Source organism: Jatropha curcas, chromosome 9, assembly GCF_041381405.1.
Source record: "Jatropha curcas cultivar XTBG-Jc1 chromosome 9, XTBG_Jcur_1.0, whole genome shotgun sequence".
Taxonomy (NCBI): Eukaryota; Viridiplantae; Streptophyta; class Magnoliopsida; order Malpighiales; family Euphorbiaceae; genus Jatropha; species Jatropha curcas.
In genome coordinates this window covers 25,263,825-25,335,072 of record NC_143159.1, presented here as the reverse complement: position 1 = coordinate 25,335,072, position 71,248 = coordinate 25,263,825, and the positions used below count along the sequence as shown (strand labels likewise).

General features: G+C 32.6%; 7 protein-coding genes across 8 annotated transcripts; 4 read left to right on the top strand and 3 right to left on the bottom strand.

Annotated features, from left to right (window-relative positions):
* Nucleotides 1–113: 113 nt before the first annotated feature.
* Nucleotides 114–3,751, bottom strand: LOC105637944 (uncharacterized). Its single transcript, XM_012221638.4, has 5 exons — nucleotides 3,563–3,751; nucleotides 3,404–3,457; nucleotides 3,187–3,238; nucleotides 1,349–1,562; nucleotides 114–438 (listed from the first exon to the last, which is right to left on the bottom strand). The coding sequence occupies exons 1-4, from the start codon at nucleotides 3,658–3,660 to the stop codon at nucleotides 1,350–1,352; spliced, it is 417 nt and encodes a 138-aa protein (XP_012077028.1). The 5' UTR covers nucleotides 3,661–3,751; the 3' UTR covers nucleotides 114–438; nucleotide 1,349.
* Nucleotides 3,752–5,310: 1,559 nt separating this feature from the next.
* On the top strand, nucleotides 5,311–8,780 carry LOC105640461 (DNA ligase-like protein). Of its 2 annotated transcripts, none has more exons than XM_012224779.4 (8): nucleotides 5,311–5,484; nucleotides 5,757–5,881; nucleotides 6,290–6,378; nucleotides 6,466–6,561; nucleotides 6,703–6,797; nucleotides 7,529–7,569; nucleotides 7,695–7,778; nucleotides 8,474–8,780. In XM_012224779.4, the coding sequence occupies exons 1-8, from the start codon at nucleotides 5,418–5,420 to the stop codon at nucleotides 8,621–8,623; spliced, it is 747 nt and encodes a 248-aa protein (XP_012080169.1). In that variant the 5' UTR covers nucleotides 5,311–5,417; the 3' UTR covers nucleotides 8,624–8,780. The 2 variants fall into 2 exon arrangements, with proteins under 2 accessions (XP_012080169.1, XP_020536659.1); XM_020681000.3 differs by having other exon boundaries at nucleotides 5,362–5,500.
* Nucleotides 8,781–10,632: 1,852 nt separating this feature from the next.
* On the bottom strand, nucleotides 10,633–20,369 carry LOC105637935 (bifunctional aspartokinase/homoserine dehydrogenase 1, chloroplastic). Its single transcript, XM_012221626.4, has 18 exons — nucleotides 20,118–20,369; nucleotides 18,908–18,978; nucleotides 18,421–18,795; nucleotides 17,856–17,944; nucleotides 17,460–17,763; nucleotides 17,204–17,256; nucleotides 16,902–17,113; nucleotides 16,723–16,810; nucleotides 16,536–16,649; nucleotides 15,966–16,064; nucleotides 15,639–15,833; nucleotides 14,020–14,102; nucleotides 13,054–13,279; nucleotides 12,609–12,754; nucleotides 12,315–12,450; nucleotides 11,814–11,897; nucleotides 11,617–11,709; nucleotides 10,633–11,153 (listed from the first exon to the last, which is right to left on the bottom strand). The coding sequence occupies exons 1-18, from the start codon at nucleotides 20,255–20,257 to the stop codon at nucleotides 10,908–10,910; spliced, it is 2,754 nt and encodes a 917-aa protein (XP_012077016.1). The 5' UTR covers nucleotides 20,258–20,369; the 3' UTR covers nucleotides 10,633–10,907.
* A 17,975-nt stretch (nucleotides 20,370–38,344) lies between these two features.
* LOC105637928 (putative protein phosphatase 2C 74) lies at nucleotides 38,345–42,910 on the top strand. Its single transcript, XM_012221613.4, has 5 exons — nucleotides 38,345–39,228; nucleotides 39,776–39,961; nucleotides 41,339–41,509; nucleotides 41,722–41,901; nucleotides 42,534–42,910. Exons 1-5 carry the CDS (start codon nucleotides 38,665–38,667, stop codon nucleotides 42,681–42,683), a joined length of 1,251 nt encoding a protein of 416 aa, XP_012077003.1. The 5' UTR covers nucleotides 38,345–38,664; the 3' UTR covers nucleotides 42,684–42,910.
* A 3,960-nt stretch (nucleotides 42,911–46,870) lies between these two features.
* On the top strand, nucleotides 46,871–55,055 carry LOC105637919 (Class II aaRS and biotin synthetases superfamily protein). The gene is made up of 7 exons (XM_012221600.4): nucleotides 46,871–48,364; nucleotides 49,223–49,402; nucleotides 50,429–50,686; nucleotides 51,151–51,285; nucleotides 51,772–52,053; nucleotides 53,270–53,410; nucleotides 54,417–55,055. Exons 1-7 carry the CDS (start codon nucleotides 47,036–47,038, stop codon nucleotides 54,720–54,722), a joined length of 2,631 nt encoding a protein of 876 aa, XP_012076990.1. The 5' UTR covers nucleotides 46,871–47,035; the 3' UTR covers nucleotides 54,723–55,055.
* A 2,379-nt stretch (nucleotides 55,056–57,434) lies between these two features.
* LOC105637912 (hypothetical protein) lies at nucleotides 57,435–62,575 on the top strand. Its single transcript, XM_012221587.4, has 2 exons — nucleotides 57,435–58,475; nucleotides 62,171–62,575. The coding sequence occupies exons 1-2, from the start codon at nucleotides 57,567–57,569 to the stop codon at nucleotides 62,300–62,302; spliced, it is 1,041 nt and encodes a 346-aa protein (XP_012076977.1). The 5' UTR covers nucleotides 57,435–57,566; the 3' UTR covers nucleotides 62,303–62,575.
* A 6,759-nt stretch (nucleotides 62,576–69,334) lies between these two features.
* On the bottom strand, nucleotides 69,335–70,125 carry LOC149493906 (uncharacterized). Its single transcript, XM_089725741.1, has 2 exons — nucleotides 69,618–70,125; nucleotides 69,335–69,381 (listed from the first exon to the last, which is right to left on the bottom strand). The coding sequence occupies exons 1-2, from the start codon at nucleotides 70,123–70,125 to the stop codon at nucleotides 69,335–69,337; spliced, it is 555 nt and encodes a 184-aa protein (XP_089581867.1).
* Nucleotides 70,126–71,248: the final 1,123 nt, after the last annotated feature.

The following is a 71,248-nucleotide window of genomic DNA, read 5'->3' as shown; positions in this document are numbered from 1 at the left end:
TGATAATAATATTTAGAATTTAAAAGAGCAGATAATCTTTCGAACATTTGATAAAATGTTAATAAAAAAAATAATCGATAGCTAATATAATTAAATGCTATTAAAACATCTAATTTTGCGAATTGCTATCAGACACTCGATCATCCATAAGCCCGACCATACAATTATAATGAATTGAGAAAATTCGTCTCTTCAATACTACCTATTTACCCTGTTTTAATACAATATCAACTATGAAAAGGAAGATATAAGATGATTGATGCATGTAAAACTACATTATACAAGAAGCATTTTACCAAAAACAGCAAGGGGAAAAGAAAGATATCCTCAAGTTGAGGTCCAATAAGAGGTTAAGGCCATTGATAAAATTTCCTCTTTGAAAATGCTTCCAACTAAGTTGCATGTTTTTGTTTTAGGTCTGCTCTGGTAAAGCATCAACTGCAAACACAAAAGGAATCCATACTGGGAAAATGAATAAACAAATCTACCTGCTCTGAGAACTCGATAGTGAAACATAATTACAAAATCATGTCTTAAGCAATGAAATCGCCTGGTAATGAAAAATTTACAGCTTGAAAACATCATATATGACCAAACCATGACACTCCAGGTATACAAATGTATCTAGCTGTCATCATGTTAACTCTAGATGCAAATGGTACAGTGGAATGAATAAAATTGATAAAATTAAAAGAATTTGGAGGAAAATTGAAATTTCATCTAAAGTTCTCTATTTCCCAGTATACACAAACCTTCAATTTCATAGAGTGAACTACATGACAGCTGGAAAAACAATACACTAATAAATTTATCATATGTAACTAGGAGCGCTCATGGTTTGTTAACCAAACAGTTCAGATAAATTTAAAACAAACTGGTTATGTATATTGTCTTTTTTTCTTTTTAAACTGGAACCAGTCCAACAATACTAGATACCCCTTGAAATTTGACAGATCAACTGGTTTCTCAGTTTCCTAACCAATGGAAATGAGAGTCGAATTTATTTATTTATTTAATGATAAATTTGATACTTTTCAAATTTTTATTGAAACTAAGTAAATCATAATTTGTATCAGCCCTATGTAAATGCAATCCAAATGCACATAATTTATATTATAACAATTAATTTCTCCTATTGCCAAAATACGAATGACCAAAATCCTTCTACGAGCAGCAATCAACTCATATGTCAATTAAGTAGCATAATTTAAACTTTTAGAAAAGTTAACATATTGGTGTACCCAGCAAACAAGATTGTGTCATAGACATAAGAATCCATATAAATCTCTCGAAGGCATCACGTAATAGAGGTTGATATAATGAAAACTAAAAGAACGGAATCACATACTTTAAGCAATCTGTGATTCTCTGGTTTCCACTGGTTGCTGTGAAGTGAAGGTGGGAGTTTGAGCTAGATATTTTCCATTGAGATCAGAACAACTCATATCCGATTTTTTCAAAAAATTCTTAAGCTGCTTGTCAAGATTTGTATGCAATGCCTGAGGGGAGAACAGATCTGGCCTTTCTAAGATTTTGACAGCAAAATTTGCAGCAACATTTATCTGCGAGAAGATGAAGGAAAGATGTGAGAGAAAAAAGATATTTTTATTTTCTCTAGAGTGAAAAGCCTTTGAATTTTTTTCCTTCGCATTCCTAACTAGGAAAAATAACTATAAAAGACAGAAAATTTGGCACAACAGAAGGTATTTTTGAATTCAGTTATGCATGACGATGTCAAGAATCAACTAGAGGTTCAACCATATTGGAACACCATGTATCAAATTTGTCATTTCATGGAGAAAACAGAAATCGTTTCAGCAATGCACAGAGATAAGTAAAGCTAATTCTCCATCTGTGATAGAAGGCCTTTTGTGCCTCGAACTCAGTAGCAAATATTACCTCAAAGATTACATTAAGAAACATTAAGTCGCTTGATTCCAGAAAAGCAATGGATTGCTATTTTTATCTGTGAAGTTACCATCAGTCTAACCTCCACAAACAGGCTTAAGTTCTGGCACTATGGGACTTCTTGAAATAGCTCAAGGAAGAATACAGAAAGTATTTCAGAAAATATGAGGGGAGAAGAATATATTTTATCAAAGAGTTTATTATAATATATTTGCTTTGGACAATTATTTCAAAAAGTTACAGGTTTGAAATTATCAAGTAGATATCCTAGAGCATAGCAGAGCTCTAGCCTTAAGTGCTTCAAGAGAAATTACTTACAAGCTAATCTTAATTCACCCACTTTTGCTGCTAATATAATTCATTGTTCTTTCTTATTTTTGGAAATCGTCTCCCATGAATAAGTAACATGTTAAAGACAAAATCAGATATATCAATGTAGATTAATCAAATGATACAAGGGGACAACTTCACCATCAACTGCATAGTTATGGGAATTGAGAAGGCAATGAATACAGTGGCTAAAACAGATCCTCATAACACTTATTAGAAAAGAAATAATGTGCCAAAGCTTCTATTTATGGGTAACTTTTTTTTTTTCCTGAATTAAATGGATAATGGAGACTTTTTTTTGGCATTCCTAAATTGTGGAAAACAAAGAAAAAGTGGAAAAGGTCAGCAAAATTATCTGTCTAAATCAAGAATCACATAAGAAATACAATAAATACATAAAACTGCCTTTAAAAAAAATTTTTAAAAAAATTTAATATACAGACCATGAATTAACCTCAAGCTGAAGCATTTTGCAACCAATAAATAGACTGAATAGTAGTTGTAAGCTTGTATTATCTGGTTCCTAAAAATTGATTCCATTTGTAAGTAATGGCAAAACTATAGAAAAAGACCCTGCATACATAAGAGTACATAATCTGTAGTTCTAATTTTCTACAAGCACAAACAGCTCATTTATACTCCACGACTACTATCAGCAAATAATAATTCTCCTGCATACAAAAGAAGGGGTATTCTTCAGCTCCATTAACCCAACCAATCCACAGCAAAGCCTTTATATTAAGCTCAAGAATGCTACACCCCGTTTTCTTTTCACTAATCAATTAAATATGTACAGAAGTTGCATAATAGACAATAAAAATGAAAATCACTCAATCCCCAAAACCAAGACATTTACAAAAGATTTACTAATGCTTACAAAAGGAGAAAAAGGAACACTTGAGACGTATTTTTATTTTATAAATAAAAGAGAAGCCAAAGCCAACATACCGACTGAGAAGCTGAATTGAGGAAAGCTTTTGTTAGAGGTAATATACAGAACCTGTACAACGAAGTTCAAAAGAATTACCAAAGAGAAAGGTTAATAAGTATGAATCCATAAAATTAAAGATTTTTATGGGGTTCTGATTGGTTTCTAAGAAAATGTGGGAAAAGTGAATGGAAATGGATAAAAAAACAAAAAGAGAAAGAAAAAACGAAAGCTTACATTCCGCGGCCACCTGCTAGAGCTTCCTCTGAAGGGTCTTTCCATTCATCAAAACTAGCAAGAAAAAACAATTTAGTAAAACTAATCATCCTTAATTATATTTCTGTACATATAAACAAACATATACAAACAGAAATAGATGGAGAGAGAGATTTTTACACCCAACCGTAGCGGCGGTCATACAGGAGGCGAGTGGAATGCCGTCTGGAGGAGGAAGAGGTGGTGGTTAGGGAGATTTTGGATTTCTTGGAGTCCATTCTCTGTCACACTGTGTGCTTCGCTAGTTAGAATAGCAGGGAAGATGATAGAGAAGAATTGGCCCTTAATACAAGTGGCCCAAATTGAAATCTAGGGACTTGATTTACAGGTTAGGCATGCTTAGACTACGTAAAATGGCTAAATAATCCAAAAAAATTTATTCATAATAATAATAATAATAATTAAATAATTAAATCTAAGATAATAAATACTCACCTTTGTTTCTCGAAAATAACAACTCATTTAGCATCGATAGAATATAAATATTTACCATGAATTTAGTGGTAATTTATATGTAAGTCTGAAATAATTATAGGGACTAATATAAATATTTAACATAGAATTCTAATTAGTAACATATATATTTTTCTAATTAAATAGTGACTTGAGATTCAAGAAAAAACTCTATATATATAATATTATTTTTCAAAAGAGAGGAGGACTCTTAAAGCAATAAAACTCTAAATATTATTAATCTTTCTCTAAAAATAATCTATGAACTTAGAGGCTATCAAGCATTATTTAGTTGCAATATTAAAAATTAGTTAAATAAAAATAGTGAAAAAATTATATTTAAATGGGACCCTCTTCGTCTCTACCCGAAAGTGTATTTAATGAGATCGACCGGGAAGCTTTTTCCACGTGTTTAACATGCATTGCAACTCAGCCACAGTCCATAGGTGAAAATTATGTTACTTAATATAAAATAGATTTTATTATTAGGAAAAATTAAAGTACGATATTTTTAGTTTGTGAAATACAACTAGTTCGTCCATGTCTTTTAGAAAATAGACTAATATATTTATAGTTTACTTTTATCAGATTATAAGGTCCTTCCGCCAAATTTTTGTATTTTTTTCCATTAAGTACCGTATGAAATAATGAAAATACATCTTTTATTTTTAAAAACATTGGGATAGACTAGTTGTATTTTTTAAACTATAGAGACCATGTTGTAATTTTTTTAGTATAATAATTTAGTATTTTTCGTTTGACCTTATAGTTTATTGTGACTTAACAGAAAATATGCAAAAATTTAACACAGTAGTATAACGGAATCAAAACTTAGAAACAAATTGATATATGTTAAAAAAGACAGGAACAAACTAGTTGTATTTCGTAAACTACAGGAATCGTACTGTAATTTTTCCTTTATTATTTTGCTTCCTCCTTCATTTTTTTTTTTTGAAAAAATACAGTAAGATCCATGTGAATTGCAAAATACCATTAATTTGTGCCTACATTTTTTAAAATAGATTAAAACATCCTTATAGTTTACTTCCGTCAGACCATAAAATCATTATATCCAATTTTGCATTTTTTTTCGTTAAGTACCTCATAAAATAACGAAAATACCTCTTTTATTTTTAAAAGCATAGGGACAGACTAGTTGTATTTTTCAAATAGTATGACAGAACTGTAATTTTTTTGGTATAGTATTTTAGTATTTCTCTTGTAACATCTATATTTTCTTGTTGACTCGACAGAAAAAATTATAAAAAATGGACAAAAAGACTTAATGGTATAATGGAAATAAAATATAGAGACAAATTGATATATTTTTAAAAAGATAGAGACGATTTAATTGTATTTGCAAAGTTCAGGGATCCTAATGTACTTTTCCCCTTTTTATTCTCTTGTCAAACAAAGCCTAAGAGGGTGTGTGTCGTTCTTATGGATTTGGCGCCAATTAAGATTTACTCGTTTACCTCTTGTATCTCACTACACACTAAATTCTCTCTTTCAAAGCTCTGCGATGGCGAATTTAAAATCAATTTACAGAGATCCAACGGTCCAAAATCCATCAAATTTCACGAATTCAGGTGCCTGGATTCTCAGGTCTCAGTCTCTTCTGTTTGATCGGTTTGAATTTGTTTTTAATCTGTTTGGTTGGTGAGAAGTCGTAGGACAATGAAAACATATTCTCTTCTTTTCCTTCTTTTCTCTACAACTGTAAGGGATTTCGTAGCCTTATATTCTGTTTGATCGCTGAGAAATTTGAGAAACACATTTTCCTTTTTGTGGTGTGATTTTGAATAATGTCGTGTTTGAAATTTTGTGATTGAGGCAATGCTGTTTGGTTAATATACTGCAGGAACTGCTGGAGTTTGTATGATGAATAGCAAATGGAAAGATGAACAACATCCATCTTTCATCAATTTTATCTCCTCCTTTCTTGCTGCCAATTGCTTTCGCCTCAATTTTGTTCCAATTTCCCCTGTAATTATCTTCCCATGTTTGTTTGCTGTGAAAATGGAAATAGAATGCAATTCTTTAATAAAATTGAAAACAGAGTTGGCATAATTTTTATCTTTTGGTACATTAAAATTCATACTTTTTTATGATATTTTTACATTCGATTGACTTTATTTTAGGTGGGGAAATGGCATTTTTAAATAATTCGATTAACTTGATTTTGGTATATCAAATTTTCTTTTAGTTAGTTCAAAAATAAAAATGGAATCTGATTTTTTGTAACCTAATATATCAATTTCCATTTCAAATGTGAAATAAACATGCCCTTACTCTTTTTTTTCTTTTTTTCTTTTTTTTTTTTTTAATTTGCTTTAATGGATTTATGTATCTTTAGTTTAATGCAAATTCCATTCCTCTATTTTAAATAATTAGGACTGCATTTTCAATTGTGGGGGCTTGTCAGTGGCATTCATATTTGTGACTAAATGGGATTGTGAGAATTCCATGCCAATCTTTAACAGGTAACACAGTAGTTGTTCTTATATAATCTATTGCTGTGTTTTATAGTAGTTGTGTTCAATTGACTTGACATTATCTAATTTCTACAGGGTTAAGAAACTAAAGTCGCAGTTTGCTAACCTTTATGTTGTTGTATCTCTTCCAACTAAGGAGAAGAATGATTCATTTGTTCGCTCTTATTTCAAGTGAGTTGAAATTTGTTCTGAAATTGATCCTTTTTTATTTTGAAATCGAAAATATACTCGTTAATTTTTTTGAGGTTAACAAATATTTCTAGTTGGATTCTTTGTCACTCTGAGTCTGATTTGGATATGTTTAATTTGAAGGCATGGAATGGAGGTTGGCAGGCCAACTTTTGTGCCAGTTCAAGACTTAGAGATGGGATTTGAAAAGATTGTGAAGATAGCACTTTCTCGTGGGGGTAACATCACGTTGCACAAGCTTCCTTGCAATTAGCTGCTTACCAAACTTGCATTTGGATGGAGGAATTTAAATTGGACATGAATATCATACATATGTTTTTCCTTTAATTTATAATATTCATGTAGGTTAATTTCCTGTTGGTGAGCTTAGGCTTCATGTTTTCATTGGTCGATTGGTCGATTGCTGAAATAGGGTGTCTAGTAACATACAAGGAAAAACAAGTATTAGCAGTGGCATTTTCAACCATTGTTTTTGAGACCTACAACTAAAATCTCACTTTAAAATGCCCCATAAGATGGTCTCATTTCAAAACCTATATCAAAATTAGTTTTCTAGTACCTTCATATAATTAATTAACTAAAGAGCAACTAAAAAAGGTATTGATGCTGCAGTTTCTTTTTTAGCTTGGATTTGATCTTTTATTGTTTGGTTTTCTATTTTTCATTGTTGTCTGCTCTTATCTCAAGAGACATTTTTCTGTTTGTTTGTTTGTTTGGTGTTTGTTATATTCACCTATCAAATTGGAGATAGGTTTGGTATATCAGGTGGCATATTGGCTCGGGAGATAGGTTTGGTATATCAGGTGGCATATTGGCTCGGGTTTAGTTCTCTTTGATAAGTGTTTCCTGATCCTTTAATAATTTAATAAAATTGAGATTGCTTAAAAAATAAATCATTCAATCTTCTGAAATCATGTAGCATAGCAGTAATATACGCTTTTTATTGTAGCATGCAAGAAGCAGGATGTTATGTCAAAGTTGAAGGCTGAGGTCAGTTGGTGTAATTCACTCTCATTCTACTTCATATTAGTTGCTAGTAATCTTATCTTCCACAACTATTTATTTCCATTATTGTCGAACTGCAACTTTAAATTTTTTCGCACTGCCCGGTGAAGAGGAAGCAAGCTGTGCAAGGCATGGACATTTTCATTAGAGCAATCACATCCATACCAGGCATAGATAGTCATGATGCAAATGCGGTAATTCTATCTTTTCTTCCTTAATTTTTCTTCTTAAAAGCATCCATACATTTTGTACTATTTTAAGCAATGGGTTAGCTTTCAATAAACTTCACATTATAATCTATCATCCAATTGTACATAACTTGATATGCCCAGCAAAATAGTGGCAGTCCAAGAATATAGGACGTTCATAATTCTTTGAATAAATGACCAAGACATGAACAGTAAGAAATGCGAAGTTAATTACGTCCCTGACCGATTCTTCCTGAAATTTTAACTAAGAAAAATTTATTTTGTGGCGTGCTTATGATAAGGTTTTGACATTTGAAGGCTTTCAAGCGCATAGTTTACAATATTGTGGAAGTGTAGAAGCATATTGATGAGTTTCGACACAGCATCTGCTTGACAGTTTCTTTGTTTGGTTCTGTGAAATATCAGTTTTTCTCATACTGTTTTATAGCAAGTGATGCAAGACTCTAGTTTACATGGCATATAAATTTTATTATCATAAATCAAGTTCTCACTGAGAATTAAGTAGTGGCTTTTAAGTTAGAAATGTCAAATAGTAAGTATCTAAAGCATCTTCATATAGCTGATTCTTGCTTTGCAATTGACTTTCTTTGAAATTACCAATGTGATTATAGATCTTCAGAAATATGTGGGCTCTTGAATTTAAATCCTTAATTTCCAATAAAAACCCTTCTTTGTTTCAGCTCATTCAAGCTATTGGTTCAATTGAAGCAATTGCTAAGGCATCCAAAGAGTTTATTCTGGAGAACACAGATCTTTCAGCTGAAAAGGCAGACATTATTGCAAAGTTTTTTAGGGATCCACAGTTTTACCTTAGCCCAAAAATATATTGATAGAAAGAAACAGCAATCGACTCGGTAATTTTATCGTATGATAAAAATGTTGAGATTGACGTCTCGAGCCATCCTAACTCATGGAGGATGTAATTGCTTTTAGAGCTCTTGCAGACTTTTGAACAAAGAGTCCACAGTCGAAGCTTTTCTTCAATTATTTCATTCTCACAGGTAAAGCTAATGATGCCATTCTACTAATTAAAATTTTTTCGAAGAAAATTCCAATAAATCTAAAAACATGGGTAAAAATCATAGTTTTTCTTTATCCACCATGATAATGAAAATATGATACAAAATCCATATTTCCTAATCTACTGAAACTTTAACGAGGAATTAGGCTTGCACAAGTTCCTCTACAGATAATGAAATTGTTCTGACCATACTCAACGTGTGTTCTGAAGATCGTGATATTGATTGGCCCCGAGGCAGAAACTGTATCTGGTGACCTATATTTAGATTGGAGTGATACCACATCCAATCCATGTCTTATAAAATTTATATATATATATATATATATATATATATATATATATATATATATATAAATTTTATAAGAAAATTCAATGATACAAATAACTTTTTAAAACTGTTTAATTTGGTCCGTTGAACATACAAATTCTACAAATTGCACCACCTATCAAGTACTTCAATTTATAAATTACATTTACTAGTGTAAATTAATATATCTTTCTATTACCTTGATATTGAATAAGTGAGATTTGGTTAAACTACACGGTATGGTATCCGGCTACAACCCGACTTATCTAGTTCTAGGGAGGCCCATTATGGGATCAACCCTCTCAATCCACTTTTCTCTATTCATAACGCCAAGGTTCGAACTATGGATATTGCTTGAAAGATCCAGCACTTCATCTCACTGGACCATCTACCAGTTTGTTCTTAATGTTCTTTAACATAAATAATTTTCATATTTTTCAATAGTTCAATAAAAGCTCTGCAAGTTGAAATAATCAAAACTACAATGTTTATAAATTGAAATTTTCGGTGATCAAATCAAGACTCCATTTGTTTTTGTAAAATAACTTGTAGAAAAATATTTCCATAATTTTCCATTGTTTTGGGTGTTCAAGAAAATAAATCAATGGAAAATATTTTCCTGGTCAAAAGAATATTAAGTCATTTTTTAAGAAAAATAACTTATCATTTTCGAGAAACGTTTTCCGGATATTAACTAACCTTAAAAATCCATATTTTTAATTTATTAATTATTATAATCACTACCACTAGCCACTATTTACCACCGACCACCACTGCCACTAGCGACCACCACCGGCCATTGGCGGCTTTCATAATTTATATTTTCTTTTGCATTCTTTTTATATTTAACAATAAAATTTTTAAATTATAAAATTTCTATTATTATTAATATTTTTTAAAGTTTCATGAGATAAAAACTTTAATATTTTTAACTAATTTTCACTATTACAACTAAATAACGGAAAATAAAGCATTTGGAAAATGTTTTTCAAGAAAAATATTTTCCATGAAAATACTTTTCGGTAAGTTATTTTCCTGCAAATTATTTTACGGAAACAAATGAAGTATAAGTGTCATTTAGCCTATGACGAACTAACATATCCGAGATTCGTGCACACATGGATGGAGATAGTTGCTAGGCTTGGTTCAACTCTTAGAATAAAAACACCATCAGATTTCAAAGTATCACGATCTAATTCAAAAATTTTACCCAATTGAAAGCATCTAGCATATTTTTCACAGTAGCAAGATCACTATAACTGACTCCATTTAGTTCGCCACCATAGAACTCAACAGTTACACCTACTTGTTCCAACACTATACAATGCAAATAAAAATACCCCATATAGCAATAATTGGATGAAATTCAACAGCGTTTTAACCTCACTGTTGAACTGTAGTCCAAAAGCATCAAGCAATGAGTAATGCACTTTGCAGGAAGAGTTCAAAGTTTGACACTTACTAATCACATCATGGAAACAGAGGCTAAAATATCGGAAAATAGCTCGAGATTATAAACAAAATGCAAGCATCTTATTGACTGTTGTGGATCATTCCTTAAAGCATTACATTTAACATTTTCGTGAGCTACAGGACCTTGGGCAAGAAAAAGAAAAGGAAAGTCAAACAGATGGTTGCAAAACTACTCTACCCCCAAGGAGTTGTTTAAGCAATTTAACGTTTTAAGAAACAATTCTATTTGCAAGGCATACGCTAGGATACATAACTGTAGCTCATGAAAACACAAACTAAGGCCTAGATAAAGGAAAGGAAAAAACTAAGTTTATTATGATGGAGCACCTAGATATGAGGCCAATCGCAATACATCGCTGAATATTCCTCCGGCTGTCACTTGAGCGCCAGCACCAGGCCCACGGACAATTAAAGGCTGCTCTTTATACCTTGTAGTAGTGAAAGCTATGATGTTATCGGAACCTGAAAGCTGTGCAAATGGATGATCTTTCTTATACCTTCGTAACTCAACGCGCCCTTCTTGTCTCACCGCGTCCACCACACCAACATATCTCAAGACCTTTACATTACAATAAGCAAAAAGAAAAAGAACCATCAAAATAGGTCCATTTCAGAGAGGGCAGATATGCTTCTTTTTAATTAATTAAAGTTCAGTAAGGGTGCATAACATGAATTGAATTACTATTGCCTCCGTAACCTTTTCTTGCAATTGCAAGTCATTACAAGAATCAGAAGCCATCATCATACGATCATAGATAAGAAATACCCTCAAAACATCCTAAAAGCTAAGGCCATATAACACCTAAACAATTGGTTTCAATTTTATCTTGGCTGTCCATGGATTCTTCAAGTTTTATGCAAACACAGTTTCCATGTATGTGGTTGAGATTTTAGGCCCAAGCTATTCACATGATTTAATCTGAATCCAAATCATTGGATGAATCCAGTATTGCGTACAAATCAAGTTTCCAGTTAGAATTCTGATAATTTAGGAATAGCGAGACAGGCAAGCATTTACTTACATCCCCAGCATCCTCAGCCTCTTGTCTTTCCTTCGCCATGTCTTGGTCAAATTGGGGTAGCCTCTCCATAAATTCATCAGCGGATGCACTGGCCTGAAGCAATAATTAAAACCATCAGACCAAAGACATAACTAGTATCTTAAGCCTGGTGCATTATTAAGATAAAAATATAATAATAATAATAAATAAGATCTTACTTTCAATGGTTCAGGCACAAGACTTTGGACGGGGATATCAGAAAGTTCCAACTTTAAACCAGATTCTCTGGCTAGAATTATCACCTGCATATGCAAATTGTATTTAGTGAAAGGAAATAGGTAAGTGCACTGCAGAAGCAATAAGGTAGTAGTAAGTCGTCCTGCCTATTGCCTAATTCCCTATCACATGGAACTCCTTCACACTGGTTGCTTGTTGCTGCTAATGAAATCAGCCCTTAAGGATCTTCTAACCCATCAAATCAGAGTATCAGAGAATAACGATGAACATACACTGACCCTTTAATAAAATTTTATTAACCACCCAAACTCACAGAGCCTGACTTGATCACCCTTCAGTGAGTAAGTCTATTTTCCGATACATTTTCCCAGTACATACATGGAAAGAAGTTGAATGGATGTGGAGAAACAAGTGGTGACATTTTAGTACAAACTTGCAGAACATTGAATCAGTTTAACAAAAAAATTTTAGGTATGCAGTACCTTTCTGGCAACATCTGTTCCAGATAGATCGTCCCTTGGATCCGGTTCAGTATAGCCTGCCAGCTTTGCCTCTGACACCACATTACTAAATGATTTTGTGCCTATGAAGTTGTTGAAAATATAACTCAAGGTTCCACTGTGACAACAAATTATGGGAAAGCTAGCATCAGAAGATGGACAATTGGAAATTATGGAATGAAAACAACTTAAGAAATTAAAAGGAATGTTGATGAAGCATTTATATTAGTCCTTGGGCTAGTTTTTCTGGCCACTGACCAAGTAAACAAGAGTTACCTGAAAATTCCTTCAATTTGCAGTATTTTGTCTCCAGTTTCAAGGAGACCTCTTAATGTACTAATAATTGGAAGGCCAGCTCCAACTGTTGCTTCATAAAAGTAATGTGTATAAGATTGGCGTTGAAGAGACCTCAGCTTCAAATACTGGATTTATACAGAAAAGAAGATCATTGAAACCCCACCATAAGACATGAAATGAAGATGATGAACAAGGAAAAATATAAAAGAGAGATGATTTTATAATAAATGATGAAACACTATAAAGGCCTTAACATCAACCTCTTTCAAGATCTTCTTTTCCTTAAATTGTTCAATTTAATCAAATGAGTCTTGCAGATGTTTCATTATGGATGTCGCATTCATATGTAGAGTTTCGTTAGAAGTAAAAAGAGTGGAACCAAATAGAATACAAGTAAGCATTACCATAATATAAGTCATGTTACCTGATCAAGTGGTCCAGAATTTGCCTTTTTATTTGGGGTAATCACGTGAATTCCTTTTCGTAACCAATCATAGTAATGGCTTGCAACATTAGAATCTGCTGTACAATCTACCAAAACAGTATTTGGAATAAAATGATTTCCATGCACATGGTGCATGAACTTCTCCAAGTCAGCAACTTCACCATTCTCCTTTGTAAGTTCTCTCCATCTCGACAAATCAATTCCACTGTAATCATATTCAGAGGAATTTACAATATTACTCACATACAAGTAACTTCAGCATGTTTATGGTTAGCAGAACAAATCTGGTCACAATGAACCAGTAAATTGTCTCCAATGGAGATAAGCATACCCAAGCAGAAACTAATCTGGCATTATTAAGATAGAGTGAGAAGGGTTTGGATAAGGAAGAGCCAACATAGTTCAGTTTTGGGATTCAAAGTATGGGCCCCAACAATGATACATTCAACTGCTACGTCCTCAATCCAAATTATAATAGCCAGAAAAATATAGAATTGCCATCATATATGGGCTTTCACAGCAGGTCTCATCCCTGCATGTCTCTTTCCTTGATCTCTACAGAGTTAACATCATGTATACAGTATTCATTATTTTTCAACGAAACAAAAAGGATCACTTTATTGTGTAAGGGATTATGAGTATCAACCTATTTATATTCCTGAATTTATTTTAAGTGTTTCTGAAAATGTAGTCTAACTTAATTTGATAAAGGTATGGTGAACTGAAAAACAAAATTTATTTAGAATAGAATATTCATGAACTTTTGCCCTGGGTTGACTAAATGAACATCTCTATCTAAAGGTACGGCGGTGTAGTTAGCTTGGACAGCAAGCAAATCAAAGTCATGTTTTCGGGCAGGATCTCACAATGTTACATAGAAAGAGTCTTATGCATTGTATTATACAATCAAGAACTTGACATGGAAGCATAGAGCTAATGACTTACGCTTCACTCAAAAGCATTCTTCTTGATCCAGTGATTCCCATTACACGTAAATCAATGTTAAATTCCTCCTTAAGGACTGCTGCCTGCAAAAGAAATTAACATATTTTAGATTGAATTATAGTGTATCTATAACTTAAAACTGGACTAATGTTGTTGAATTTGAAGAGACAGCTATGGCTACCAATGTTAAGCGGATATCAGAAGAAAGTGTCAAGAACATTTCCATTAACTAATCCCAATTTATTTGAACTTATCAGAACCTTCAGGCTCTAGTGCATCTCCCATATGGTACTTCATTATCCTCTGAAAGGCAGAGTTCACAGACTTGAAAAAAGAAAAAGTAGGAACCATTTATATCAGAAAGGTTTAAGAGGGATCTATTTAGATGATACCATGACTGTATTTAAGCTAAAGGATATCTATATTAACTTAGTCCTGCATTTGGTATACTTGCAACAACTGCACAAGCATAAAAAAAAATCAAAATAAATTCTGAACACAATAAAAAGTAAAAAGTCTATCCATTTCAATTCATCTAGGAAAATAACAAAGAACAAAGACGTTCTCCCATATCAGATCTCCTACCAGTATAAGTTACTGTTAACGTGCCTGATATCATATATGAAGTTAAGAACCCAACTGCAAAACATATCTTCATTTTGAAACCATTTTGAGACTATATTCATTATGCGATTTCTATGCTTATCCCGCATGCAAGTCAGAATTCTCAATACATGTGGTACTATAACCTTGACATCGATTTGCAATCATTATGCAACCACAAAATCGTCAGTTAGATATGCTTTCACACATCCTAGTTTTAGATAAATTAGTAGTCGAACTCTTTTATTTCTTGCTAGAACTGCTGAAGCCACAAGCATTATATTACATTAAATAAATTCTAAAGACTTCAAAATGATATCAAAATAACAAAATATTATTCATGAAAAATATTTCATGTGAGCATCAGACACATTCATAGAAAACACAAAGGAAATTCTAGTTCATAGATAGTCGAAATGTGTTGCATTATTGTTTTTGAGGTGATCTTATACTTTGAAATTGTTGTGTAAAAATAATTAAACTTAAGAGACATCTCAGCAATCTCAATGGAAGATTTTAGAATTATTAGCGAAAATACCACCTAAATATGTAAAAATATGGAAGTTTGAAAGTATTAGTGGAAACAAAACCTAAAAGTCACTCGCCATTTTAAATGTTTAAGATAAAAAATAAAAAATCAATAAAATTTTAGGGACTTCGGACCAATTTCAGTGAGATCAGTTAAAAGATTTTAATGGGGTCACCACCTAAAATGTTTGGAAAAATCGGTGTGGTCATGACTCACATGACTCCGTTCTCTTGTGTTTATCACTGTCCCTCTTCCTACCCTATCAGAAGTGTAGGAGCAAACATTTGATCTTTTTGGTATATTTTGGAAGTTGGCACTTAATCAACTAAGAGTTTCCTCTTTAGTAAAAGATTTCAAATCATCAAGATTATTTCCCTAGTAGCCCGTGACAAAGAAAGGGAAGAACCACGAAGGAAAGGAGGCAAATGCGTGTGTTGCCAACAGATAAGAAGACTAATAAAGATTTATATAACAACTAATAATGCACCTGATCCCTGAGCTGGTCAAGTAATGCGGCACCAATCAACCCAGGTCCAATAATCCCCATTGCTATAGTGGTTTTTGAGTGATAAAACCTTGAATGAACAGCTTTTAAAGCCCTTATACAATCTTCACGTTTGACTACCACTGTAATATTGTACTCAGAGCAACCTTGAGCTATGGCACGGACATTAACATTAGCCTGCACTCAAATGGTTGTTCAGACATTAATAGGAAAAATGGAAAGGGGTCAAAAAAGAAATAAGACCTGGAATAGGAAGATATATGAAAGTAAACAACCATTAATTTAAAATAAAATATAACATGCTTTTACCTTAGCTAGGGCATTGAATAGATTAGCACTGACTCCAGGAGTACTGGCCATTTTCTGGCCAACCGTTGCTAAAATGCTACAATTTGGAATGATAGCAACCTGAGAAGATTCAATTTATTTTAAGAAAATAATGTTAGTAAATAATATTTCAAAAAGTACGATGAACAAAATATCTTACATGTAAGTCAAAAAGAACATTATAAAACCCAGAGGTAAAATAACAAACAAGCTAAGAATTTAGCATATGATTATGAATAGGGAACTAAGCACATTAACAAGTTCATACTTGAAATTGAGAGGGATGTAAATAAAATACTTCAAAGTTCCAAGGGAAGAAAAGTTGGAAATATGAATTAGGGAAAAAAAATTGTTGTCTCTTTTTCTCCCATGGTTACTCTGCTTATTGGACTCTTTAACACTTTTCCTAGAAATGAGAATACAAGAAACCTTACCATCCTATACCACTATAGAAAACCAAACGATAAAAAAAGACAATGGCAAAAATCATAAAAATATCATATTAATTGTTAATAATCAGGTCCAGTACTGCAATTAAATCTAAAAGATCACCTGGGAAAGGCGTCCAGCATCCAAAGCTTGACGAAATCTAGACTGCAAAGCCTCTGCCACAGCTTTTACTTCCTTCTCAGGCACAGCAAAGCATACAGAATGCTCGCTACTAGCCTTCATTAGATAACATCAAGCTAATTATCCATATTACCCAAGAAAACCATCAAACCAAATATGCAGGATATACCTGAGATATCATAATTACATTAGCTCCCACATCTTTCACGGCACCAAAAATGGCACTAGCTGTACCAGGAACTCCAGCCATCCCAGTTCTGCAAAGAGAGAGAAAGAAAAAATTGAAGAACAACACATAACCATAACCACAGCACATAAATGAATATAAAATACCATGAGATGGCTCACCCCTCAACATTCACAAGGGCTACATTGTCTATTGTCGCAAAACCTTTGACAGGAGTGTCCAACTTCTGGACATCTTCATCCCCATTTATAGGACGGCAGATCATTGTTCCAGGTGAAGAGAGGTTGAAAATATTTCTTATCATGATTGGAATATCATAACGCATAACGGGAATAATAGTTCGGGGATGCAAAACATTTGCTCCAAAATATGACTGCAGAATCACATGAAGTTGATATTAAAGAAAAAGCAGCTAACGATTAGGCATAACTTAGACAGTCATAGGAAGAGTGCTCAAATTTACCATTTCCCATGCCTCTTGATAAGATAATGTCCTCAGTATCACAGCCTCACTAACTGCAGGAAAAAATGAAGAAGAAATCAAAGAAATGCAAGAAAGAAAATACTTTAGCATTCCATTGGACCTCAAAATTCATTTTTCCTTAAAAGTGCTAACATAGTATCATCCATAATTAGGATGGTTCTGCAAGAAAAATATTCTATGGGTATCCATTGTACAAATAGGACGTATCCACACACTCACAAAAGACAGAACAAACCTTTCCTGGGGTCTGCACTGTAGACCCCATCAACATCAGTCCAAATGGTGACTTGTTGAGCCCTCAATAGAGCACCCATTATAGCTGCAGAGAAGTCACTTCCATCCCGCTTCAAAGTTGTGGGAATATTCTGAGGTGTACTGGCGATGAAACCAGTTGCAACAATTGTCTTACATGGATTTTGGGAGTACCATTCTTCAAGTCTTTTTTCAGACTCCACAAAATCAGGATCAACTTGATTAGAGCTGGTAGGATTTACAATAAGCACTTCTCTTGTATCCATCCATCTACAATCTATCCCACTCTGCATAAGAAAGCAATTAATAGTTCTTAGATAATTTGCTGAAGCCACAATTGACAAGTACCTGCGTTATAATATGCAAATAAAGAGTGAACCTTTCTGACAGCATACGATAAAATCTGAGCGGACCACAACTCTCCATGTCCTACAACAAAATCAGAAAATGATTCTGTTGCATGACCAGCTGCAATAGATCAATTAATTTGTTAGACATGGTAGGAATCCAAATATGACAAGGAAAATAGGGCAGCGCCTCAGATTAATGTGAATGAAGACATTCTAAATCACACAGTTTGCATAAACAAACATACACATTATATGTGTTACTCCTATTGCATTCTTCAACAAGTTCAAGCAGCAGATCAGCTTCCTTGTTTTATATAACCTTCAATCTTATTTCATAATCCATAAAACATGGAAAAGACTGCATTTAGAATGAGTGCAGATCAGAATGGCCAGTAATGTGAGATTGAATGCATTACAAATGAGGAGATATGGCCTCAATGAACCACACCTCATACAATCATATGCTTAGAAAAACAAAAAAATAAAACTAATCATGCTGAATCTATGCTCTGAAATACAATCAGATGTTATACATATCAAATCCATTCACCCTAACAGTGTGGTCTAAGAGAGAGAGAAAGAGAGGTCCAATACCTATGTATATAGCACGAAGCATCGCTTTGAGGTTATTAACATCATGATGCAGCCGGGACAAAAAACTAGCTAGATCTTCCCCATCAAGAAGATCCATTGCTGTTAATCGATGCTTTTCAAAAACGGCATCAACAGCAGCGATATAAGAATCATCTCGGGATTGTGCCTTGTAGATGAGGTCATACATCATATCTGTCACCTTTGACATTGCTGACACAACCACCAACTTCCCTTCTGAACCATCATTAACAATTATCTCTGCTACATTCTTGATTCTCTCAGAGGTTCCCACACAAGTACCGCCAAATTTATGGACTGACCATGCATCACCTCTGGGAATGCAGACTTTTTCTTTGGACTCATCCAGTAAAACAGCTAAAAGCAATGGAGAAATTTCATCAAAAATTACAAACTCTACTTTAGCTATCAGTTACAAGCTTGTACATGCAATTGTAAACTAAAGTACAGAACAGAGCAGATAATTTACCTTTAACTGGAGAAGAGACATGAACACATGTTGATTCTCTTCTTCCCCATTGGGAAACAAAAAAATCTGTCCTGAAACATAGGCCAGACAAACTCTTCAGCACTTTGTTCACAAAAAATGGAAACTGAGATTTTAAATGTTGGCCTAATATGACAGTTCATAACTCTGAAATTGTAGCTTCACACATAAACTTCCCATGTGAACAAGACAGTGACCATATTTTCAAAGTAATTTCAAGTATGCAGAAGATTTACCCATAGCTTAACCAAATATCATTCATATCTAAGGGAAGGATGAATGTCTTAAGAGAATTACTTGATTCCTACCAATTTAACGAGAACAAAAAGTAAAAACAGAAGGTCTTCTTTCCAAAAACATAAGACACAAGTCTTTTAATAACTTTTCCATATAAATTACCTTCTTATATCAATTGATCTATATTGCTACATATCATCTGGTAATAACACCTCACCACAACCAACTAACTAAATAGCCAACACCAAATCATGCCACTTTCCTCTAGAAATTTAATTTGGAGGTCGGAATGACACGTTTAAACAAAAAATAGCTACTTTGTCTATAACTGGCAACTTAGAACTCATATTAACAAGCCACTGGACTTCAACACAACAATCCATCACGCAAGCTAATATCTTTGAGCATTTTAGTTAAGTAATGAGGTAAACATTTGTGGTTCCAAGAATTCAATTAAAACCTCAATTCTAGCCCCAGTCAACTCTAGTTTCTTCTTCATTTCCTTCTTTTCTCTTTCATTTCTGAATTCTGATGAGCAATATCCCATCGAAATTATAAGAATTTCATCGGTTATGACCTTTTATGGTTTTCAATTCATAGTTTGAAGCCTCTATCTCGTACTAGGAAGACCTTCAATGCAATGAATTCCCTGTGTGCACTTTCCAAGACTAAAATTAATGCTAAAAAGCTACATCTTATGTATAAATGAGAAAATTTTGAACTGAAATTCTACTTCCCATTTGTTCATTCTTATAAACCAAATCTAAATCAAATAATACTTCAAGTGAAGTAAAGCAACTTTTTTTTTTTCCTTTCGTACTTAACAACAGCCAAAACAGAAAAGTAAGCTATTTTAAGTTGCAAACATTTCTTACTCTTAGAATCCTCCATTTTTCCTCAGGAACCAAACAGAAAACCGAAAAGAAAAATCTAAAACATGTAAATGAAGGAAAACCTGAAAAGAGGAGAACGTGAAAGAAATGGTGAAGCGGAGAATCGAGAGGGAGAGATCTTCTTCTTAGTCTTGGAGTCGTGAAGTAATGTACTTGAAGAGGAAATGCACAATGTGTTAAAGATCGAAGCAGTGTACGCCATGAAAGAGAGAGATATGCAGGTCTGTTGGCCGGTTGTTGTGTTGTTGGCCGAACTTTATTTGGCGGCTTTTAGTGTTGTGGACAGTGAAGGTCGCTTAATTTATGATCATGATTGATGGGAGAAGGGATTAATAGCTACTTGCTAGATATCAGGTACCTTATATCGCACGTGCTGGGGCTTGTACCCACTTTTTTTTTTCAATATTTTTCTCGTTTTTTTAAAGATAATTGCGTTTAATAATTATATTAACTTTATTTCACAGTACTTATTATATTTGAAATTTTCACTTTCCTTAAAGAAAATCATTAAATTTATATAAGTTATAATAAATTATTGAGTAAATTGACTATATTACTTAATTTAATATTAATTATATAAAAAAACAATTGAATTAAAGTAATAATTATTGATCATATGTAAAGAAAAAATATGAAAAAAATATTTATTACTTTTTGAAATTACAAATATGACAAGTATTTGGAATAAATTATTTTTTCAAATGTGACAGTATTATAGTACGGATGTATTACTATCTTTGCCCATTTTATCTAATTTATATTTTCTTTTGTTTTACCGGATTTCTTTTGTGTGTGTTTCTTCTCAAATATTGCCAATTATCTTGTTAGTTGACCCTCTTCTCTTTTTCCTCTTAAATCCTTCTCTAAATTTTTCGCTTATAAAATAGAAAACCTTTTGAAATATTCTTATGTTCCTAAAGATGCTCAAATTGTAGAAACCTTTATGCCTCTATTAAACCCTTATAATGTTTATAGGATAATACTCTCACCCATAGTATTGGAACTTTAGTTGCCACTAAAAAACCTTTTACAAAACAATATGTCCAATCATCTATATTGAACTAATTTGCTCTTAGGACATATCGGTTAAAATTAGTTGTTTTGGTAGTTTTTTTAATAGCATTTAGCCGTTTCAGTAGTTAATACTTGTTATAGTAGCTTTTTCATAAAACGCTAGAAGCTAAAATGTTATAAGAATTAGGTTGCATTCGACAACAACTTTTTAAATAGCTTTTAGCATTTTGATTAAACTCTAGTTTTTATAGTGTTCAATTACATAGCATTTAAATTAGCTTTTATAGGTTAAGGTGGCGTTTTATAAAAAGTTAATTCATGTAACATTTAGATTTTACTATTTTATAAAAAGCTAGTAAAACAGTAAATAGCTACCAAATAGCTAATTTTACCGAACAGACCCTTAGGTTGTATTTGACAACAGCCTTTTAAGTTGCTTTTAGCGTTTTGACTAAATAATTAATTATGCCGAACAGACCCATAGGTTGTATTCGGCAACAACCTTTTAAGTAGCTTTTAGTGTTTTGAGCTTTTTGACTAAACTCTAATTTTTATAATGTTCGGTAATATAACGTTTAAATTAGCTTTTAGGAGTTAAAGTAACGTTTTATAAAAAGTTAACTCATGTAACATTTAGCTTTAACATTTTATGAAAAAGTTACTGAAATAGTTAACAGTTAAACGCTAGCTAATAACTAGCAAAACAACTAATTTTGTCAAACAGACCCTTAATATGTTACAAAATGTTATCTTAACCTCTAAAGTCTAATTCAAACGCTATATTACCGAATACAGCAAAAACGTTAAAATTTACTTAAAAAGGTGCCGTCGAATACAACCTTAAATTTACTTCTACAAAACAATATGTTACACTTAGATTTTTCCTAATTCAATTCTCACCAAAGATGTGAAGGCTATACCCACTATCAGGGAGCAGTTCGCTTAGTCTCATCTCCTTATGGCAGAGAAGGACTTCATATCACATCAAGGCTTGTTTTGTTGGATGCCAAATTTATTCATTATGAATATGTTGTAATTGGAAAAAAAAAAATTAAGTATGACTCACCATTCTCATATTTCTCATCTCCCCCATCTCTACATTTCCAATTTATATTTAACATTTCAATCTAATTAATTACATCGTTCTGCAGAAATCTATAACCTTAACCAAAGCTCCGGAAAGCATTTCTTATTTTGATTCTATTGAAGGTGTAAATTATTTAAAAATTGATCTTGGAGCAAATTGTACGTCTATAACTATTATGGTGGAAATGACTCGAATTCTTATATCTTTTATAAGACATGAGAAAACCAACTTGACCACCCGCCTGATCGACAAACAGAAGTATATTGACTTAAATGTCACAACATGAAAGTAACGAAGGGTTGAGGTAGTAAAAAAAAAATAATTACTTGTATTGTACTTTGCCACGTTAGGATATAATAGATTACTTGCAATGTTAGATTACTTGCAAAAAAATACTTGCAATGTTAGGATATAAGAGATTACTTGCAATGCATAATGAATAATGAATAATGAATAATGAATAATAATAATCAAGTCATTACTCAATCGCTAACCCCCTACTCTTAAACTCAAATCAATATCTATATAAAACTATAATGAATAATAATAATAATTTAATTTTACTGCTAGGTCAAAGATGATCTGAATTGATAATAAAAATCACTTTGACCACAATGACAGTATTATGTACCCAGTATATCAGATAAAAGAATATATGCATATACATATAGATTTTTGAAACCCAAAAAGTGACCAAAACAGAAATATATAGTTATAGTTTTGTTTTTTTTTCAGTTTCCTAAATATTATTTTCTTTTAAGTCAAACATAGTTAGGATATAAGAGAAAAAAATATCAAGAAAATTAAAAATGCTTAATCATCGATAGGCTACCTATTTATTGGAAGAGAGATATAAATCTTTTATTAAATTAAAATGATAGTAGTTACAAATTATTTAGTAGCGAAAAAGAAAATAAAAAATTATTATCGAGAATAAAACTCTTTCAAAACTCATCTAACAAAAAAAACATTTCAATCTATATAGGTATATAGATATATAAATAAAATATTATATATTTTTTTTTAATTAAAATTTCAATTATTTACCATGATATGTTTAATTATGTAAACTCTATTTGAAAATTCAACATTTAAAAAATATATCCAATCAATCGAAGTCAATTTTTCTTTTATAATATTTTTCTTTTATTCCTCTTAAATAATATTAAATTGGTCATAATTCTTAAGCAAAAAAAGATAATTAAACTCTTAAATATAATTTAATTATAAAGCATTTGAAACCCTTAAATTACATAGCAAAGCATATTTTAAAGCCTAGGATATATATACGGATCATCAAGCTAACCCGTTCCACAATCTATTTTAATTTATATCATAAATTTAAACCTTAACTAATTTTATTTGGTTAATAAACCATATTAGCGTATCGTTATTCATTTTGACAATTCTAGATACAAGGAAGTTTTCTTTATTCAAATGAGAAGTATTAACTCATTCTAGATGGATCTATCTATATATTAAATCAATCGAAATCAATTTTTTAGTTTGAAAGAAAGTATTTCTTGTCTTTTATTTTTTTATTTTTTTAAATCTTCATTGAATAACTTGGTATATGGACGAGTCCTTAAGGCAAGTCACAAAAAAAACTTTTTGAGTCCCACAATAGACCTGGTTGGTTCAACGAGGGTTTCAAGTTGATTCCTCTTCTCTTTTTTATTTCATATAATTTATTGAGAAGATGAATTTCAATTTGCTATTGAAAAGCTTGTTTTGATTCACCAAAGTTTGATCAGTTTTCATTTAGTTTAGTTCAAATTGATTTAGTGTCTATGGTCTATTATATATGATAAGATGTATAGAAGGCCTATAGAAATTATTTTATTATCTAAAACAGATGAATAATTAGTGACCACTTGAAAATTTTATATCTTCTGTTAAAATTATCTTCATGTAGAAAAATTTAGTATCATTTATATTAATTTAATACTTCTTTTTGTTAAAAATTTAGCCCTGTCATATATAATATTTTTTTGAAAAAAAAAAATTAAGTATAGAAGATCAAGGACAATTATTTTATAATTCAAATTAAATAAATGACTAGTGGCCATTCATAAATTTTATATCTTTTGTAAAAATTATCTTAATGCAAAAATTTATAATTTCATTTATGTTAATCTTATTATTTTAAAAATTTAAATAATTCTTTCTATTTGTTAAAAAATTAACCAATACTCTTTTAACTTGACAGAGCAATTTGTAAGTATATGAAATCGCTATAAATAATAAAGAATGAGTAGAGTATCGTTTCCACAAAAATTATATACTAAATATCAAAATTGTGTTAACCTATTATTATTTAAATGATAATAAGAATGATGATTGTAAAAATAAAAGAATTAAGGTAAAATAATGAGAATGAGATCAAGTAAGTAATTGTTGAAAAGAAATAAAGGTTTGAAAATTACTAGGGATTTTGATAATCAATTTTAATTATTTAAGAAGGAGAAATAAACCTAAAATCGCTAATAAGTTCTTTCGATGTTTTATTAGCTATTTTAACCCAATTCAATTATTTATCTCTTAATGGCGCAACCAAACATAGATTGAATCATTAAGTTCTTGTGATTATTCAGGAATCTACAAATTAAGGCCTTTAATTTTAGAAAAACCTCACACAAGTCAAACCATTTGGCTCTCGCATGACGTTGTTATTCCCATGAAATTTATTACCTTGTTGGTATCAAAAATCATTCTCTCAATAGTGATTAATGAAATAATTCAATCAATGGGAGAAACTTTACCTGGAAGCATTAAGATCAATAATAAATTTTACTTGAATAAATAAATCAAATTTAATATTATAAACTGTGATTGAATTTAAGCTATATCGTATCCGTAGTAAAAAGATTTAGTTTGATATAATAAATAAATAAATTAAACTCAATTAAACTTGAAAATAATCTCATAATGAATAATAAACAAGAAGAGAGTTTAGAAATAAAAACTAATCAATGATTTGCTTAGCGGCTTCCTTGAATCATGACATCAACTTGAATACTTGAAGTCTTAAAGAGAGAGAAGTTATATAGAGTGGAACACAATAGAACAAAAGATGAAATATACAATCAATAATAGCTATGACTAGTTTCTCTCTTTATATAAACTGTCTGAAATATCTTGTATTCATTTAAAAAAGTAAATATTTTAAATATAGGAAACCGTTTAGGTTTTATATTTCTTCACAATTATGATTCTCTCATCATCTAAATAGAACTTCAGCTTTAATAAGGCACTTCCCACAATATCTTCATGTAGGAGCACAGGCTTAATATGAAATATCGGTCCAAATTGAACTCTGCAAAGTAGCACGGGAGTGCTGGGTAACACGGCCTGAACGTGCTTCTTGTTGAATGTCGCCGACCCAATTAGCTTTTAGACACTTTTGAGTGCTTTTCTAGAAAAATCTTACAAAATTCCTTAATATCAAATATAATATGGTTCAAGAAAGTTTTAAAATACATATATAAATAAAACTAAATAATTAATTAAAATAGTTAAAAATATAAAAATTTTTAAAAAAATTATATTAAAAATATTATAAAAATAACACTATAATTAGTGACAGTAAGTTCGTTAATGATCGGTAGGATTTTGTCTGTCTTTTGACCATTTGCAATATTTGAGATTTTAATATTATTAATAAATTTATATTTTTTTAAAAAAAAGTTAGGGACAAAATTTGCTTTGTGAATAATTATTTTCGTTGTGGCAATATTGCCACCCATAGATATTCAATTAGTAGGGGTTGGGGTTGGGCAGAGATGACGTGGATTAGTCAAATAACGTGGATTAATCACAGCACAGCCACGTCATTTCAATAACTCCACCCACTGCAAAATGATGGAACTCTTAGATTTGGACTAGTGCTGATGTAGGAAACGACACATGCCTAAAATATGATTTCGTCATCGATTATCAAAACACCTCTAGTTAGCATATTTTTAAAAATAGAAAATTATCGTCCACAATAAACTTAAAAAATAAAAAATAATTAATAAATTTTAAAAAACAAATATGATTAGTTGTTCTTCCCACTGTTTTAAATATATTAATCAAACAACTTCTGGCTTTGAATTAGAATATATATATATATATATATATATACATATATATATATATATATATATATACACGCGCCACTTTTTGAAAAAATTTTATCATTTAAATATGATTTTTTAGTACCACAATGCATATTTTAGTGGTAAATATATGTAATATCTGACAATAGATTCAAATTTAAATTTTCATTCTCAATACTAAAAAAAATGATTATTTAATTTTTTGGAATGCTGCTTTCTTACGAAAGTAATTTTTCATAGAAAATTTGAATTTTAACCATCAAATACCATGCCACAAATAAATTTTCCTAATATTGAGAAAATAGTTTATTTCAAAATTTTTCATAGAAAATTTGAATTTTAATAATCAGATACCACGCCACAAATAAATTTTTCTAATATTGAGAAAATAGTTTATTCCAAATATTTTTCACATTTATAGTTTTAATGAGTAATAAATATTTTTTTTTTATGTTTACTCTTTCTATATGATCAATAATTATTATTTCAATTTAATAACTTTTTTAAAGATTAGTATTAAATTAAAGGTAATATAGTCAATTTACTCAATAATTTATTATAACTTAAACAAATTTAATAATTTCTTAAGGAATGTAAAATTCTAAATGTAACAAGTATTATGGAACATTCACATATTTGTGACTATAAAGCAATTTAATGACTTGAGACAATGGTAAAAAAAAAAAAAAGAAAAAAAATTAATATAACAACTCGTATTTTTTGGACTGCACGGAAGACTTAGGATAGCGTAAACCCATCAAAGTCCATGGTAAGCCTAAATCTTTTTGGGCTAAATATAATATAATATCTAGGCCTTAGGCCCATTAATATATAAAAGGCAAGTCTAAATATGCGCAATTAAATTTCATATTATATAATAGATAACACAAATTAATAGAAAATTACATTTTGAAAAAATACAATATAAAATACATGAGTATAAATAATGTGTAATGCACGTATTCAAAGTGTTATTTTAAAAGGAGACATCGTTTTCTTTTCAATTGAATGTTACATTATATATTGCAAGATGTGAGTTATTATATTTATAAAGTGTAATATAAATTAGTCATTATATTGATTTAAATCTCAAAAATAAAATCATGCTCTAATATTAAAACGGTGTACACAATATGATCAGAGAAAAATCATAGCAAATACTTAATAGTATATAAATAAATAAATAAGTATAAAAAATGAGTATTGAACGAGCAATAATAATGTGCAACGCACGTTATAAAAAAATTAGTAGATACAACAAGAGGCATTATAATTATCACAAAAGAATAATCCTTACTGTTGCATTTTTTCTGTTTAATTAAATTAAATTTTTTTATTGATTATTTAATTATTTAATTATTGTTAGTATTTAGAATGAAAAGAATTATAGAGCAAATTAACCATTTTCAAAATTTGATGATAAGGCAAAGTTAATATTTTATCAATTTTAAACTTTTTGAATTTTATTAAACTTTCCATCTCAAAATAATATCTTTCCAATTAATTATAATTAACCATATATAGGAAGAAAATACTTTTACAATGATTAATTATCTCTCATTTTTAGCTTTCCATACAAGAAAAGAAAATAACAAAGGATCCTATTGGCTTAAATTAGTTTCTGGATCTCAATGCCAAATTTTTTTATGATTTTATTATTAATAATATTAATATATAAATTGTCAAAAAAAAAAATACAATTTCTCACGTTATTTTCTTTCCTCTTTATTCTCAGCATTAATACTAGGGAATGAGGAAATCAAAGAAGAAATAATTTTGCAAAATAAAAAAAAGAACGAAGTTTTTTCTCTAAGAAATAGAAAGAAAATAAGGCTTAAAATGCCTCAGCCTCAAAAAAAAAAAAAAAAAAAAAAAATATATATATATATATATATATATATATATATATATAAACCTCTTCAATTTAGAATAAAAATAAAGCCAAAATTTCTAATTCTTTTATTTTCCTTCTCTTCCACAAAAAGATAAAGAATAACTATAAAACAAAAAGTGAAGCATTTTTCAAATTCTTATTATTTTTCATCTTTATTTTCTTTCCTCTCTTCTTGCTTTTCCACTCTATTTCCATACATATTGCAACGACAATTACTGGACTATTGTCTATTTCCCTTTTTCTTTTTCTGTTTTTTGTCCGAAACTCATTACATCTACATATATATTTTTTTGCAAAATTTTTTGTCCTCGGTATATGGGTGGTGGCATACATTAAGCCAAATAAATTTTTTTTTTTAAATGTTACTATTTTGTCCCTTTTTCTCAGTATATAGTGAGAAATACCCTTATTTGAAATAAAACACTATTTATAATAAGTTTGGTGTAGAGATAGACCCACACTCCAGGTGTAGGAATGTGCTCAAGAAGTGGGCATTAAGAAGGAATACTTAATGGTCAAATGTATAAATACACCATTGTACTTTACGGAAAAAATCTTGAGGCACTCCAAACTTTACGAATGATCTATTATGCCCCTAAAGTTACGAATTTTGCTAACGTTTTATCCCTTTTTATACTAGCAGTAACATACTTTTGGTGTTCTTAGTATTTTTGTGCAAGATATTCACTTATGCGTGGTTAATATCCTTTAAAATAATAATTTTTATATTTTTTAACTATCTAGTAAGTGTCTAATTGTTATTTTAGAAGTTTGAATATTCAATAGAATAATTATTGCAAATTGAAATAATTTACACTAAAAAAAAAAAAAAAAAAAAAAAACGCTGAATTGTGAATTCTAGAACTGATTAACGATTGCATGCGACAAAGTTAAAAACTTAGATTAATAAAAAAAAAAGCAACGGATTTGCGACTGATCTGTGACCCCTTTAGCAACAGATTCAGATTTGGTCACTACTCCTCGTGCTAATATTTTCTGCAAGTTTTGTTTTTAATTTGCGACGGCGTTGTGACAAATTGGCGAACAATTTAGCAACTGATTGGTGATAGATTGTGGTGCCGTCGCTATATTTTGCCGTATAGTTTACCGTGAGATTTTGGTCTTAGTTTGCGATCGACCAGAGACAACTTTGCGATCGACTTTTTGGTCGACCTTAGTTAACCTTAGTTGCACGTTCAATGTTTTTCTCATCCATATGGAAGAGAATACATGAATTGTCCAAGTAGGACAGTTTGGAAATGTCCATCGATAGTCAGAGAATGAAATGATAATCTTATACATATGCAATTATCTGTAATTTCTGTTGTATCTCCTTACTGTGTTCTTCAGATGCTATTGTGGAATTAATCAAGTCATAATATGCATTTGGAGAACTATGGAGAGATGCTGCTGAAATTGCAGCTGGAGCATAGTGTAAGATGTTGTTTCGTATTGACTATTGAATAGAGACGTTTATGAATGTGCTAGGTTCGCATTAATATAGATGGAACACGACTTTTGATTTGTTTTAAAGATGATATAGGACTAATGCAATGACATAATTTACCATTTATAAATAGAGTGTTCATTAGTTAAAAAATGTGAACTGATCGAGATAAGATGTACCGAAGGTACGAGGTCAATGGGATATTAAGAAAAAAATTCTTGCATGGATTAGAATCGTTTATACAGTTTGCAGTTGGTAATCGCAGTTGTATGGATGGTAGTAAGTTGAGGTGTCCATATAATCATAAGAAGTGTCAAAATAGAGCCTTTTTTAGATATTGATACAATTAAACTTCATTTATGTGAAAATGAGTTTGTGGAAAATTATTACAAATGGATACATCATGGTGAACCTCGGGTTTTCAGTAGGTCAGACCACTCTGTTTCTGTAACATCAGAAAGTCAGCTTTTGCAATTTGAGTATGGTATTCGATGTAGCTAAAGCAAAATTCCATTGGGACAATATGGAGAAATTGCCAAACTATGTAACACAACAATTGTTTGATATGCTAGTGCAGCTAACGTTGAATTGTGGCTTGGATGTAAGAATCATTCAGTTCTATCTGTAGTGGCATGATTATTGTATATGAAATTGGAGCACCACTTTTCAGAAAGGTGTTACAATGATTTTGTGCAGTTATCAAAAGAAATGTTGCCTGAAGGCCATTCGATGGTGGATAATTTTTATCGGACAAAAAAATTAGTTCGAGGATTAGGACTACCAGTGGAAAAGATTGATTATTGTCGAAATAATTGTATGATATACTGGGGTGTTGACTCCGAATTAAGAGTATGCAAGTTTTGTAATTTTCCAAGATATCAAAGGCGGGGTTAAGGGACTAGTAGAGTACAAAGAGATAAGGCTTTCAAGAAGATGTATTATTTTCCTATTGTTCCTCACCTTCAAAGGTTATATGCATCTAAGGCGACAGTTGAACACATGAAATGACATGATTTGCATGAATATGAGGATGGTATAATGACTCATATGTCAGACTTTGAAGCCTGGAAACACTTTGATAACAATCATCCTGGGTTTACTATTGAGATAAGAAATATGAGATTGGGGCTATATACTGATGGGTTTCAAACTTTCAGTCAATCAGGACAACAATATTCATCATGGCCTGTCATTGTCAAACCACATAATCTACCACCCTCAATGTGTATGAAAGAGGACTACATATTTTGGGTCTTATTGTACCTGCCCCTAATAATTTGAAATACAAAATTGATGTGTTTCTGCAACTTTTGATTGCCAAACTTAATGATTTATGGGAGTATGAGATTGAAACGTTTGATATTTCAGCCAATCAGAATTTCATAATTTTTAGCTGCTTTACTTTGGACCATTAGTGATTTTTCAGCATTTTCAATGTTATTTGGGTGGAATACAGCAGGCAAATTGGCTTGTCCTCATTGCATGAAAAACACTAATGCATTTACATTAAAAAATAGAGGTAAACAATGTTGGTTTGATTGTCATTGCAAATTCTTACCAGAATCCCATCCTTGGAGGCAAAATCGACAATGCTTTAGAAAGAACATGACTATTGCTGATCCCCCTCCACCAGTGAAGTCTGCAGCTGAAATATTATAAGAAATTGAAGATCTGGGGCTTATGAAAGTTATAGAGTTAGGTGCAGATAAGGTAAATGGTAGAATTGGCTAGAATAGTGGATGGAAAAAGCGAAGCATCTTCTCGGATTTGCCATAATAGAGTTCACTTCTTATTCGTCATAATCTTCATGTGATGCACATAGAAAAAAATGTGTTTGAAAATCTATTTAACATTGTCATAAACATTGAGGGGAAATCCAATGGTAATGCCAAAGCGAGAGCAAACTTGAAGGAAATTTATTATTGACCAGAACTTGAGCAATTTGTAGGTACTGGGAAATTCCCAAAGGCATGTTATTCTTTAGATAAAACCCAAAGGTAAGTATTATATGAGTGGGTCCATTGGGGTTTCCATATGGATACATATCAAATATGGGTAGATGTGTCGACATGAGAAAATACAGATTGTTTGGCATGAAAAGCCATGATTGTCATATTTTCATGCAAAGATTGATTCTTGTGGCATTTCGAGAATTATTAGCAGGGAAAATTTGAGAAGCAATGATAGGGTTGAATCTCTTTTTCAAGGAATTGACCACGATTGTTATCCGATGCGATGATATGGATCAATTAGCCCGAGAAATTCCAATAGTGATATGCAAATTGGAGCGAATTTTCCTGCTCGGCTTCTTTAATTCTTTGGAGCATTTGCCAATTCATTTGCCTTATGAATGTTGTATAGTAGCACCGATAAAATATAGATGGATGTATCTATTCGAGAGGCGAATCACTACCATTCCATCCTAATCATTACAATGTATATTTAACTCACATTTACATATTATCTTTGTACAATTACAGGCATCTGCAGAAAATAAAAAAGAACGTTCACAATAAGGCAAAGGTTGAAGGATTAATTTGCAATGCATATTTGGTGGAAGAAGCTTCCACCTCTGTTCACACTACTTCGAACCATATGTTTACACCAAACATCAGAGAGTGCCATGCAATGATGATGGGGGAGATCAACTAGAATCCGAGTTAAAGGGGAATTTAACAATTTTCACCTATCCTGACAGTACGATTGGTAAATAATAAAAAAAAGACGATTGGCTGATGTAGAGATACGAGTGGCTCAAACTTGAATTACGAAGAGATTACACCATTTGTATAGTAAGTATAATCTTGTAGATATTCTAAACTTAATAAAGCTCAGTTAAATCATATTTATGATATTTTTGTTCGTTCATAAACAGGAAATATATCGAGCTTTTACGAAAATTCCAATTTGATTAATACTGCAGTTGATGCAAAACTAGACTCTGAATTTGCAGATTGGTTCAAATGTTATGTGAGTAACTTTCTAGTTACACAACATATATAACTTTCTTATATTTTACTCGTGTCATTACTATTTCCTACCGGCTCGAACCTTGGGAAGCAATGTTGATACATATTTATTACTAATCTAGCAAAAGGACCTTTATCAATAGCTAATGCCTACTCTGGCTACTTTATAAATGGTTACAAGTTTCACACTGAGGGTTACGGGACAAGCAGAAAGACAATGAACAGTGGTGTTTGCATAAATGGATCAAACTACAATGACGAGTTAAATGATTTTTATGCCAAATTGGTTGATATTTTGGAGTTAGAATATCCATCCCTACCAATCAAGTGCACAATTTTATTCAAATGTGAATGGTTTGATCGTACGCCAAACATTGGTATAAAGGTTCATCCTAAGTATAATCTTGTAGATATTAATCAAAGAAGAAGATGCACAAAGTATGAACCTTTTGTGTTGGCGATGCAAGCTGCACAGGTATACTATGTTCCATATCCGTCATTAGAACGAGATCGTTGCGATTGGATGGGGGTATGCAAAATCAAGCCTAGAGTAGTTGTTCATGAAGTTGAAACTAAATAATTTGCTTTACTTGCAATATTTGAGCCATTTCAATAAGTTAGATCGATACGCAATCGATGCAAGTTGTTGAAGATTTAATAGATATAATGGATGATGAAAGCGGAACTTATATTGAAATAGGTGCATCAGATGATGAAGAGGAAGAAGATCAAATCATCATGGGTACCTCAGAAGACGAAGATCAAGAAGAAGAAGATTACGATGAAGATGAAGAAGACAAAAATACTTAATGCATTATGTATTATGAATAATAAATTAATAGATGTATATATAATATTTATGATGAATTAATGAATATTATTGACTTTTTTTTGTACATATTTACCACATGTTCTACCATTTATATAATTGTATACATACATATGTAGGTTCTGTTATTTATAATACATATGGCTAAAGGCAGGGGGATTGATTCAAATGCATCTGGCAGCAGTATGCGTGGAGGTCGTGGCTGAGGACGTAATACATGTGGACGAGAAAGGACTATCCCTCCTCTACCTCCTCCTCCTTCTTCTGGTACACCTAGGGCTTCATCTTCTGCCCAGTCCCCCGTGCCGCCACCACTTCCTTCTATTCCTTTCTCTTCTTCCCCATTTGCTAGACCGGCAGAGTCTTCACCAGCTTCACAGTCTTCTACTACACTAGGTAATCATAAATGTTAATTAGCACCATTAACTAAGCCATTTTAGTTATATATTATTTCCCTCTATTGATAGCATTTGTCACTTACTCCTTTTGTAGCTTCATCAGAGCCACGTAACAAGCTCAGTTTGGTATCGGGATAGTAAGTACTTGTTTACTTTTTCTTTTGAATTTGGTGTTTTTAGATTTTGATTAGTTCGTCTACTTATATTTCACTTTGGTCATATATCCATCCTCTCGAGTATCAAGGCAAATTATGAGGATAATCAAGCTACATCTGGATAAAAATGGATACACATGGGATGCCATACCACAAGAGGCGAGAGACTTTTACTACGAAGAGTTTCAGGTACGATTTATGTAACATCCCTTCTCGGTCCACCCGTAAACCCGAATAAACCGAGACGAGACGCTACAAACTGGTTGACTGTATGTCTTGTCATGCTGACATCATCCTGTATATGAACATACTAGCATGCTGATGCTGTTATATTAATACTGTCTATAATCTTTTCAAGACATGATACTAGTTACAAAATGGATTGGGCCCAACTGTGTGCCCCGTACATGCCATAAAAAGAATAACAAAATGAGTTTCTACCCTGAAGACCGAGTCGTCTACAGATGAACGGCAGCAGTTGTAAACGGACCCTCTACGAACCAGTCTCAAAACCTGCGAGTTAAACAGGTAACTCGCTGAGCAAATAAAGCTCAGTGGATATCTCAACAAGGAAAGAAACAATAAAGCACATACTTGTATATAAAGAATCATGTAGGCACACAAGGCACATATAAGCACACATATCATGATATCTTTCATTTATCTGTATGATTTATGCAATGTTATGTCCAGATATCTGTATGGCTCCATAAGGTTATAGTGAAACCGAGGTGATAAGAAAAACTGTATAAACTGGATGAATACTGTATACTTGGCTGCTATGGCCCATATAATCATATCCACTCAACGGCCTGTAGCCGGAGTAACAAACTGTATGAGGCGCAGATCTGCTATCCTATGTCGCGACATGGCCTTATCGACATGGTTTCTACCTAACCTCAATGGAGCATAATGTTGGTATGTCAAATGTATAACACAACATCATAGTAATAGTTCATCACTTCATAAATTATAATGTTCATATGATTTCACATCATTTGCATGCTTGGATGTTGTTTTGATACATGTTCTAATGTTGTCTTTTTGTTTTGAAATGATTGGATGCATACAAGTTGAGCAAAGAACCCAATTACATAGAAAAAGAAAGTCCAAAAATACAGGAAAAGCCAAGTCGCGAGCGCGCCTGTGGAAGTCGCGAGCGCGAGATGCAGAAAATAAGAGACAGTGTGTTATCAGGCACAAGTCGCGATCGCGTACTTGAGAGTCGCGAGCGCGTAGTGTGCCAATTGAGAGACAGTGAGTTTTCATGCCAACTACGCGAGCGCGCAATGCAAGTCACGAGCGCTTCCAGGCCAAGGGCCAACTTCGCGAGCGCATCTTGCAAGGTCGCGAGCGCGTAATGTGCCAATTGAGAGTCAGAGAGTTTGAAGTGGAAGTCGCGCGCGCGCAATGCAAAGTCGCGAGCGTGCGACGTGCTTCCAGCCTACGCAGTGCTAGGTCGCGACGCGTTTCCAGCCTGCGCAGTCTGCACTCTTTTGGTCATATCTCTCAATATACAAATCCAATTTGGGTGATTCAAAAACCCATGCAAAGCTAACACATAGAGGAACAAATAGCTCTTCTATGACACTTCCTAATTCCCTCATTAAATGGGGTCAAAATCAAGATGAAGTCCTCCCCTGTTTTCAACATAAACTCAATACCTCCCCTGTTTTCTCACCACTACCATTCTCCAACATGAAGCAATATATTGTCTCAATAGCAACACACCACACAAATTCTCATGCAAAGACAATAATAAAAATCAAGAGATATCAAACCTTTACTCCAAAAAGCTTGAGCTCTGTTCTAGCTTCTCTTCTCTACACTCTTTGAACTCCCTTCTCCTATACACATCAAAATTCTTACAACTTATCTACAATATCACTCAAGTAGAGACTGAATAACAATAAGCTGCAAGTAATTCTACTTACTTGGAGAGAATTGAGGTTGCCTAATTGGATGGAGAAGTAAAGGAAATGAAGGAGATGAAGAAGATGAAGATAAAGATGAACAATGGGAAAGTAAAATGATGATTACGGGTAAGTCATCACAAAATCAAGATAAATGATGGAAACTTACTAAATGATACCTCAATTGTCAAAAGGCTATAACTTAATACCCAAGCTTGTTCTTTTAATGCCATTAAATCCTAATCCTTACACTTTGCTCTTTTTCTCTCAATCAAGTAATTCCACTAATAATCCCATTCTACCCCAACCGGGTTTGGTTCAACTCGATTCAACTCGACTCGACTCTATGCAAAGACTCGACTCGGTAGGATGTCACAATTTAGTTCAAGTTATATCTTCATTCAATGTAATTAACAATATGAATATATGGGCCTTCACTAACTCTTTATGGAAATATTGTTTTTCATTTTTGTAGAAGCATTTCGTATGGGAAGAGACTATCACGGTTATGCTGAAAGTGGCCTGGGATAAATTGTGTGCTCTACGGTATGCTAACTTCACTTATAAGATGCGAAAAAATGGTAAGAAGTAGCAGTGTGTGTCTCAGGAGATATGGGAGAGCTGGAAGAAGGCTCGGGAGGATCCAGATTCAAGAGAAAGTGTGAGATATTTGCATGAAACAGGCGCAGTGAGACTGCAGTGATGGAGCAGGACGTTCCCGACACATAGCCAGATCAATCTTTGTTATGGAGACATCTCAATTATTGGTGAGATAATTAGTTATAGTTACAAAATTAACGTTTAATGAAATGACACCATATTATATTATGCATAAAAATTCAGTGTAGGCTGAAAAATATGGTCGTGAGCCCACACCAATGGAGGTGTTCACTTACATTCACACAAAGGACCACGATGGACATACGTTTGTTGACAGATGTGTGATTAGCATTAGTGTAAGTAATAATGAAGTGTTTTTCTATTTATTATGTACTCTTCTTTTACGCGTTCAAGTTCAATAAATCTTACAACTGTAATGTTGATTAATTAATTTGTTATTTTCAGGAGAACTACAGTACAGCTCATAAGCGTATTGTTTCTTCTCAGGCTGGATCGGAAGCTGAGCCGAGAATTGATGAGTTAGCACTGTATCTGGAGGCGGCAGGGGGAAAAAAGAAGGGAAAAGTATATGGCATCGGTCTCAGGCATCACAGTTTTACTGCAGCTCAGCATTTAACGCTCCTCCCGACCATAATGTCGAGGAGATTAATACATTATGGCCTCGTGTTGAAGAGCAGGAGACAGAGAGCTTGCAGAGTTTAGAGCGCATGTAATGCGGATATCCGATTTGCATAGTTCTGGTACTTCTTCCTCCGATTCTCCGCCTGCTATAGATCCACATGTTTCTACTCTGCATCAGCCACCATCTTCTCCTCTTCATCCAGATACTGTCGACAATACCTTGGTCACTCCTGCAAACACTACAGCAGACACTACACTGGATTGTCCAGAAAACCATTACCGTGGATTTGATTTTAGACCATTTTAGCTATTTGTGATTTTTTCATATCCTGTATAGTACATTATATTTACAATTCCTTTTTGGATTCTTATTCTGTAGTGATGTTGATGATGATGCTTGTGATATATATATGTATATTTTTAACATGTGGAAAAAATTGTAGTTTTTAATATTTTTAAATTATATTTTTTTCTTCTAATCAAATTTTGCAACCGACTGAACTGCGACTGCAATATAACCGTTAAATTTAGATTTGCGACCAAATCATAAACCAATTAAATTCAACTTTTGCGACTGATTAGCGACTGACTTTTGATATTTGTGACCACTTTACGATAAGTTTTCAACTGGAAAACAAGACACAAATTAGCGACTGCTTTTCCATAGATTGCAATTGACAGATCGGTCGCTAATTTGCGACCACTAAGTAATTTGATCGCAAAAGAAATTGCGACGAGTACTTTTGCAACGGACTTGTATCCGTCGCAATTTTAATCGTTGAATAAAGTTAGTGACTGATTTCTCAGATTTAGCGACGGATTTGTCAGTCACAAATCTCCGTTTTTTTTATAATGTTAATTGGTATACTTTTATAAATTAAAGTGTTTAATAGATTAAAGTAAAAATTGAGAGTGCCACCAGATTTTTTTCAAAATAAATTAAAAAGGTGAAATTAGCATTGGCCAATACTTAATCCCTAAGGAAAAGGACATGACAAATTCAAATCAATTTGTTTCACCAAGTCAGCGGCAATAATATATATAGATAGCAGTGAATTAAAGCAAAACCCCCAAACACGCAACCTAAAAGCCGTATATTTGCATTAAATTCTCATTCCACATTACCCACCATCTCATTCATTTTATTATACTATATAAGACCATTTCTTTGGCTTTGAAAGTGTCAAAATCGTCCAATTCCTTCTTAATTTGTCTCTTTTCCCATGTCTTTTTCTATTATCCCTCTCTCTTTGACCCGTCAATCATAATTATCATCAAAAGAAAGAAATATAATTAGAGTGTGCTGTTGTTCTTATACATATAATATTCCTTTCCCACCCTCTTCTTGCCTCTTTCAATTTATAAAGAACCTTTCAATGTTTCAAACTCCTAATTGCTTCTTTGCATGATTCATACCTTCTTTTTCTTTTCCCTTCTCTCTCACTCTCTCTCTCTCTGTCTCTGTCTCTCTGTCTCTCTCTCTCTCTATATATATATAAACAATTAATCTCATGCAATATTATTATTATTGCGCCTACAAAATTTTGTCAAGAAGAAAGTTATGGTAGATTTAGAGGATTTCTTATGGGGTTTCTCTATAATTATATCTATTGCCTTTTGCTTTTTTCAAAATCTAAAGAAGGCCATTTCTATGGCCTCTTTATGCCTTAAATCTACGTCTTCTTCTTCATCTTCTCCTTCTTCTTTGTCTTCTCCTCTCTCATGGGTTAGTCAGTTTCAAGGAAATAATAATAAGGCTTCAAAAGAAATTTCAAAGGGTTCGCATGAAACCCAAGTGGGGGAGAAAATATTCATGCAAGAAAATTTGCATTTTGAAGCATATCAAAAGGCTTTGCATGATAATTATTTGTTAAAAGATAACAATAATAAAGAATTAGGAATAGGAAAAGTTGGAAATGTCAAGTTGAAGAAGAGGCCTGCAAGATTGGTTGTGCCAGAATATTGTCCTAACAAATTGGAATTTGGTGAGAAAGATAGAAAATTAGAGAATAAGGAATTTGAAGTTGAAGGGAAATATTTCTGTTTGGCTAGCAAGAAAGGAAGAAGACAGGTCATGGAAGATGGATATGCGGTCATGACAGATATTCTTGGTGATGCAAAGCAGGTATTTATAAATTAATTCATAACTTATTTCTAATTTCTTTTTCTTTCCCTCCAAAAATGCTACCCCAATCTGCATTTTATCTTCATTTTTTTTATCAATAATGTAAGTATATTGAAATAAAATAACGCATATATATAATCGAGCCATTTTCTGTTTATATATATAGAGATAAAAATGATAAAAAAAAATCTGCAATATATATTCTTTTTTTTTTCTTCGATTTTTCCTTTTCCCTCTATTTTTTTGAAAATAAAGTGATATTATAAGTCAGTTTTCGTGCACGAAACTAGCTTTTTAGTACAATCCATGTTTGTGTTCTTTTTAGGAAATTTTCTTTGGATGCTCTATATGCATGGTTAATTTGCTTTATTTCATTATATTAATTATATATATGCAAAGCATTTTTAAGATAAGCGGACTCCAACCGCTGACAGCTGACATCCGCGAGAGTAAATCACCGCCTCTCGGACCCTCGACTGATTCTACCATGGAGGCCAACGATAGATAATAACTCCCTTTTAAGATTAATTTTGTTTTACCTATACAGGCATGTTTTGCTGTGATTGATGGGCATGGAGGGCGAGCAGCAGCAGATTATGTAGCAGAAAATTTAGGAAAGAACATTGTAAAAGCAATGGAAAGTTCAGGAAAGGAAGAAGATGATAATTGTCAATTAGTTGAACAAGCCATTCATGGAGGGTACCTTGTTACAGATAAGGACTTTCTTAGCCAGGTAAAATTAATATATTTTTTCAACTTCAATAATAAAAATACATTGACCAAGTCTCAAGTAATTTAATTATTGTTTGATGGGATTTGAAGTTTGAACTTGTATAACCATATTTTGCACATTTAATGGCAATTGTTACTTACATAGTAAGGAATCATGTGGACAAATTCAACTTGTGTTTTCAAACGTAAATGATGACCTTAGACCATTGATGAAATAAAATATGTTGGTTTAAGTGCTATAATGGAAAGGAAATAATTCACAAATTGACAATTTTGTCTAGTTACTTATTTGATTTTCTTTGATGTTTGGATTTTTTTTTTAATTTTTTACAAAAGTTATTATTTGGATCTTTTTAATTTTTTCTCATTTCATTCACGTTACTTGCAGATGTTTTTATCAAAATTAATAAAAATTAGTTAATATTTTCTATTTTATGTTTTGAAATATTTGTAGTTACCAAAATTACAAGTTAGACCCTTTATATATCTTGTAAGTTGCTGCACATTATGTAAGTGGTGTTTCGTATATAGAGTCTGCTCAGTAATATTAGTTATTTTAATAACTGTTCGCTACTAGCTGACATTTATTTATAGAACAAATTAGAATAATGACAAAAAATAATACTGCTTTCATCTCAAAATATTTTTAAGGTTTTTAAATTTGTATATGTAAACAATTATTTTTTCCATAATCATCTTTATAATTGTATATTAAATGAATGATTTTTATTAATATCTTAATAAGTTAAGGGTAAAAAATAGTAAAATAACTTTTTTTAGACTAAATTTTTAATATGCGTATTTTGTCAAACTATGCAAACAAAATGAGACAGAGGGAGTATTAACTATTTAAACAAAAAATAATGTCAACTATTTAAATAAAAAATAACATTTACTATTTAATTAATTGAGTTTGAGGAAAAAAATTAATGGGTATGATTGTTAAAAAAAATTAATTAATTCTCTGAAACGTTAATGTTTTCATGAAATGTTTTCTCAAACTCTAAAAGCTACTAGAAAACTATATTGCCAAACATTATATAGAGTTTTGACTTGATCCAAACGCTAAAATCTAATTCCAAAGCTTCTGCCAAACAAACATGGCCACAAAGTTTTGCTTGTAATTTATTCTCAGGTATGCTTTCTTTTAGAACAAAACTATATATATATATATATATATATATATAAAATACCGTCCATTCCATAAAGTTATGTAATAGTTATTTTTTAGTATTAGATTAAATAATTTTTTAGCAGTCGAGTATTTGTTTTATAATGTAGGAATTGAAATATATAGAGAGTAATGCAACCTTTCATTCATATTGTAGTAAAGAAGTTTACAGTTAATGATAATTTGAAATTGGATTTTGAATAACAGGGTGTAAGTAGTGGAGCTTGTGCTGCAAGTGTTCTATTCAAGAATGGAGAATTATATGTGGCTAATGTGGGTGATTGTAGAGTAATTTTGAGTAGAAAAGGAGTAGCTGAGACGTTAACAATTGATCATCGACTTAGCAGGGAAGATGAACGCCTTCGCATCGAAAATTCTGTAAGTCTAATTACTTCACCATCTTCATATTTTAGTTACTCTTTGATCTGCAAAATTGCTATAGTTTTGATAAAGCTTGTGTTCTGATTCGGTCTGTCTGTGTTTTCTTAAAAAGAAAAACTTCCAAGTAAATTTTTTTTGTTAATTATCTACATTTCTTGTCTAATAAATTGAATAAAAACTAATTTAATCTTTAATTAAACATTTATCAGGGTGGTTTTGTGCATTACCGGAATGGAATATGGAGAGTTCAAGGTTCACTTGCCATTTCTAGAGCTATTGGAGACTCACATTTGAAAGATTGGATCATTTCTGATCCTGAGATTAAAAGGCTACCACTAACTTCTGATTGTGACTTCTTGATAATGGCTTCTGATGGATTGTGGGATAAGGTACACAAATATGCATATATTCTTACATATATCTTTTATTCACTGGAGGCAAAACTGAAGATTATATAACAGGGTTCTCTCTAAAATTAGTGAAATTATATATCGTGAATGGGGATTCAGAACTTGATTAGATCTCTCGTGCTAATTTAATTATTTTAGTAGTCGTTAGCTGTTTGAGTAGTTTTTTATAAGTTAACTTTTTATAAAATGCTACCTTAACTTTTAAAAACCAATTCAAACTCTAGTTTACTGAATATTATAAAAAATAGTAAAAGTTACTTAAAAAAACTGTTGCCGAACGTAGCCCTAATCACGTTGGATTGACTTATGAACATAGTTTAACCTATAAAAATAAATAGAAGATGATAAGTGTAAAAATTTATGCTCGATCACAAATTAATTTTTGTAAAAGAATACTGAACTATATTTGAAAAATTTACAATTATAACGAGACCTTTTAAAATAAGTTGTTTTGCTCTAAAATTAAAAAGCAATTTGTATTGTTCTCATTTCCAACAAAAAATATTCAATTTTCCATTTTCTAGCTTCAAGAAAAACCCAAGATAGAGAAAAAAATTCTTGAATCTTTAGGAACTAATCAAGTAAAATTGTTAATCTATGACAATTTGCAGGTGGATGTGCAAGAAGCAGTTGATGTAATTTCAAGAGACAAGAATTCAGTTGAGTCTTGCAAAAAGCTTGTAGACATGTCTTTTAGCAGAGGCAACATGGATGATATTACTGTGATGGTAATAAACCTTCAAAATTTCATGGCAAATTAATGGTGTTGTTAATTAATTATTATTGGTTTTATTCAACAATGTATATATATTTAGAAATTATTTCTTCATTTAATTGTTTGTGGGAAAGAAATTTTCAATTGAGAGTGGACCTTTTTGTAAATCTAGCAAAGAATTTTGCAAGGTAAAAATTAGAATTCAACTACAATAAATAGAACAGAACTTCAGATTTTGATGGCTATTACACAGAGAAAAAAAAAATTTTTTTATGATCTTTTTTTCAATTGTTATTGTTTTTTATTTGAATTGTATTGTTTTGTTTTTATTTTATTAGTATTTGAATAAGCATACGCATGTCGTTTCTTATTGTAGATACTTGTTATTGAATTTATATTTTTTTATTATTTACCGACCATTGTATATATTCTTATTATATTTTTTAAGGAAATATTCCTATTATATTTAATATACAGTATTTAATATATTATATAAATTCTTATTTTATCAAATTGAATTATTACCTTCTTTAAATATTTAATATGTGCGTTATTTAGTATGTAATATAATTTTTTATTTTATTTTGTAGGGTTTAGATTTAAATAGAAAATTAATATAACCAATCAAAATTAAATTACCTTTATTTTTTAACATATTAAATAATATCACTTGAGATATTTATATAAATATAAAAATAGAAGCACATTCGTGTACATGTCATAATATTAAAACATTAATTTGCTGAGGTGGTAAAAGAAATAATTTATTGTTCAATCCCTACTAAACACACCTATAGGGAGAGATAAAGAGTCTTAACTGTGACTAAGTTCCGAGCCGGATTAGGCGGTCCTTAGTAATAAGGTCCGGGTACTGGTGGTTTACAAAAAAAAACAAAAAAAAAAAAAATTTAATGTGCTAAATTGACAAGGAAAACGTTTTTATATTATTTTTTTAATTTTACTTCTTTAATTTAAACATTAATTGAGATAATATTTGTATTAATTTCATTAATAATATTAGATATTCTTTAGTTTTTTCAATAATTAACTAACGCTTAATTATAATTTTGTGTTTGAAATCTCTAAAATTTTCTATTTTAGTGTCTCAACGAAAAATTTTTACAATCAAATGTCTGAACCCAAAAAAATTTTCAATCAATGTCTCGAGCTTACATAACATTTTGTTGGAATACAAACAGAAAATGTTTGACCAACTGAATATTCAAAAATAAGCTGCACAGGACCATAGTTAGAGCATCTTCAATGTAACTATGGATTGCTATAATTTATTTGTCACAACTGAAAAACTGGAAATTAAAAACAAAAACCTTCTCTAATATTATTGTCTGTTTAATCTGTTAGTTTGATGTGTCAGAAAAAAAATAGACACTGTCCGTCACGCTCTCTATTTTCAGAGGATCTGTTAGATATGTGACTTAGCTATTTATTCTTTTTTTTCCTATTTATTCATTTCTTTTCTTATTTTTTTATTTTCCTTTTACACCTTCTATTTTATTTGCTTCAGACTTTTTCTTGCACTGAAACAGATTTTTTCTTTTTGTCCCCGGATCTAGTATTTGCTATTGATTAGTGCTTCCTGAACTTTATTTTTTATTTATGTTGTTTGGTGGCAGAGGCAAATATCTGTGGTGCAAATTGAGTACAATGAAAGCATATTAGCCTTTTAGTTTCTCATTTCTTACTGCTGAAATTCTTCTAGTTTAATGGTACAAATTGTGTTGTTGCTTTTGGTGTAATAATATTGAACTATTTTGCTTATGTTGGAATTGCATATTTTGATATAAGGTTTTCTTTTCTATATTTTGATTCTCAATATATTTAAATAGATTTAATGTATTTCCTTTTTGATTGTGTTTTGAAATTTTTTATTGGAGTTTCTCATGCTAGATTTTGTTGGGATTACAACTTATCCCGAGTGGGGCCCATGGAAAATACCGGTGATAAAAGTAAAATAAAATTACTATTACCACATATACCTCCAATAATTACGTATTGGAGATTGACGATCGAATCCACCAGAAATAATAACCACGGTAAAAATTAAATAATTACCGTAAATGCCAGATGAAAAATAAGAACACCAAGATTTACGTAGTTCACCCTTCAACTGTTATAGGTTACGTCCACGGACAAAAACTCCGAATAATTCTTCTACTAAAAATAGTAGGTACAAAAGAGATTACAAAAATAGTGGCACTCTAAGTGTTTCCCAAAAACATCCCAAAATAATTTCCTTACTATTTTCTCTCTTTTCCAAGTTTAGGAACCCTTTCCTAAAATTTTCTACACTTAACTGGATCCTTTCGTTTTATGTTTTTGTACATCTGTTTAAGGAAATAGGAGAAGGGGATGTGTTATTAACGCGTCCACCAAATGGACGTGTTAATCACGCATCCACTTTTTTTTTCTTTTGTTTTTTCTTTTTTTGGCATCGTCCTTTGAACAACAAAATAAACGAGCTCCTTTTTTTCTTTGTTCAAACTTTGTGTGTGGGTCCACAACACCACACATCTTCTTCCTTTTTTTTTCTTTCAAACTTGTGTGGGTCCCACTTGTCGGAGGGACCCCACAACAGATTTTGTTGGCCTTTTTGATTAATTGATATGTATAATGCAAACTATGCAAAAACATGGCAAATGGAACTTGTAAAATGAGATTTAAACATTAGTCTGTTGTTTGTAGTGTTCATAGGTGAAAAGTCGAAGAAAACACGGTCAAATTCAATTTTGAAACCAAAAAAAAAAAAAAAACTGGGTTTGCATATGTTTGACGCTGTTCTTTGTTTATATTTAATTGTTCTTCGTTTGTATTTGGTTGATGGTCATTTGTTGCGGCAACTCTCTGTTGGGTTTGTTTTTAGTTTATTGTATTTAATTTTAGGTTTAATTTTAATTACATATAATTTTGAAAAATAAAATACACATCATCAGAATTTCTAATATAACGAGGAAGTATTAGAGAGCCATTTTTTCAAATTTAACATCTACAAATACACATTCAGTTATATTACTATCCACAACTTCTATTTATTAAGACACATTAATCACAATTCATGATTACATCGGAGATGCTCTTAGACCGCCATATCGGATTTACATGTGCAAATGATTGGACTATAAAATGAAAATATTAAATTATTTTAATAGCCTTACAATGAGAATTCACGCTCCTTATATGGCAGATCGAGGGCCGAGAAACTAGGGTTCCAAATAAAAAATAAAATTAAAAAAACGGGAATAGAGGGGATGAAGATTCTCCGATGAGTGCAGGGCACTAGAGGCGCAACCATTGAGGATGTCATTAATTAATTTATTGGAGGAAACGGATAGACAAATGGATTTGCTGTTATTATAACTTGTTTGAATTTGGTTTACGTGAGAAAGAAAGTTATCCCAGGTGGAATAAATACAAAGTTAGAATTTTATTTATGATACAAGATATTGTAACTTAAGCTTACTGGTAATATGATAAATCTTCTCATTTATATAAGGAGTGAAAGTTTTCGAATTCGAGTTCTCTGGATTACAGTTGATTTTCAAAAAATATATAAATAAAGTAATTATTTGATAAATATTAATTTTTTTATGTACAACAAAAAAGTAATCTCTATTATAATGTACAATAATAAAGCAACCCGTTTCCACCTATGTTTGTAAAAAAAAAAAAAGAAATGGTAAAGTTTTTTTTTTTGTCTTCAGCATTATATATATATATATATATATATATATATATATATATTTACAAATTAATTCCATTTCGTAAATATAATTTGGTGAGCTTGGCGAATTTCCGAAAAAAAATTAAACTCTCAAAAGACTATTACCAACATATATACAAACTCTAAAGCTCTAAATCCCATAAAAATCTAACATTTTGCAATATTATACCTGCTGCAATGAAGGGTCAAATTTATAGGAAGAGATGGCTGTTGGAACGCAGCTATCTGATACAGTTAGCTCTCTTGAAAGAGATGGCGAGACCCGAAGCGATAGCTAGAAAGAATGCGATGGAGGAGAAGGATTTGCAGCATTTTATTTCTCTCTCGTCCTGTTAAGTATTTAAAGTTTAAACCTATTATTTTTGATTTAAAACAAAATATAAATAAAAAGCTGACCTCTTTGACAGGTAACCGGTTATAAGTTGTTTTTCGAACTTAAAAGTAAGACTCAGCTGCGAGTGACGTGAATTGACACCACGTTACCCTAGCACGCACCAGCTTATTTTTAATTCAAAACCCTAGCTGTAATTGCTCATTGGATATTGTCCTAAACCTTGCCCAATTTGGCGCTTTTGGGTTTGGTGGCTCTGAACAAAAAATCTTTAAGGCAACAGCTTCAGCTTCCGACTCTGATATTCGTAAGAAAAAAGAGGTCTTTAATGGCAGAAGTGAAAGTTATAACTTTAGGAGGTAAGGGTTCGTCTCTTTCATCCTCTTCCGTCTACGCTGTCGCCACCGGCCAAGCACAATTACGTAATGATTCATCGGCAATCGATAGACTACTCTCTGATCAAGACCCTCCACCGTCTCTTAAACCATTTCAAATCCCCTTTCTCAAATCCTTGACCCCTCTCGAAATCCGCGCCTCTCTCACCTTTCTTCTTAACAAGCTCCTTCTGTTGTCCAATTCCACCAGCATTCGTACTTTTCTTCCCAATCTGATTTGTGAAATCCTAAATTCGAAATTTGAGACTGGGAATTTCAACTCAATTGAGTTGACTGAGAAGGAATGTATTGCAGTAGAGAAATCGTCTGCTCAGGTGTTCGGAGTTTGTTCCATTCTGGACCATGAATCTGCGGCTTTGGCTTCAGTTGTGGATGCTGTTGCTGCTTTGTCGTGTGAGGCAGCTAAGGGTGATGTGTCCGCGTTTAGTTCCATGGACACTGGAGATGGCTATGTTGACAAGGAAGGTATTGGGGTTGCTGGAGACATGAAAGTATTGCTTAATGGGTCTAAGCTGGTGGGTAAAGTACAGAATGATGCGTTTTCTAAGATTCCAAAGATTAATGGAAGATTGAGGGAAGTGGTGAAGTCAGTGCATTCTGTATCGCGGGTCGCATTGAATTCTCGCGAGGAAGTCTATGAAGGCGACGCCATCCCAGCTGTAATAGCATTAGCTGCTGCGCTTCAGAACTTGGGAAAGAGTAGTTTGTGTCGGGCGAAAATTAATTTGGAATCAGTGGGAAATGAGAGTTTGAAAAACAGTTTGCTAACTAGGTTTGAAAGCAAATGTCCTAATGAGAATGTGTTAAGAAATGCTTATAAGCTGGCTTTGGATTCAGATTTTGAAGAGGATAATGGGAAATTTGTGCACGAAGTGAATGCATTGTTGGGGACTGTGTGGAGGATCGTTGCCTGGGAGGGTATCACAGCATTTGTGGCTCTTGAAGGTGGAGAGCTGATGAGTGTAAAGGCCGCTGAAGTAATTGACGTAAATGGGAGGGATGAGAAGGTGGCGAAGAAGGGTGAGAAGAAGAAGAAAAAGGCCCTTTTGGGTAAAGGGACTAGCTTGATTGTACAGTTAATTAAGGACAGGTTGCAGAGCAAGGGAGAGGATTCCAGTGACGGTTTGCAGGTTTTGGAAAAATGGGTTGAGGATCTTTTGTTGTTTTTTGATCCAAAAGAACCAGAATTTGATGTGATGGTACAGAAAGTGAAAGAGATTGTGGAAAGCAATGAGAGTAGGAGACTTCCCAAACTTCCGAAGGTAACAGATTATGTTTGGAATTTACTGCTTTTATTTATCATTTATTGTTGAAAAGTAAATAACATATTTGGTGTAAGTACTAGACGTTGATGATGGTCCCCATCAAGCATGGTTTGGGGCATCGGATTTAAAAATGAAAAATTACGCAAGAGGGAGAATGCTGGGTATTTAAGTATAATGAGTAATTCCATTCAATGGGAATGCTGTTACATGACTTAACAATGAAGATAATGAGATTGAATGTTGGAAAAAAAAAAAATTGTCTGCCACATTGATGTTTGACTTATCATCCTCAGAATATCATCTCTTTTATAGTAAACCACCAATTGTAGACTGCCTATGGTTGTCCATTATTGTTTGCGAAAGCTATGCTCAATAGACACAGGGGAAAGCATTGTGCTTATAAGAGTCAATTTAGTATTGAGGTTGATACTGTTTTTCTGGACAAGCACATTTTTAGATCTGGGAAAAAAAAAATTGGTAGTGCTCTTAGTTGATTTGAAGCTTTTAAGAACCAGAATCGGTGTAACCTTAAAAACAAACTTAATGCCTCTAATTAATATTTCAACCTAATGCTTTTTTCAACAACTCAAACTCAAATCACTGGAACCACACCATCTTGTAAGATTTTGCAAAGAATATCCTGTCCTTTACAATTAATCCAATTATACATACTTTATATGCTATGTTGATGATAATTATTGTTATGGGAACTGTAACTGGGACAGTTCGAGTTCTGAATGTTTGGATTAATATTTATGAGTCTATTTTATCCTGTGTTAATTTTCTGTAAATTATTTCTTGTTTTTCTTCAATAGAATCTAACATACTTATCTGTGAATATTGTGTAAATATTAGGGGACTCGTGATTTTGCCAAAGAGCAAATGGCAATTAGAGAGAAAGCATTTTCAATAATAACAGATGTCTTCAAGAGGCATGGCGCCACAGCCTTAGACACTCCTGCATTTGAATTGAGAGAGACTCTTATGGGGAAATATGGGGAGGATTCAAAATTGATTTATGATCTTGCTGACCAGGTAAATTGGGTATATTTGTTAATTCAAGTGACCTCATGTTTGCTGTTAGTTACTGTGTTGCTGTTATTTTTTAATTATTCATTAGCATTTTAGTGTTATTGTTACAACTTTTAATTATTGTTGCTTTTAGATATATTTGTGTGCATGTTAAGGCCTTTGCATTTCAATTTTTGAAACAAGAATATGTTAGGGGAGCAAGTGAAGTTTGTTTCCAGTCAAATATATTTAGATAATTTAGGCTTCACTTGTTTCATGGAAAATAATTTGCCTCTAAGAAAATATTTTCCAAGTAAACATTTTCAAAAGAAGTCATTCTATGCTTTTTCCCTGGTAATATTGAAAATTAGTTGGAAAACTTAATAATGCTTGTACTTTCTTGTTAAATATGATAAAAAATATATAAAAAAATGTCATACTGCCAATGTTCAACAATGATGGGTGGTGACTGCAAGTGAAGGTAATGGTAACCATCAATGATCAGTTGATTAATGGATGTGTGTTTATGTGTTGTTCTTTTACTATAATGAGTTTGAAGTTCAGAAATGACTTACTCCTTAAAAAGAGGAAGTTATCTCCTTGAAAATGATTTAGTATTATCATTGACAAAATATTTTCCATTGACCAATGTCCCTAAATGCTTCAAAAGCCAGAAATTAGAAAAATATTTTTTGAGAGACAAATGGAGCCTTCAAGTTAACTTGTGCTTTAGATTTAGCCTGTTTTAGGCTCTCAGTTGTGTTTAGCCTTTTCTTTTGTGATTGAAATAGTTAAATGAATTCGTAATTGACTATTATAAATGTCATTCTCATGCTAGGCTTTTTCATGTTGGGTTCATTTTCCACTTCAACTTGCTATATCTATGTATGTTTATATATTTATTTTTGTGCTTCCTTCCCTATGTTGGCTGCTGTTGGCTCCATTTTATCCATATATGTCTATTTAGTTGATTATGTTAAGGGGGGAGTCTAGGTAATTATTTGTAGTTGTCATGTCTTTGTGTTAATTTATTTTTACCACATGTTGCAGGGTGGAGAGCTTTGTTCTTTGCGGTATGACTTAACTGTTCCATTTGCAAGGTATGTGGCTATGAATGGTATCACATCCTTTAAAAGGTATCAAATAGCTAAAGTGTACAGAAGAGATAACCCATCTAAGGGAAGATACCGTGAATTTTACCAATGTGATTTTGATATTGCTGGCCAATATGAAGAAATGGGACCAGATTTTGAGATTGTTAAGATTTTGACAGAGTTGCTTGATGAGCTTGACATTGGAGATTATGAGGTAATTCTTGCGAAATGGTTTTCCCCATCCTTGTTAGAATTAGATATACTCAAGAAAAATTGAGTTTCTGATAGTATTTGATAATGCTAATCCTTTCAAATGTATATAACTGTTATTACATTAGAGATCAGCAGATAGCATAACTATGAAATCATGAATTTTATGGATTCTTAAAAGACAATAAAATCAAATTAGAATCCTGTAAAAGATTTAAAGCATATGCTTTTTACTAACTCAGACAAATACAAATCTATTGATACATTGAATTGTGGCTAATGCAGTACCAACAGAATCCAAGCTTATTTGATATTTCTTTGCTTTTCTTTGCATATTCTGGCTCAGAATTTGTTGAGAAGTGCTAGTCAATTTGTTCATTGCATTTTTTGATAGCTTTGTGGGAGATAAATGGGAGCTATTAAAGCATTTTAAGTACTCACTCAACTGGTTTTCATCTCATGTGACAGGTTAAATTGAACCATCGAAAATTGTTGGATGGCATGCTAGAAATTTGTGGAGTGCCATCTGAAAAGTTCCGTACTATTTGTTCAAGTATTGACAAACTAGACAAGCAATCCTTTGAGCAAGTAAAAAAAGAAATGGTAAGAGCATTGAGAATACAGATCCAATCTTGATATTTATTTGTTAAGTTCATTAAGAAAAGCTCAATTTTTGTAATTTTATACTATTGAGTCCCTATATAGTAATTATCCTTAAGAATGTTTTTGATAATTCACAAATACTTAATGGAAAAACTAACCATGGGATCTTATAGTATAGCAGAATTATAATGCAAGGACTAAATAGTGTAATTTTGAAAACCGAGGTCCTTACTAGTATATTTGAGCAAAATCTAGGGACTATATAGTAATTACCCCTTTTTATCCCTTATCCTGATTCTCTGTTATTTATTTATTTGTATTCCTGCTAGCTTTTCATTCTTTATTATGTTGGTTGATGAATGGTGACTTTGTTTCGCTTTATTTAATGAATTAATAATTTCATGCATATTCTTAGCTGATTATTTCACATTATTTTATATTTTATTTTTTATTTTCGAATTATATGATTTTTTAAAGTCTCTGTAGGTTGAGGAGAAGGGATTGAGTTTTGAGACTGCAGACAAGATTGGCACATTTGTGAAGGAAAGGGGACGACCTAGGGAATTATTATCAAAGCTTAAACAAGAGGGCAGTGAGTTTTTGGGCAACGCATCTTCTAAACGTGCATTGGATGACTTGGAAATTTTATTTGGTGCTCTAGAGAAGTCAAAGTGTGTTGACAAAGTGGTTTTTGACTTGAGTCTTGCTAGAGGGCTTGATTATTATACTGGAGTCATATTTGAAGCTGTTTTTAAAGGGACTACACAGGTAAAATTTCATTTATGCTTCTGGATATTTATACTAATCATAGTGAATTAGTATAATGCCTGTTGAAGATTTTAGCATAAAATTATACTCTCCTCATCTCTTCACTTTGTAAACCTACTATTTCATTCTATGGGGGTTTGGAGTTGTCGGGGTTTTCTTCTTTTTTTTTTTTTTTTTTTTTTTTTTTTTTTTATCTTCTGCACCGGAGAAACATTGTTTTGTCTGTGGCATTGTGATGAAGATATTGGTGGCAATCAAAAATTGACTTGGTGGTCAATGTTACATTGATTGTTGATAAATGGTGGTATTGATTTTAGTATTAGTGGTTGCAGGTGCTACTTTATGCATATGGCAGTAGTAGAATTGTGGCTGAGAAATATTGATGTTTGCTTCAGTGGTTTTCTGAATGATGTTAAATGGAACTTCTAAAGGTTTGTAAAATTGTTTGAGACCAAGTTAGTTAATGATACATTTTGAGGCCATCTAATAGAGGAAAAAAGTACGAAAAATAGGCTGAAAATTCTTCATTTACTCTTTAATGGAGTGGGAGTAAGGGTTCTCAGGTTCAAGCCCCTCCACCATCCTTTCATACGGTGGGAGGCTTAATCATTTTTGTGAGATTTGGGAAAGGGGGAGGACAGCCTCCCCTTTTTTGCAGCCTACAGCTGGTCATGGCCTATGAGGACTATTCTCAACCTAATATTAATATATATATATATATATATATATATATTCACTCTCTTTTAGAAAGTTGTTATTGCAGCTTCTGGGTTCCTGCTTGACTAGTTTTTTGTTCTATCAGATAATAGAATTAGAGAAGTTTTGACTCCTTTAAGAGGAAGAAATCAAGTTACCAGTCTTTGATGGTGACTCTGGCTTCTTTGACTAGCTACTCAGATTGAGAGCGGTGCTGATCTGTCACAAAATTTTAGTACTAATGATTTTGCTCAGGGGATTTATCGGCAGCCTAGCCTAATTACAGTGCTAGTATGCAGCTTCTCTTATTTGATGCACAATACTGGAATTAACTTGTAAATAAGATGCAGGCACTACCCTTTATTACCTCCCTAAATCTAAATATGGCTGATTTATCTTATTATTTCTCTGTTATACTCTTCCAATTTCCTTATTTCTATTTATTTTGTTCCTATTAATAATGCAAGCACAGCTCTGATTTTGTTCCTAGAATTGTATGATTAACTTATTGATAACTCAGGTTGGTTCCATCGCTGCTGGAGGAAGATATGACAACCTTATAGGAATGTTTGGTACAAAGCAGGTTCCAGCTGTGGGAGTCAGTCTTGGAATTGAGCGAGTATTTACCATAATGGAGCAGGTTGTAAAGGACCGGAACCAGGTGATAATGACATTTCATGTGACTTCTGTGTATATAATCTGAATGTTAGCTAATTTTTGTGTTAGATGATGAACCACTGAGCTAGTAACAACCATGCCACTTTTAGATTGACTATATGATAAAATTATTTTAGGCGATCCTAATTAAATATGTTTTACACTTGATCACTATCTTCGGCATTCAAAATCAGGGATGATCATGGTTCACTGAACCCAGTATTTGATAAAACAAATTGAGGTACTTAATGACAGTCTGTACTAGCAGTAATAGTGGAATGTTTTTAATATATTTTTGATCAGTTAACTGGAGATTTTGGAAAGGAGAAATCTGTAATGGAATTGAAAATATGAGGAACATAAGAAAACGCAAACTATAATTGGACCAAGTGCTTTGGTTAGCCTTCTTTGCACAACTCTATTCCAAGGTTATATTTATTCTTCTACTTGACAATTCCTTTGCAGTGTAGTCTTCAAAAGATTAAAAGCCATATCACACAAGTGTCATATCCTAGCAGAATTAACTACATCTCATTAACTTAATTTTATTTACAAAGATCCTTACTCCTTATTAAAATTTCTTGAACTTTTTCTTATTTTGAACTTTTTCTTATTCCATTGTTTCAACATTGTGACGAACTATTAAGATGCATCCATATTTTGGTTTATTTTTAAATTTTAAATTTCTTTCTGTTAATGCCCAAATGGTTGAAAAAGTTATGCCTTTTGATTTCAGAATTCAGATCTGCAAGAGTGAAATAACATATGAATTTGTCAATTCCATCCAAAATGGAACTCGATCTTTAATGTAATGGCACAAAGTTTTCTGGTTCACTCTTTGTTAAGTAAAACTATATTAACAGATAATCAACTGATGTAATTCTTGTATGGATTTGCTATTGTTAAAAAGCTAATGAATTTTTGGTTTTTGTCTATTCGTCATGTTCAGATATTTATTCAATCGTATAACAAATTGAACTGATGAATCTTGTTCTTTTGGGTGTTGGCAGACAACTCGACCAACTGAAACCCAAATTCTGCTGAGCATACTAGGGGATAAAAGTAAACTATCTTTAGCTGCAGAGCTCGCTAGTGAGTTGTGGGGTGCCAAGTTGAAAGCAGAATACATTGTGAGTACAAGGTTCAGTAAGCACATTGACCGTGCAAAAGAGTCTAGAATTCCCTGGATGGTACTCGTGGGTGATAAGGAGCTAGAGAAAGGGATTGTAAAAATAAAGAACCTCGAAACCACAGTTGAAGAAGAGGTCCCTAGAAGTACATTTGTTGATGAACTTAGGAGACGATTGAGCCTATGAAAATCTCACCTGCTCAACACAAAATCGAACCATTGTTCTGTTCTAACACTAAATCATCACAGCCTCCACTGTGTCATATATGATATGCTTCACACAGGTATTTTATATAATTTTAGTGGGTATATTGCGAAATGTGGTATTTATATACCAAAAAGATCGAAAGCCTTATGTTGCAATTATGTCACTTCTGCTCTTTATTCTTTAACGAAATTGCAATAGCTTCCTCCCTTTTTTGACAAAAGGGTGAGAATCTGTGAACCGGTCAATACAATTTGATAAAAGAATGTTATTTTCTTCATAGTTGACATTTGAGCTTTGAGCTGTTGGTTGACAGACTTTGTTTTGCCATTCTCTTTTCATTTTTTTTTTTTTTTTTTTTTGCCCCTTTTGCAGTTGTCAATTTTGTTACACTATCATCTAACTGTTATAGTGATCAGTCACTTTGCAATGGTACCTAATTTTGAAGGTTACAGTAATATTTTGATTTGCGTTTTCTTGTTAAATTTTTAGTGAGTTGCTCAAATTAGGTGAAGGTGAGGGTGACTTTCGATGTACTAGTTTTAGTTTACTGATCAAAATTCTAATTTCTCCAATTATTAAATTTTTTTTAATCATTTTTTAGGGTAATATTTCTGAGGATGGAAACTGAAATCATATTGTTAATGTGAAGTTCACACCAGGGCTCCTGCCAGAGAAAATTGGGATGACTTTCTCACAATGTGAAATTGACGTTAAGGTCCTCAATTTTTGTTAGGTCGAGTTTGAATGGCCGAACTCTTTTCCAATCTTGGCCGAATCTGTTTGGTTGTAACATTAAAAATTATTTAAAACTAGTAAAACTTTTAATTTATAGGATTTAAAATATTTGCAGTTATAGAAATTTTATATTTTAAATTTATTGTTAAATATGAGGAAAAATGTATAGAAATAATAAATTGTGATAGTAGCCGGTGATTGATTGTAAATGATAAAAATATATTGGGGGTAAACGATATAAATAAAACTATGTATATTTTTAAATATAAAAAGACAATGATATATTTTGACAAAATAAGAAGATAAATAGTAATTTTTCCATTTAATAATTAAGTCTTCAATTGTTTCTATAAAATAATTTATGAGAAAATATTTTCTATAATTTTTCGTATTTGGAGGAAAATATTTTCCATAATTTTTCGTTATTTAGGGAGTTCAAGAGAATAAGTCAATGAAAAATATTTTTCCAGTTAAAAGAAAATCAAGTCATTTTTAAGAAAAATGACTTTACTTTCATTTTCAATAGAGAAAAACATTTTTCAGACATTAATAAATTTATTATAACTTTATAAATACATATCTTTTAATTTATTAATCATCTGTAACCATCACCATCAGTCATCATTCATCACCAACTACCAGTGGTCCTCGATGACTTTTATAATTTAGTATCTTTTGTATTTTTTTTCTCATGGTTCATAATAAAATTTTAAATTACAAAATTTTTATTATTTATAAATATGTTTATAGTCTTGAGAGTTAAAAATTTTAATATTTTTTTATAGTCTTATGAGTTAAAAATTTTACTATTTTTAACTAATTTTTAACCTTATAACCAAACAGTAAAAATAAGTCCTTTCAAAAATATTTTTCTCAATATTTTTTTTGAAGATAAATGATTTTTCATGGAGCTTAAGTTTCCTTTTAACAGCACTACTATTGTGTCACCCCTCCTAATAAAAATACCTTTCTTTATATAATGTGCATACGCACTTTATCCAAACCAACTTGTGTCTACTTGTCATCTTCTGCTCAGACTGCTCTAGATTTTCCCCCCTGTCCTCGAAAGGATATATCTCTGTCTGTTCCCTTGCCTTCAATAAAAGAATAATTCAATTTTCAAAAAGAAAATAAAAATAAAAATAAAAGAATAATTCCAATACACACCGTTACACTACTTCTCATTACATATTGCAATTCCATTGGCCCAGGTACTAAAGTTTCATATCATTTTTTAATAGAAACCTAATAATATTTTAAAATGTTTCTTTTACCCAAAATAACATTTTAAATATTTTTCAATCTGATGTGCGTTTTTTATCTTTCTGCATATTGTAGAAAAATGTTTAAAATGAAAGGTCTTAAATTTAAGTTCGATCGGCCATCACATTTATTATCAATTTGATAAATATTATTTAAAAGAAAGAGTAATTCCTCTCGTGTATTCTATAAACATTTAGAAAAAATAATTAAAATTACAATTAATTTTAATTATTTTATTTCAAAAAATTGTCAAAATTAAGATGGTAATAGAGCTGTTGATTGACTGATTAATTTTATTATCTGTTTTCCTAAAATTCTATTAATGGAAGCTCGTCTGTAAATTTTATTTCAAAAGTTACTGTGGTAACCTTTTTTTTTTTTTTAATGCAATACCTTATTCGTTTTTTTATAATGTACACCCTCAATATTTTAATTTTTTATTAATATTTAAATAAATTAATTTTCTCAATTCGTGAATTATTCAACTAAAATATTAATCGAAAATTAATTTCTAATATAAATATGCCAATTATATCTTTCTGAATTTAACGGCAAGATATATTAAATGAATTAAGTTCACAATAAATAAATTTGGAAAAAGAAAAATAATAGTGGAAGAGAATTCAGTGGGGAGGGAGAGACAGGGGACCAACTAACTGCGTGTGAGGGTTACCTATTAAAACTAACCTCTGCATCTTACCCTTTCTTTCCTCTTTAATGGTAATATATTTTATTAGATTTTTCTCTTTTCTTCATTTTGGGTCTCTGTTTTGGTCGAGAGAAAGAGAGTTTGTTGTTCACTTTTGACTCTCCAATTCAACGATCATGGACGGAGATGCTTCAGCTGAGTTTCAAGACTGGGAACTCCTTGTCAACTCGGATACAGACGGAGTTAACTCGCCCAAGTCAGTGAATAATTCGAGGAATATTGAAGAAATTGAGGTTGAATCTGAAGGTGTTCTCAGGTTAGATTACTTCTCTCTTGAAAATGATGAGAGATATGCTAAAACTGCTATTGATGCTAGTGACGAGGGTTCCATTGAGTCTGATAATCCTAGTTGGATTGATCCTGGGCCGGAAACTCGATATCAGAGGAGGAATTCGGGTGAATTTTGGTCTGATTCGGGTAGTGATCGGTCTGATGAGCGTAAATTTACTGATTTTGATGTGAAAAGTGAATTGGGTTTTGTGGAAAATGTGAAAACTGAAGTTGTTTTTGGAGTAGCTGGAGAAATTGAAGGTAAAAAAGGGAAATTTGAGTCTAGTGAAAGTAATCTTATTAATTTGGAGGGCAAAAACGAAGTGGGGTCTGATGAGAATGTGAAATCGCAGTCTGGTTTTGAAGAATTTGGAGAAAACCATAGTAAGGATAAGGATTTTAGCAAGTTCTGGTCGGATTCAGGTGGTGATAATCTGGTTTTTGGTGATGTTGGGAGAGTGACAGAGGGTTCTGAGATTTTGGGTGAATCCAACATTGGAGATGCATCAAAAGAGGAAAATTCGAGCATTATTGCAGTTGGTGAAAGGAAACCAGGAGGTGATGAGGAGAAGAGGAAGGTAGTATGGTGGAAGGTTCCTTTTGAGCTGTTGAAATATTGCGTTTTCAGGATCAGTCCTGTTTGGACTTTCTCTATGGCTGCAGCTTTTATGGGATTTGTTATATTGGGACGGAGATTGTACAGGATGAAGCGCAAGACAAGGGGCTTGCCGCTTAAGGTCACTGTGGATGACAAGGTCAGTCGTTACTTTTATTTAATTTGGCCATTTCAAGTGGTAATAATATGGTTAAATTGGTCAAGTGCTAATTGTGATTTATCACTATGAGTTTTGCAACAGTTGTATCTGCAGGGTGTTCTAACTCTAATCTAGATTTCTCATCGAGATTCAGACAACTTGTTTTTAGCTGCCTATGTTTCTTGGCTGGACTAATTTTTTAACTTGCCATTTCATGCTTTACGATTAGTCGTGACATTTTTCCTTTTAGATTTTAAAAGTTAACTTATCTTTATGAAATAAATTATTATTCATTTCGAGTGCAACGGCACAGAGGACTTGGTAGTAGCATTTCCTCTGCATATATTCCTGGCCTTCTTTCATTCTAGGAATTTGGTTTAAGATAGTGGTTGTAACAGCCCCCTGCTCCATTTTCTTTTGTCTTTTCTCCTCTTCTTGAACTAGCCTTTGCTTGATGAAATAAAGGTGGAATATGTTATTGCCACCACCAGTAGATGATTATCTAATAGAAGTTCTTGGTGTCTAGCTGGTCATGATTGGCCAAATAAGGAATTAATTGAGTAGATCTGTTAGAAAATGGCTCAAGTTAGGAGTTTCTGAGGTTACTTAGAAATATGAGATATTGGAAAAGGGAATCTGTAAAACTATATGGATTGTAATTGTAGAAAAGTTGGGAAAATGAGAGAATTATCAAGATTGTGGACCAAGTAATGCTCAAGAAGCATTTTAATATTTGATGGCTAAATGATGCTCAAGGGGCATTTTTTTTTTATCTGGTTCATATGCTAATAGGACAGGAAAAATAAAAGATGCTACTTTCTTCCGTTGAAATTGAGGATGGTCTATCCTATATTGCCTCTACTATCACCAGGTGCTTGGAAGCTAAAAGGAACCTCGATCAGCCATTCAGCAGCTCAGTATTAAGTCTCTGTAGCATTTCACATAGGGTTATTTAGTTTAATGTGGTGTGAATGGAATGAAATCTATCTTTTTTCATCACTATTTATTACATATATTAATATTCCTTGTCTTCCATAATCTGCCTCTTGCCTTGTGTCAATAAGTTCCTTGCTAAACATATACTGCATCACATGTAGCTTGGAGCGAATCCAACATTAGCAGTAAGAATCAAAGACACTGGATTCTTTTATTACCTCCCAAGCTTATTTTACGAGGAAAACTAAAGTAAAGGAATGACTTTTGAACTGATAATAAAAGGAACTGATAACACTAAAATCTAGTCCTTTATCTGCTTTGGGTGCACACATTTTGGTCCAGCTTAACTAATGAATTTTCTGTTTATTCTATTTGTGGCCCCATCACAACCTCAATATTAAAAATTTTGTTATATCAGAAAGTCTCTGAGGCAGTGGAAAAGGACATTATAAAACTAGCAATTGCTTGGGCTATATATTTAATAAAAACCTTCCTCTTAGCCCTCTCAGAACAACTTTGCCCTCTACAATGACTTTTCTGTCTAGTGTCAGAGTTTCCTTCTACTTGGGTTCCTTAACTGAATTGAAACCAACCTTTATTGATCTCCTGATAGCAGCAGGCAAGCCCGAGTATTTTCATATTTATCAATCTCCCTCACATTCAGGATGCTAATACAATGATCCTTGCATCTCTGGATGCATTGCTACGGCAAGTAACCAGTAACCCTTGGTTTTTATCCTACTTTATTTTTTCGACTAGATGCTTGCTCATTTTGTTTGAGAATCTCTTTAATGGTTAAGGATCTTTTTGGAATGCTTTTGAGAAAAGGATACTATCATCAGTGAATAGCAAGAATAATATTATTAGTGCTATTCTGCAAACATAACTTTCACCCTATTAAGACTACCTACTTTTCTGGCTTTGGGCCTTTGGCTGAGACCTGAAACACCCTCTGCACTTAAATACATAGATAGAAGGTCTTCTTGTTGGATGAATATTAGCAACTGGGAAGGCATTAATAAAAATAGAATAATGCACAGCTAACACACGCCTGATACCTAAGGCCAATCCATTTCTTAGCTGAGCCCAATCTGGAAGCAAATAAATCCTCAGAATATGCAATCCGCCCATGATTTTCACCAAGAATGCCTATTCTACCCTGTTAGAATCCTTAGACATGTCTAGTTTACATGCTGGAAACCTCCTCCTTCCCCTCTTTTTTTTTTTTTTTTTTTTTTTTTTTTTTTAATTTTTTTTTAATTTTTTTTTTTATCCTTGTATAATAGAAACACTCATAAGCAATAAGGACATTATCTAAAGTAGTCTGCATGGTATGGCAGGCGGTCAGGGACTCTTAAGATGTCATTAGGAGAGACTCATGATGGTTAGCTAAGATTTGGACACAAGCTTATATGTAGCGAGTAGCAGAGTCATTTTGTATTGATAGTGTCAGTTCCTTGGTTTAATTAGTCACTTTAGTTGTTTTCTTATAAACCAAGTCCTAATCAATATAACTGGGCCTTCGCGAGTAGTAATTAGAAAATTTTCACAATATCAGAATCCTTTATCTCTGCAAAATCTCTCTTTCTGTTTTCACTCTCTTTCCTTCCCTTTCTCATCTTCCAACCACTCGAGTTAGGTTGGGTCGTAACATACTTTACGTGAAACAATCAAATAGGGTGTGGCATACTCTTCATTACTTTAGGAATAGGCGATACATAGATGTGATTTACAAGCCCTGGGAAAGGCTTGCCATTATGCTGCTTTAATAAGCCTAGCACTGTGCTGCATTTCTATGCCAACCAGGTGGATATTTCTGGGTTATTTAAGATGAAACATCAGATGAAGCTCAAGAATATGGTTCTGAAAATTGTAGTAGTTGCCTTTAAGTGTTCTGGAACTTGGCTTGTTTTTGTCTTTACGATGTCAAGTCTACAGGGGCAGCATAACTTACTGATATATATGGGACAGAATATGTTTAACCCCTTGTCTGCTGCTTGCGAATTGTAAACATGCAGAATAATCAAGTAATACTTTGTTGTGGACTTGAATACCTTTCTCATTTGTGTAATTTTTTGTTCTACTTGGTTGCTTCACTTTCAATCTTACTAAAGCTGATCTTGAGCATTAGCCATTATGTATTCTGTACTAGCTTCTCTGTCTTTCTTTCTGTGTATATTTTTTGGTCATCAAAGTGTTTGTTTTTAATCTATTTCTTCATTTTGTATTTGCACTTGCAACTGATAGAGCGAGGGATTTGATAATTAGGTTGTCCTCATAGAACACAAGGGATGTTAGTTGAATCCTCCCAAGCAACTTTTTTGCAAGATTCTTCTTTCCATTATTAGCCTTTAGAGGAGAAACAATTGTGAATTCGTATATCCTGTATTATTTGCTGCCTTTATATGCCTGCACATCACGAACTTCTGTTTGAAAGATTATTTCTGGTTTTGCAATCACAATCTTTATGAGTTATGCTCTTGATTAAAACGGTTCTTGAGACTTGTATATAGGTCTGCAGGCAGTAAAAGTTTTTTCAGTTTTATTTGTTCCCAATTTATAATCTGAGCAGATATGGTCTGATCTCTTTAAAATTATTGCATACAACTTTTACTCTCTATTGCAAATTACCTTATATTATGGGGAATTCAGAAACTATTTCACAAAAGTTGAAAGAGGACATAGCCGTCCAGCTTTGGTTTGGTTTTCATTTCTGATTTCCATAAATGTTGAGTTCTATTTCTAATCTCCATCTGCAGAAGGTTTCCCAGTTCATGAGTCGTGCTGCACGTCTTAATGAAGCATTTTCAGTAGTGAGACGGGTCCCCATTGTACGGCCTTTGTTGCCAGCATCTGGGGTTAATTCATGGCCCGTGATGACTTTGAGATGAAAAAGCAGCAATGTTATGCGGTAGATATAATGGGGGAAGTGTTGAAGCATTATGTGAACATTTGTAAGTTTTAATGTTTGTATTGTTCCTCCTCTGTAAGTAAATCCTGGGTGCTTTCTTTTTTATTTTACTTTATATATGGAACATACTTAAATATGTGTATACATTTCAGACCAACTTATTCTGAGGGTCTCATTATCAAAGAGATCATGTAAGGTCAAAAGATGCTTTCCTCTTCTCTGAGTTATCATCCTGCTTTTGATTCGTTGAACATATCCTTCTCATATTTGGTAGAACTCTGTTTAATGTTAGCATAATGCTTTCTTGGGCTCTGTAACAAGTGATTACAAATTTATATCCATGATATCAAAAAACTGCCTATTTAGTTAAAATATAGGGATAAGTAATAATTAAGATCAAATCTTGGGGATTAAATAATATACCCAAGTGAGACAAAATACTTGATCTTCATTCGGTAGGAGGGTGGAATACTGAATGTTGTAACTTTAATCTTATCGCATTCTGAACTTTGTAGTTGACATCATGAACTTAAATTTATAAATTTTGGTAACATTATATATCTTTTCACACTAACAATAATATTTTTTGACTTTTACTAATTATGATTTCATAAGTAATTAATGTAACTTTTGAAACAATAATTTTTACTAATTTCAACTATTCAATAGGTGTTAATTAATCTAATTTTATAAGTGTTCAATAAAATGATTTTGTAAATTGAAGTGTTTAATAGATGTAATTTTATAAGATAATTTTTTGTCAAATGAAAGAAAATATTTGCACATAATGCATGGTGGCGTAGACAAGGGATTATACTTAACAAGATTGGAAATAGGAAGGTCTTTTGCAATGAAAACAACAAATTCCTAAATCATATTCTCAAATGATATATAAACTTAGAAATTTAAACTTGAAAGGTTTACTAAGACTAGTGAGGAATATGATGGTCCGTGTATTTTATTTTCCCATGTTTACTTAATTTATTTATTTGAACATAATAACCTATTGATCTATTTTTTCACCATTATTTTTTTTATGTGATAATCAATTATTAAAGTTATAGTTGAAATAAATGGATAGGCAAATGGAAATATTGGTTATGGTTAGTGAGTATTTACTAGGAATTAATAATTGGACATTGACATGTACGAAAGTTATTTTGAAATTCTTGCATGCAATGTAAGCTGGGTCGCTACGGTTTCGGAATTGAAGGTTCTGGTTCCAAAAAATTTGAAATCGGAACCGACCCAAAAATTAACGGTTCTGGTTACAGTTTGGAACTGAATGATTTCAGCTCCTCAACGGTTCCGGCCGGTTCTTCAGGCAGTTTTCCGACCGGTTTAGGACGGTTCCGACAGGAACTAGAACTGCCGGTTCACGATTCCAAAACTGGTGGAACCGAAACTGAACCGGTTCCAGTTCCTTTATCCTTACACTAAGGGGTCGCCAAAATTCGATTTTTGGAACAGAACCGTCGATTCTGAACCGTCGGTTCTGAACCGGTGGGAACCGAATCGGTTCGAGTCGATTCTGGTTTCGATTTCCACCGGTTCGGAACCAACGATTCTGGTTCCAAAAACTAGATTTTGGCGACCCTTAAATTTAAGGATAAAGGAACAAAATGCCTAATTATATCCAAAAAGAATGAAGATGAAGCTCATCCCAAAAAAATCGACCTAATGCATAATTCTGACCTTGAAATTTTGACCGATTATCTTTACAGCTTCTTAAATCATAATCCCGCACTACATTTCAATAATAATATGCTTCTCGTCGCAAGGGTTCGATAATGACCATATATTTTCACATTTCATTTTAGCGAGGGAAATAATTAGTGAAATGTGAAAGTACATAATTATGATGGGTCCTCATAAAATTCAGGAGGCCACGAAGAAAATCGCCAAAAATATATGATCAAATTGATGCATTCCGCCCAAAACAATTTAAACGAACTTCACATCGAAAAATGGTTAGTGCATGTGGTTAACCACTTGCAATAAACGAGTAGCATAGAAGATTTATAATGTCTTGAAGTGGAGAAAGCAAAATTGAAATAAAAATAAAATTAACTTTCGAGTTTGAACGAGTATGAAATTGAATATTTACCTTTAAAAAATTCCTAAAATTCACTAAAATCAATTATCGACGATTCAAAATATGAAGCTTGATTGGAGAAGGTGCTGCAACAACAATAAAAAGAAAAAAAGAAAAAACCTATATATTTAGTATAAAACATATTTCCAATCAAGCTGATCAATCGAGAGATTATATTTAAAACCCAATAATTTGGTTCTTGGTCAAATTAAAATATGATAAACATATTTACTCCTTGATGCAGAAACCTTAATTTCCTCTACTGGAACTTTACTTATTCTATGCAGAAATTTAATAGAAACAAATACAAAGACTGAGTCTAAAGTTGGAACACTTGACACATAACAAGGAATATAGGAGATATGCCTTTTAACAATCTGAGTACAGAATAAACCGGACTATTAAATTTTCTTTAAGCTCGGTTCCTCCTCAAAAATAAATATAAGAGCTGTATATCTGTGTAATTGATGAAAAATTATAGGCATTTGTGTGCATTTGAAACGGAAAAATGAAAAAGAAATAGAAAAAACTGTTTACTACAACTAAAGTAAGCCTCTCTTTAAATGTACCCGAAATTTGTTTTCCTCAAACAATTTACTCCCTCCGTATATCAAAATATAAGTCACTTGAGTGTTTTAAGGTGTAATAAATGATATTTTTTTCAATGTTATCTTATTTATATTAGACACAATAACTATTTTTATCAATTATCATTAGTTTTGATATGAAGGATAATTTGGTCAAACTACCCCAATGTCGTTATAATTTAGAAGAATTAATAATTTGGTCAAACCTTGTGGCACCCTAAATTAAAAAATTGACTTTGGGCCACCGTGAATTCAATTTTTTTTGTAATAATTTTGCTCTTTTTTACACTAAAAATAGTAAATTTTAAGGTTTTTTGGCTTTTATATGCAAAATATTAATTTGATATCTGGTTAATACAACTTTTGGAATAATAATTTTACATTTTTTTAAATTTTTAATAAATATTTAATTGATTTAATTTTATAAATTAAGATGTACAATGGATCACATAAAGTATTTAACAAGAATAATTTTATAAGTTAAAATGTTAAATTGGTCAAAACAAAAGTTGAGGGTGCATGAAATTTTTTGTGAAAAGTACAAGAGTGATTTATGTATTCAGCCGCTCAAGTGATAATAACATGCATACAACTCATGACATTCAATTGCACCAGTTGTCTCTTAAAAACACTCACATCGACTAAATACCATATCCATCAAGAGCATATAAGAGTGACAAGTTAGCTAGTTAATTGGTAATACTTCCAAGTAAGCCCACCTTACATATATTCACCTGATGGGGTCTAACATCTTACCAATTCACCTAAAAAGCATTTAATGAGTTCCTTTCAGAAAGAAAAATAGAAACAAGAGTTTTGAATATATATATATAAGGTGCAGCAACTGATATATTATTAATGCTGTTTTTTCTGTATATGCAAGTAATGAAAGGAAGCCACTTATATAGTGGTTAAGTCCACGACTAAGTACAAAAAATCCCTTAATAATTATTAACTAATTATTGAAAGCAGATCCTAGCTACCAACTCAGTCAAGATACAATCTGCACATGGTAATCCAACAACCAAATATATCTAACAGAATATGGAAAATATTTAGCCATCCTTATTCCTCCATAAACCACCTTATTTCTCCTTATTTTCCACAACAGGAGCTTGCAAGGAAGTGTGATCACTTATAACCACCTTATCACTCCTGTGATCATCAACATCCCCCCTCAAACTTTGCCGGGGCTGGAGGCATAGTTTGCTGCGAAATATAGCAATGGCAGACTTGTGTATGGGTTTAGTGAAGATGTCAACTACCTGTTGAGTAGTGGGAACATATTTGGTTACTAGAAGACCACGTGCAACTTGTTCTCGAACAAAGTGGTAGTTGAGCTCGATATGTTTACTTCTGGCATGAAACACAGGATTGACTGTAAGAAACAGTGCACTTAGATTGTCACAGTATAGTGTCGGTGGAACTGGCATGGGAATGGAAAAATCTTGAAGCAAATAAGTTAGCCAAGTGAGTTCCGCAGTAGTGTGGGCCATGGCTCGGTACTCCGCTTCAGTACTTGAGCGGGAGACAGTGTGCTGTTTTTTTGCACACCAGGAAATGAGATTCTGTCCAAGAAATGTACAGTACCCTGTTGTTGAACGCCTTGTGAGAGGACAACCAGCCCAATCAGCGTCAGCATAACCCTGCAACAACAACGAAGACTTGGAAGTGAAATATATTCCTAGACTCAAAGTTCCTTTAACATACCGAAGGATCTGATGGGCAAACTTCATGTGCATCACTGTTGGATTCTGCAAAAACTGAGAAACAAAATTGACACTAAAAGCAATATCCGGACGTGTGAGTGTTAAATACTATAATGCGCCTACTAGACTCCGATACAAATGAGAGTCAACAGAAGCTGCAACCTTCTCAACAGCCGGTTTGAGCTCCAAGGGAGTAGCCATGGGTTTACTGTCAACCATTCCAAACCGTTCAAGCAATGTCAAAGCATAATGGGTCTGATTCAACGAAATTCCATCATCTGTGTGTGTAACCTCTATACCTAAAAAATGATGCAAGAGCCCTAGGTCTTTCATAGCAAATTCACTACACAATAGCTGGACAAATTTATCAATTAACAAAGTTGAAGAACCTGTCAAAAGCATGTCATAAACATAGATTAAAAGTGCAAGTGTGCCTTGTGTAGACTTAAAAATGAACAGGGAAGGGTCGGCCAAACTACAAAAAAAACCATAAGAAATTAAAAAACTACTCAATCTGTCAAACCAGGCTCGCGGAGCCTGTTTCAAACCATATAAAGCTCGTTTCAATTTACACACATGTGTCGGAAATTGGGAATCAATCATACCTGGTGGTTGGTCTATAAAAAGATCCTCTGTTATATGCCCATGCAAAAAGGCATTTTTGACATCAAGCTGACGTACCTGCCAATGCCGAACCAAAGCAATCGAAAGAACCATTCGAATAGTTCCAGGCTTGACGACGGGGGAGAACGTTTCTGTAAAATCCTGACCATCAATTTGATGAAAGCCTTTTGCAACTAATCGCGCTTTCAGCCTATCCAAAGTACCATCTGGTTTCAGTTTAGCCTTAAACACCCATTTGGATCCTATAATATTCATGCTTGCCTATCTAGGAACCAAAGTCCATGTCTGATTATTGTGTAATGCTGTCAATTCTTCTTCCATGGCATGTTTCCAACCAGAATGTGCCAGGGCTTGTCGTACCGTTCGTGGCTCCTTCGGAATTGAAGTATCCACCTCTGTTAAAAGAGCATAGCGAGGATTCGGTTTCACAATCCCTAACTGAGAACGTGTTACCATTGAATGACGGGGAGAACCCTGTATCGGTGCGTGAGGGACTGTTCCAGAGGAAACTTCATCAACTGAAACAAATAATTCAGGGGATGGAACGTTCAACTGATTTTCGAGTGTTTCAGTTTCAATATTAGGAATAGGCAAAATGGAAGAAGTGTCAGACAACGACAAATTCGTGGCTGGCGATTGGGGATTTGACGAACCAGAAGATGAGGGAAAATTAGGTAATGGGGAATCAGGCGTAATAGGGAAAGATGAGGTATATGGCGTGGACAAAGATGAGGGCGAAGAAAGAGTACCTGTTCCCAAATTTGGTGAGGGCAGTGGAGAAGGAGGATCCACCAGTGGTGCGGATTCATCAGCAGACGCTGCTGCGGGTGAATTCGTTGAAGAGGGACCTGTTTCTAATGTGTTTGAATTTATCTGAGGGATATTACATGCAGGTGGCTCAGTTTCTAATTGTGTCGAGTCTTTTTGCAATGGAAACGGGACAGGTATCAGGGATAATAATTGGTTGGGTTTGTCCTCTATAGGTGACACATCAGCTGGTAGTGGTATCCAAGTATCAAATACTTGTTTTGCACATTGAGATGCATTTTTTTTCTTTTGATTTATAAGGAAAATAGCCCTCATCGAACACTACATGCCTGGAAATAACGTATTTCCGATTCTGAATATCATAACATCGATAGCCCTTGTATTTATCACTGTAGCCTGCAAACACACAAAGAACAGACTTTGGGTCAAATTTATTTTTCCTTGTATCCCAAATATACGGAAAACATTTACACCCAAATACCCGTAAAACAGAGTAATCAGGATGCTTATGATGTAATTGATAAAATGGTGACTCAAAAGAAATTGATGATGATGGAAGCCTATTAATTAAATATACTGCAGTTGAAAAAGCATTAAACCAAAAAGATAAGGGAAGACGGCTGTGAAATAACATGGACATTCCCAACTCACGAATTATACGATGTCGACGCTCAACTGTTCCAGCTTGTTCTGGTGTATATGGACACGAAATATGGTGAACTATACCAGTTTTAAGAAAATGTGTAGCCAAAGCAGAATTAACAAATTCACCTCCGCCATCAGATTGGTAAACTTTTATAACAGCATTGTATTGTCTTTTAATGTAACTTTCAAAAGCAATGAAAGCCGAATAAAAGTCAGATTTTAAGCGCAAGGGTATGATCCACACATATTTGGAAAAATCGTCGACAAGACAAGCGTAATACTTAAATTTTTCAATTGACAGAACTGGGGCTGGACCCCATACATCACAATGAATTTTTTCAAAAGGAGTTGTAGCAGAATTAGCACTTTTATAAAAAGGAAATTTGCTGAGTTTCCCCAGCTGACAACTATCACAAACTTGGTTTATTTTTAATGGTCCTCTAACAGAGATGAGGCCTTTATTATGCAGATTATTTAAAGCAGACATTTGTGGATGTCCTAGACGTTGGTGCCACACATCGGCACTACAAGACTTAAAACGAAATGAAAAATTAGCCTCAGGACTACTGGAAATCGTATACAAATCACCCTTCTTTGGTCCCTGCATGATTGTTGCGCCTGTCTTCCATTCCTTCACAATAAACGAATCGTTAGTGAACTCACAATTTACTGGAAATTGTGAAGTTAACTTGCTTACTGATAGTAAATTCTTTTTTAAGCTAGGAACATACAAAATCTCAGATAAAGGAAGAACATTATTATTCTTACAAATTTCAGCAGTTCCAACACCTGCTATAGGGATGGAAGAACCATCTCCTATAATTACAGAATCGCTACCTGTATATTTATATAGACTAGATATCATACCTTCATTACCAGTCATATGATTGGTAGTACCGGTATCGGACGTCCAATCATGGTCACGAACACTATTATCTAGTGTTAAAGACGCCAGAGCTTGTGGAAGGGATTCTGTGGGTGTTGAAGAAGGGATCCACCAGCAAATTTTCGCAATATGTCCTTTTTTGCTACAAATCTGACAGGTTTCATCTCGATAAAGTTCGCGTTCTGCTACTGTCATCCTTCGTTTTCCAGGTGGTGCAGGTCGTCGTGTTTGGCCTGAAAAATTCCCTTGATTCTGTGCTTGAAATCCACGCCCTACAGAAGAAAAAGATGAGCGAAAATTTTTTGAGTCATAGTTGGAATTTGACACACCAAACTGCTGGTCTCTCTTTGATTGTGCATAAAATGCCAAATGTGGAGTACGAGTAGCCAAGGCCGAATTTCCAGTGTTTGTGAACCAGGTTCGCCTTTGATCATGGTTTTGAAGTTGGGAAATTAATTCAGTGTAAGACGGAGTTGGGGGTTTCAACATGGTGGTTGTGAAAGTTTCATATTGAGGACCAAGGCTTGTTAATAGGCTGTAAATTTTTTCTTTTTTTGAAATGGGGCGGCCAATTGCAGCTAAACTGTCGCAAATATTTTTAAACTGGCGAATATGAGTGGTGATGGGTACAGTCTCATCTTTGCGAAGGTAGGTTAATTGTTGACAGAGTGTAAACTCCCTTTCTTGAGAAACTTGGGAGTATGATTCTTTTAAACCATTCCACACAGCAAACGCTGTGTCAAGGCCAATAACTAGACCAAGGGATTCTTCTGAGAGAGTCCCTATGATCCATCCACGAAGCAATCGATCCGCCTTTTTCCAAGTAGTAAAATTTTGAATGGCCTGATCTGTGGCTTTGTCCGATCCGGCTGGGTTCATTGGGGGTTCTTCAGTGATGTGTTCTGTGAGATCTTGGCTTTCGGCAAGTCCTAAAACTTGCTCACGCCATAACAAATAATTATTTTGGGTTAATTTGAGGGTGACGAAATTTCCGACATTGAGAGAAAGGGAAGAGGAAGCCAGGAGAGTAATATGAAAGAAAAAGGCCTGGATTTAGGCTCTGATACCAAGAAAGAAAAATAGAAACAAGAGTTTTGAATATATATATATAAGGTGCAGCAACTGATATATTATTAATGCTGTTTTTTCTGTATATGCAAGTAATGAAAGGAAGCCACTTATATAGTGGTTAAGTCCACGACTAAGTACACAAAATCCCTTAATAATCTATGAAATATTAACTAATTATTGAAAGCAGATCCTAGCTACCAACTCAGTCAAGATACAATCTGCACATGGTAATCCAACAACCAAATATATCTAACAGAATATGGAAAATATTTAGCCATCCTTATTCCTCCATAAACCACCTTATTTCTCCTTATTTTCCACAACAGGAGCTTGCAAGGAAGTGTGATCACTTATAACCACCTTATCACTCCTGTGATCATCAACACTTTCCCTATCACAGTGAGCCAAATAGGCTCAAGTGATAATAATTATTGGTAATGAGTTAAATTCCCTCCAAACGTAAGTCTTTTATCTCCCATTTATCCCTACCTAAGATTATATTTATTAATTTAGGCTGTGTTTTTTTTTTTTTCATAAAATA

Coding starts and splice junctions, on each gene's coding strand:
- LOC105637944 (XM_012221638.4), bottom strand. CDS start 3,660: ATGGACTCCAAGAAATCCAAAATCTCCCTAACCACCACCTCTTCCTCC. Junction 3,458..3,562: donor GACCGCCGCTACGGTTGGGT/GTAAAAATCTCT, acceptor TTTTCTTGCTAG/TTTTGATGAATGGAAAGACC. Junction 3,239..3,403: donor CTAGCAGGTGGCCGCGGAAT/GTAAGCTTTCGT, acceptor TTCGTTGTACAG/GTTCTGTATATTACCTCTAA.
- LOC105640461 (XM_012224779.4), top strand. CDS start 5,418: ATGGCGAATTTAAAATCAATTTACAGAGATCCAACGGTCCAAAATCCA. Junction 5,485..5,756: donor ATCAAATTTCACGAATTCAG/GTGCCTGGATTC, acceptor AATATACTGCAG/GAACTGCTGGAGTTTGTATG. Junction 6,562..6,702: donor TTTGTTCGCTCTTATTTCAA/GTGAGTTGAAAT, acceptor TTTAATTTGAAG/GCATGGAATGGAGGTTGGCA.
- LOC105637935 (XM_012221626.4), bottom strand. CDS start 20,257: ATGGCGTACACTGCTTCGATCTTTAACACATTGTGCATTTCCTCTTCA. Junction 17,764..17,855: donor TATCGTATGCTGTCAGAAAG/GTTCACTCTTTA, acceptor TTTCTTATGCAG/AGTGGGATAGATTGTAGATG. Junction 17,257..17,459: donor CAGTGCAGACCCCAGGAAAG/GTTTGTTCTGTC, acceptor TTTTTCCTGCAG/TTAGTGAGGCTGTGATACTG.
- LOC105637928 (XM_012221613.4), top strand. CDS start 38,665: ATGGTAGATTTAGAGGATTTCTTATGGGGTTTCTCTATAATTATATCT. Junction 39,229..39,775: donor TTCTTGGTGATGCAAAGCAG/GTATTTATAAAT, acceptor TTACCTATACAG/GCATGTTTTGCTGTGATTGA. Junction 41,510..41,721: donor GCCTTCGCATCGAAAATTCT/GTAAGTCTAATT, acceptor AACATTTATCAG/GGTGGTTTTGTGCATTACCG.
- LOC105637919 (XM_012221600.4), top strand. CDS start 47,036: ATGGCAGAAGTGAAAGTTATAACTTTAGGAGGTAAGGGTTCGTCTCTT. Junction 49,403..50,428: donor TTTATGATCTTGCTGACCAG/GTAAATTGGGTA, acceptor CACATGTTGCAG/GGTGGAGAGCTTTGTTCTTT. Junction 53,411..54,416: donor TTGTAAAGGACCGGAACCAG/GTGATAATGACA, acceptor GGGTGTTGGCAG/ACAACTCGACCAACTGAAAC.
- LOC105637912 (XM_012221587.4), top strand. CDS start 57,567: ATGGACGGAGATGCTTCAGCTGAGTTTCAAGACTGGGAACTCCTTGTC. Junction 58,476..62,170: donor AGGTCACTGTGGATGACAAG/GTCAGTCGTTAC, acceptor CTCCATCTGCAG/AAGGTTTCCCAGTTCATGAG.
- LOC149493906 (XM_089725741.1), bottom strand. CDS start 70,125: ATGTTGAAACCCCCAACTCCGTCTTACACTGAATTAATTTCCCAACTT. Junction 69,382..69,617: donor TCATATGACTGGTAATGAAG/GTATGATATCTA, acceptor TTTATTGTGAAG/GAATGGAAGACAGGCGCAAC.